Below are 72,089 nucleotides of genomic sequence, written 5' to 3' on the forward strand. Positions count from 1 at the left end.
ATTCTGCAGTGTGTTAAAAACAGCTCAGTGATGGAAATGAGAAGTAGCACGGCCTCGGGCCACATCAAGAGACACAAATGTGGGTTTGGTGCTCGAAAGTTGTGCTTAGTATGGCAAATTTCTCCTTCTAGGAATTCAAATTTTTTTTTAAAAAAAGTGTTTTTAAACAAGGATTCCCACGTAGACCTTGACCTCCCCTCTGTCTCTCCCAGTCAATAACACTTCAAAATGAAACACTATGATGGAAATTAATTTGCGGGGATTATTCACACCCAAGGTTGGATAAAATAGACTTCAGATGTATTATGTGAAGAAGCAGTCGTGTGTGAAGTTCCATGCCTGACCTCAAGTTCAATTTGTTATTGATGTACTGTGCTGCCTATTCAGCAGTCGGCTTGGAATAAATAACTTTCAGAATACTGAACAACTTTATATGGTCTTTTTACTTGTTCGTTTACTCAATCTTCTATATGCTGAGCCAGTTTCATGCCCCCCCAAACCCCTCCTCCAGGCTTGTGAAAGCCACACGGATCTTACTTTAGAAATCCATGCTGCTGATCGGACAATATTGCAATCTTTCTGCCATGCTTGGAATCTTTGAATATGTCCAAGAAGCAACTCCAGCTTCTCGTTTTTTGATCATATAGCACTATATTCTGTCTTTTTAGTGAGATGGTCAGAAATGTCTGTTTGAACTGTCTATCATAAGAGCACAGTCAGAGTCTCTCTGGCTCTTTTTTCCCCCTCTAACCTTTAAAAATGTATCATGTTTCATGGCAAACCGCACTGCAGTTTAATTCACACCTCCACTCCAATGAAAGCTTTTCTATTCACATTTTTTTTGTTTTTTGTTCGAACACCTGCAGTGGGTGTGAAGGAGCACTCAATTTGTCAGCGTTTCTGTTTATCAGTCAATGTACAGCCGTCAACAGGCTGAAAGCGAAAACTTTCTCGCATACGGCAATGTCGATGCTTTGAGCGCAAGGCCTTGAAAGTGTGAAAGCATAAATTATAGGCTAATGGCTGACAGAGCGGCAAAGAAAGATAGCGGCTGATAGCGAGTCAGCAGCTCGGAGCTCTCGCTTACTCTGTTTTTCAAAGCATCTAATAAACAATAACAAGGATACGCAAGTAATTACAGCATTCCAGTAGGATGTTTTTTTTATTTTTATTTTTTTTAGAAATTAATCTGAGAGGATATGAAGATACAGATTTGCATTTTGCTTTAGAAGAGCTTCAATAGATCATCCTCACATAATAAAGCCTTTAAATAAATCAGTTTCTTTAGTCTGTGTGTATTAGATTGTAGTGACTTAACAAATTTATATATATGAATGAGGCTCAACTGACTAATGCAACGACAGACAACACTGTTTGAGACTACAGGACTGAGTGTTGTTGATGCACCATCTGCGCTCCATTTCCTTACTTTCTTCTACATGGGACTTCAGCTGCAGCACAAGAAAGTGCTATTGAAAAATTCCAAAAAAATTGTGATGCATCATTAATGGGCAAAAGGGTGAATACAGGAAACTGATTTTTTTTTTTCGGTGGTGCCTGAAAACTCAAAACTCAATGGTTTAACTGCTGATGCATGTAAACCCACTCTCTCACATGTTCATAAAAAAATAGTGTTACCACGGTAATGAAATTATATATAAACACAATAAGAAAAGGTTCAAGGTTAGTTCATCATCATTGTAAAACACAGGGTTGCACAACAATGTGTGGTCGTCCCTTTGTGATACACAGGAAAACTATTATTTCCAGTGGAGCTGAGAGGAAAGAAGCTGCTCTGTAAGTCCGGTGATATGACAGCAAATACTCTTTGATTGCTTACCAGACGGCAGCAAGATAAACAGACTGTTTCTGGGGTAACACATTCCCAATCTCAGTTGATCAAGTATTGACGCTTGGTCAATGCTTCAATACATCAAACAATAATGCTCTAGATTCCCCTCTAGCATCAGTTTTGGATGCTTATGAACGGCTTGTCAGTTTCACACAGGAAAAAAAAAATATTTTGGGTTAAAATAAGTAAATTTGTTAAGAATGGAACGCAACGTCATGTGTATTATGTTAAATACTACATTACAAAGATAAAATAACGCAATGTTGACTTTTAGTTTCACACAGGAAACAAACAGCAGTCTGTCCTGTGTTTGCCACACACACACACACACACACACACACACACACACACATTTTTTCAGTCTTTATACTACATCAGTTTCTTGGATTATCTAATAATGACGCACCCTAGTGCATCTCATACAGACACTATGAGGCGTGGGGTGTTGTGTCAGTATCTGACGCTCAGGGTCACTTAAGAAGTATTATAGAAAAGTATTTGGTGAGTTGAGACTGGGAATGCCCTAACTGTGGTGAGTACTGTCTTTAAGTGTCCTTTGGTCTCTGCAGGCACTTTGTCTCACTGATGTCTGTTATGCTTGGTAAATGGGCACCGATACCATACCTGGACATTGCTTCCACCGATAAAAAATGCCTGTTTTAATTATTCCCAATCAGAAGATTATGCTTTAAACACTCACACAGTCCTCTGATTGGTGTGATCCACAGGGAGAAAGAGATACTTACTGAACTCCTAAAACCCTGATATACTGTCCACGCAGCCGTCAGTCTCTTTCATCACAACTAATAGAATAATATTCTTTTCACACATGCACTGCAAACCTGAATGTATCTAGACATACAGAGAAGACTGGTATGTGAGATCGCAAATGTCCGAATAAGTTGAACCAGACAACACTGAAAACACTTAAGTCTTACATCTCCGTGATACAAAGTCTTTGACATGTTGGATTGAGCCCATATGTGAATAGAGCAGGTCACTGGAATGATTTCACTGAGAATGAATGAATGCTGATGAAGTTTCTATCATGGCATGAACTGGAAGAATATAAACATCTGAGGGTGAAGGAGAAGGGTCATTTATAGAAAGACACCAGCCATAACGTCTAACTGAAGAGACGGTGAGATTCCTGAACTTATGTCAGTATGGGCAGACGCCATAAATGTCTGACAAATTCAAGGAACGGCAAGAGACTCGGTTGTTTATGACCAACTTATGACCGTGCTGCTTCTGCATGGTACTTTTGGCATCGTATCCTGGCTCCTGAATGCTCTACCAAGGTGCCACCCATTGCCTAAACCAGTATTTCAGTGCATCTGACTCGGACAGTCTTCTGTTGTGTGTCACATGTATGAACAAGCAATTCTGGACAAGAGCTCATAAATGACAACTACTGGACTTTATATCACTTTGCCAAGTGTACCTGTTTGCACTACTGTTCCTGTATATCAGACACTTTGCTTTTGCTGCCACAAGAGAAGTAAGTGCGACTTTAAGCTGCTAATGCTGCTATCTACAGTCTCAAGACACTTTATCCAAATTCATTCACTTAAGTACAAATTTTGTGTTAAACTTTTTATTGCAACTTTATTGTCTTCTCACTTTATTTGTGGCTTTATCTGTCTCCTTACACTTTATAGTTGCTATTTATGTTGCCAAATATAGCATTTAGTACCTTTTATTTGAGTTTTCTCATGCTTCATCTCTGCACAGCAGTGTATAATGTGTATAATGTCTTCAGCATTCTTGTTTTTTTTTAGATACTTACCTCTCAATCAGTTCCCTTTGCTGCTGAAACACCTAAATGTTCCTGTTCCTTGTAACATTTCAACTCGGCAACAGGACTGATTCTAAATAGAGACATGAAACGTCTGCAGTGTGCACACAGACATCAACCTGCTGCAGAGTGCAGTTTAATCCACATTGTTAGCTTCCAGGACGGTCTGCATGAGGCTGGCTCGGGCAATCCAGCTCTTCATATAGTAAACGTAGGAGGGATTAACTCTAGTGATTCACAATTCAGGTCAATCTTCCAAAGCAACAACAGAGAAAGAGATTTTGCTGGTATTGATGGGAACTAAACCCTAAAGAGCTTCAATAGCTTCAAGGCAGAACCAAAAAAAAATCCTCTCATATATCCTTTATCTGGTGGACTCAAAATGCAAAATCATTGTTTTGCTCCATTTCCAGGCCTTTTTCAGAGCTGATGGTAGCACGTTTTGTATGAGTGAAAAAGCAGCACCAGGAACATTATTTAGCACATGTCTGGTGAATGTAGAAAGCAGGCCAGGCGGTGAGAAAGTGGGGTAAAGTCTCATTACGAGGCAGAGCACAGGTCACCTCCCGTGAGCCCTTGCTCTCCTTGCATCGCTCTTCTCCATTTGCTCTGTTTGGACTTTTCCATCACAATGAGACTTTGGGTTTACTTTGGCTGAGGTTTATACTGGGGAATGGTTAGAGCTGGGAGACAGTTATTCTGAGCGATTACTTCATTTACCTCATGTTACCTTTCATTGTCAGATTTTTAATAGCACTGAAAAGTTCACAGCATTTTTCAACATCACAGGTGGATGTTGGAAAGTGTTGCTCTTGTCCTTTGAGGAGGTTGCTAAAGATGCAAGACACGGCGACATGTCTTCAAATGAAATCATTTATAATCCAAATATTTACATTTTCTCCAATAGACATGTTACACTTGACAGACTTAAGTCCAATTAAAGTAGGCAGCATTGACCTTATAACAGAATTAGGATACTAAACCTTCAGCTGGATCGTAAAGAGAGTGAAATGAAAAGTAATGAATGGTTTTAACACCCAGCAGTGGCAGTTTGATTCTAAACGGCAGAGAACCAAAGTTGTCATAATCAATCTAAAGGTCTTTTCGCAACGTTAGCTTTTTGACAGAAAACCGCTTTCAGCCGCTGCTGATCTGTCACATTTCATCTCATTGCAATTTCATGGGTAAACATTTGTGGAACGAAGTGGAGAAATCTCCTGTCTTCATCTGAAATGAATGGCCCAAATGTTTCATTGCCTCGGCAATCGCCTGGTGGTTAATATCTATTGAGATGAGTGTATTAAAGCATGCCCCATATGATGAGGAGCTCCCTCCCTCCTTCCCCTGACGGAAGAAGGAAATTACAGCTCAACAGAACATCATTTCAGTCAACTTGTATATTCATTAAAGGGCGATAGGAAGCGACAAGTGAGGTTTTAATCAGAGCATTTTTTATTTTTTTAAATGAATCATCTAAGAATTGCTTTTCATTACCGCTTCATAAACATTACTCATCTTTTTTTCTATCTGACCTGCAGTTGAAATTGCGCTGCTTGATTGGAGAGGAAAGAATAGCGTCTGCTTTCATCAGGTAGTTCAGTTTAGAAGTGTGTTTTTGCCACAGTGGAAAGCTTAATTTTCTTAAAAGTCGGGGTGATAGATCGGCTCGATGACAAAGATAAACCACTGGTTCAGCCCCAAGTTTCTTTCACTTAATTTCACAAAGTCACCGAGCCTATAAATCAGTGTTAGATCTCTGCTTAATTTGGATATCTGCAAAGACTGCCTCACTGCTGCTCTTTCTCTCTTGATAGGATAACGGCATGCTAATATACTGTCTTATGGCTTCAGGAGGTTATTAAATTCCACTGGAAACTGTAAAAGCAGGATTTCACCAGTCCCCAAGCGGGCGTGTGCCGCCTGTCAGTGCAGTGGGAAAAACTGCTGAGGGAGGCAGGGTTGGGGCCCCTGGGACCCCCATATCTCTCCTCCACTCTCCATCTTCTGCTACGCCCCTGGCCCCCAGATGGCTTACTATAATAAACACCAGCGAGCGCCCTCACTTCCCCTCGACTCCATCACTCTCTGCAAAGTCTGCCTGATGAATCTTCTTGGGCTGTTATGCATATGCAAACACACTGGCAAACATGAGGAAAATTATACATGGGCAGCTTAACTCCTACACGGTTCTGATCTTTTGCAGGAAGATACATGGGAATGGGCTCTGGTTATGCCTGCATTCTGATATTCTCATTTGATATGCCAAAAGTTCAGCCAGCATCTGAATAAAAAAAGCATTGGTTTAACAATATGGAGCCATTTTTTAAAAGGCCATTTTCTGCCTCAGGCTTGTTGGTGGTTGGCTATGAATGCACATCATTCGAGTCCACTTGTTTGCTCAGAGAAAGCTGCTGCGAGTGTTGAATACAGCAAGCTCGACTCCAGCAATGCGTTTCTGTGACTGTGCATTTTTCATCCATTGAATGCATGATCAGATTGAACAAGTCTAAAGCAGCGTCCCACATCCATACATGCTAAAACTAAACAGCAAAACAGTCATGCTCAGAATAAAAAGCCCTGATTTGTGTGATTGATTGTGCTGTTGATGGAATCTACTCTCCCACAATGCATGGCACAAAGGAAATTAAGCTTCTAACAGTGACAAAAAATGTGAAAAGTTGTGAACTGTGTTAAAAGAGTTTTGAGATCACCCCAGAAAACGAAAATATCAAATCATTTATTGCGATCATCTCGCTACCTCAGACCGATTGTAATGTTACACACGGCCATCCTTTTTGTGTGAAAATCTTGATATTTATATGGGGACAATGAGATGGCTGGATAGCTAGTTAGTCTTGTTGTTAATCATACCAATTTACGAAAACTTTATTGTCCACAAATGTGAAAATTTGCCTTCAGTTTCACCATAAAATACATAAAAGACATGCCCTAAGAACGTAAAAACACATGTAAAACGATAGAAATACATTCAACGCAAAGTATACAAGAATCGGTCTTAATGATACACATTCAAAAAAATATAATTAACAATAAATAAATATTCATATAGAATTATCACACCGTGTCAAATAATATTTACCGTTTGTTAGTCGTACACAATTATCGTCTTTAAATCCTGCTAAAGTCACTAGTGTTTCACAAAAATCCATCCAATATTTGTTGAGATATTTCAGTCTGAAACAAAGAGTTGAACAAACAACGGACCAACAGGCTGATATTGCGATAGTGCGATCCCTAGAGCCACACCTACAAGTGGCATATGGACGAAATCAAATGCAACACTTCACACAGATGGCACTGAGATACATCCTTGACCAGTGAGGACAATGACTCGGTGAAGACATTTATGTGCAAGCAACAGGACAGAGAGGATTACGATCTCACCGTGTTGCTCAAATGGAGCTTGTTTTTGTGTGTATTTTTCCGCCCCACTGTCATCTAATGCAATCATCCTTCAATCAGTGTTCAACGGTGAAAATCTAATCACACTGGTTTGAGGTTTCAGAAAGCCATCTGCTTTAATCCAATTCTCGACAAATCATCCCTGTCACAGCGCTCCTTCTGCCACCCTAACTACTACCCATCTCAGCAGGCTAATTTTACAGGTTCATGTTGTTAGGGGAGAGATAGATATGAAGGGTTGACGGCGTTTGAATTCTGGAGACAGCCGCTACTACATCCCACACCCTTCCCCATCCCAGCGAGGGCATTTTCCACTGCTGTGACCCTGGGCGCCCCCCCTCAGACGTCTGGACAATGCCGAACAGACACTGAGCTTCTCTCTGGCTGCCAAAGCCCCCTGCCTTACACCACATCTTGCATTCTCCAGAGCCGGGGCGTAGGAATGCCTTTCCGAGGCATCTTTGCAATCCTAAAGGGCAACTCGCTCAGCCGTGAAAAGCAGTCGAAATACTTACACTTGCCATAAATGCCCATAAGCTAGGCAATCTTTCATGCTTTATAATGTTGTCCCCGGCAACACGGCAACACTGAGGGCCTCTGATAGGGAAAACAAAAGACAAATGACTGACCGTGCCCTTTTCTAATCTATCAATTTCTTCCAGAGCCCTTTGTCCTTCAAGCTGAGTGCCGTATGTGGGCCTGGCTACACACGGCTGTGATTGTATCGCCCCTGAAAATGCCTTGGACAGTGTTTGAACTTGCTCAGACACATTTATTCAATGACCTTTCGCCAAAACCAGCTTGAGTGAGATGTTCCCAGTGTTCACCCTGACATATCTGCTTCCCTGTTACAAACAGGGCTTGTCACATTCCTGGAAGTCTTCATTAGACACTCCTGCTTGAGCCAAAATGAGATGTTTACAAGCAGTTGTGGCATTTATACGGGGCTCCATAGGATTGTTTAGTGATATTTAGCATTTCCTGGCACTCCGTATAGCCATTGGAGTGTCTCCATCCTGCTGGGTAAGTGAGTGGACTGGTACCATTAGCAGACAGACTACGGGGACTGGTTAGAGACTTAAGACCCATTGTTAGAGGAGCAGTTTAAATACCAGCATGTTGTTAATACCCCCACACGCTGATTCACACATGCTGCCTCCTCGCATGCACACGGAAATGCACACACACACAACACTCCTACCTTTGTGCTCAATCTTGAAGAAATCACCACTGCTCTTTTCCAATGGCTTCTCTGTCTCCCAGTGTGTGGAGCAGACAGTACAGTATAGCAGTGTATATAACAGTGCAGTTCTTTCTAGTAAGAGAGGTGAACTGTGCTGTATAACCACTTAACCCTAACCCCCCCCGTCCAGTGCCCCCTTCCCATGGCAATCCCAATAAAACCTGGATTATTTTTATAACACAACGTATGGCTGCTGACTTTACAAGCTCCCCTCCAGCTCCTGGGTGCGAGCGAGAGAGGAGGGGAGGCAAGAGAGGAAAAAGGAAAGAAAGGCCAGGTCAAAACCACTCTGTGTCTCCAAAAGGGCAGCATATCCAAAACCATCAATGAAGGCCTTTTCTGCTGGGAGGAAAAATAAACACCCTGACTGATCCTGTTTCTCTTTCTTTTGCTTCACTCTGCTGCTACAGAGGGAACCACTGTACTTTACAGTTCCCTACCAAACCTTGTGGCTTTCCTGTCCTGTCCACTATCATCTTTATCAGGCAGAAAGGTCAAGTTCAGATGTGTTTGTACAGTTAAAGAGCTCTTCTCTGTCTGCGACAACAAGAGGGTGGCAGAAAATGTAGGATCTTGGGAAACTGCTTGTCACAAATCCAACATTATGGCAATTTCAGTCATACTAGCAGAGACACAATGGGAACTGTTTTTGTTATTTGGTGGTCAAGATGAATTATCCCCAAAATATTCACTATATTTGCATCTGTTCTCCAGTACTGTAAGGTAGAAAAGGTTATCTTCTGTGCTTGACAGCATTTTAGAGCATGTAAGGGATTTTACACAAACTATTTGGGGCAAAGAGAGGTCAGAAAAAAAAAAGAAAAAAAAAGAGAGGATATTGGAAATTCCCATGCAAAATGTATTACATAGATAAGCCAAGGACAGTCCTGCCTCTGTATCTGGGCTTAAGTTTCCCAGATCTATCAAATAGCCAAACGCTGGGAGGGTCTTTCTATTTTAAAAAGTTACATATAGCCCAATTTTAGAAGAGAACCACTTCAAATGACGAGCTTTCTGAATACGTCAGAAAGCAAACATGTTTATAATGACAACAGTCAAAGGTAGACTAAAAAATCAGGTGGTCATAGAGCACTATATCCTAATACAAATGTTTGTAAGACAATTTGCACATATAACAGTTTGTATGATATCCAATGAATTTGCACCCCACAAATGATGTTATGTACTTAAAGGACAGTTATGTACTTTGGTTAGATTTAGGCATGTAGATTTACATAGGTTCAGTTTGAGCAAGTGATGCTAAGTAGGTTAGGTTTAGGGTCATAAAATAACATAAGTTATATTTAGGAAAAGATACATTGCAACAATGTACCTTAAAGAGGACATAAAATGTGAATGTTTTTAGCACTGGTAGCACCTAAATATAATAGTAACGCACCTTGTTAAAGAAATTTATTTTAAAAAGTTGTTAGAACCACATATATGATTAATTAATTTAGGTTATTTCTACCTAGCTATTTAGCTAGTGTACCACCAATGACTTGGAGTTCACTTGGACACAAACACCAGTCTCCTGAGGGAAAGTCCTGTGTTGTTTGACCCATTACAAGAGCTTTTGGTCTTATACTACTTATTTTGTCACTCCTTTCAGTGCTTTGGTCACTTGATTGCAGCCTCCCAGATTACATGTGTGATACACAAATTACTGACTCATGATTACATGGGTTATATAGAAATTGTGGTGCATAACTGTTCAAAGGTATATGTACAAACAACGTGCACAAAGACACGCAATGATAATTTATATTTCGGGAAAACAGCGCACATTTTCAATTCATACATGTAGGACTGTTGCACCCATTTGTACAAACAATGGTGTGAGAAATAGTTGTGTAATGAAATGAACAACCCGACGTTGAAAAGGTGTGAACAAATGAGGTATCTGAAGCTGTTAGATCATCTGATAAGTAGTTCTGATTAAACACACTGGCAACTCATGATTTAGCGCCATTCCCCACCCCAATCATTATCATACGGTCCCCTAATTTTATTGAGTGAACATATTGCAGGAATATTAGTTGCCAATTCTATTAAGTTTCCCTGAACACTGACATGAAAGGCAGCAGAGTTATTGGAGATTTTGACTGCAACAGAGCAATCTGCCAAAGAGGAGCATGATTAATATGCTAGGTAATGTAACTCACAATTTCTTGGACTCTTTTCAAAAAGTAATATTTTAATTTGCTTACTCCTCCCTTGGAAAATATTTTGTACACCACTATATTACCTTGCTCTATAGCCGTAAAATTGTCAGTTGCATCCCCTTATCCTCTAAAATTGGGACTCAACTTAATTTCCTTTCCTCTCCTTGTTCCCTGATAAAATCAAAGTTGAGAGAATATTTCCTGCAGGCAAAGCCAACTTTTCTCATCTGAGCTCAGCACGATGTGCAAGGGGGACGATGACTAATTCTATGAAAATTAATCAGGGCGACTGGGGGGGTGGGATGTATTTCCTGGATAATTCAACTTTAATCTTATATTTAGAAGTGGTGATAACAAAAGTAACGACTTATTTCTGTGATTGGAAACTGTAATGTGGCATTACTTAAATTGAAATAGTAATTTGTTTCACTCCATTGTTGGGTGGCTCGGTGAAAAAGGGCTGGGACGGGGCTGGGATGACGGGGGCTGCGGGAGCTGCTGCATCAGCATGTGTGCAGTAATGTGATAGCAAGGCCTGGCCGCACAAAGAAAACAGAACCAGCTCTCTAACAACCCTCCCAGTCAGACTCTGAACGGGGTGGGGGGCTGGGTAACACCACTTTGGTAATTATGCTGCCTTCAAATGCTGGTGGAAATATTGTAATTCTAAGTTAAACGCATATGAAGAACATTAAATGTGGTAGCCTCAACTGCAGAGATGTGACCTTTAGGGAGTGATAAAGCAGGAAAGCTGTGCCAACAACTGGCAAATGTAAGGAAACTTTTTTTTATGTTTCAATCTGGTGTCATGTATTCTTACTTTTGTATCTCAGTCGTCATTTTTAGGTTTATTACAAATCGTCAATTGTATTCTCAATCTTCTGTGTTGCAGAAGCTTAGAGTACCTGCAGTTTGAAGCTTCCTTTTTCCAAAGGGTTGTTTTTTTCTTTGACCAAAAGAACTTGACTGCGGTTATACTGTAAGTCATATTTACGACTGGAAGGAAGGGTTTATGTGGAGCAGTTGAAGGTAGAATTGCCCTCTTTAAAGCAAGACCTGTCCCACTTTCAACAGAGATGCATGCATAATTTTGGAAGTAGGAGATGGTTAGTAGGTGGCAAGGCACCATGAGTTTTATGCTGCCTTCAGGTCATCTGCATGACAGCGAAAGAGGTGCCAGAAATGTTTTCTTGCTGAAGCTGTTTGGGAGATTAGTTATTTATGGGTGGGGATGTATAAAATGTGGTAAATACATGATGAAGCGAGGTACGGATGTTTTCAAAGTCAATTTCAAAGTTTTAATGCCTGATACAAACACATCTGATATCTCAAGGTACAACAAACTCGTGGTACAGAGTACATCCAGATACGGAAATAGACACCAGTCAACTTTTGGAAAACTCAATAAATCAACTTACAAGCAGAATAACAGAGAAACTTCACATCTAAACAAAAAAGAACACTGACAGGGATGGCAGGAAATGGCCAGACGGACATTAATTTCCCCTCTGCCATTTTGGATTTGAAGGTCAAAAATAGGCCAAATCATCAAAACCACATCAATTATGAATTCCTTCACCCAAAACTCTCAAAAACAATGCTGTGTGCAGCGTAGGACAAACCTTTGAAAAAGTAAGTTACAGGGTTACATCTTGTTACTTATAAGGTAAATCACATCTTTGTGTACAGTGGTCATGCTGTGGAACCTAAAGAATTACAAACCATAAACCATTAACATGTTTAAATAATGAGGTATCTTATCTGTGGTAATTAATCACTTTAACTGTCAGTTGTTGCCATGGTTTCCATACTTTCCACCTTTTTGCATTACACATGACCGGACTCAGGCTTTAGAGTGAACTTTATCCTACTTTCCCAATCCTCACTTTACATTTTTCATATCCACTCATTATTTATTGTTTTCTAATGACAGTTTTTTTTTGTTTAAACGATAATATCGAAATTCATCATATTCAATATTTCTGTTTGAGTACTTGAAGAAAAGATCCTGCAGCTGTACGGCTATGGGTGGGGTGGGTGGTCAGGCCAGGACAGATGTGTTTAAGCTGGCAGGGAAAGTGGAGGAGGAGAGGTGGAGAAAAACTTTCCCCAAGGTCCTAGTGCTTTCATCGAAACACTTCCTGGTTCTGAACTTAAATCCCCCCTCCGTCACTCCCAAGGGTGGTATCCCCTGACCGGGCTCGGTTTCACCATGCGATGGACGCACATTGTACTGGCGCTTTAAAACAAGGCAGCCTACGATTGTAGCTCAGCGAGCAGAGACCTGAATAACACAGCACATATGGGACGAATTGGGACTTTGACTGTGTGACATAACGACTCCATGTGACTTTTTTTTTCCCAGTCTCCTATACACATTTTCTTACCGTGTACACACAAGTACACGTGTTCAGACACACAGAGCTCCACTGTGCTGTCATACAGACTCTGGTGGGATCAGGTGGTGATGAGAACAGAGCATGCGACCTGGATATGAACAACACACACAACACAGGGTGCTTTGTGAACAGTTCAAATTTTGTTCAAAATGCTATAATAAACACGCACGGCACACACACAAACACCCCTGGGTTTTGTTTGTATTTGCCCTCATCCAGTTGGGAAGAAAAAAAAATCCTTTTGAAATCTGAAACTCTTCTCCATCAGCAGCCCCTGTGCTCCCCTCCACCAGGCCAGGAGCAGAGCGGCAGCAGCAGGAGAACACGGGCCTCTGTTGTCTCAGCCGGAGCCCTTTGGATACATTTTGAACCCCTTCTCCCAACGGACGCAGCAGCATAGAGGCCTTGTTGTACTGAAGAGCATGTGAATGCACTGCTGACTTGAGTGTGGCGAGCAATGTGACTCGTTACTGTAACAAGGTCGGTCCGCGCTTAGAGTTTGTGTGTGTCTGTGCATATTCATACTGTATGTCTCTGCATAGGCAGACATGGATATATCAGTCTTAAATTGAGCAGTGTGAGTGTGTGTCTCAGTCACCTTGACTGCCTTTTATAATAACTGTGCAGGAATAAAGAAACAGAATATGGATCACAGACAAACAGATTCATATACCATTACTTATAAATGTGCAATTTCAAAAGACGCTTTACATTACCAGAATTTTCTTCACTGAATACATCACAACATCACAAACAGAGCTGAATCAATCTTTCTCCGACAGATATTGAAACAGACTAACCTTTGCAAAGGTAGTTTTGATGTCAGGGTATTATATTTTATGTTATTTTTTTGTAATGTGTTTCGGTGAATGCAATCCTTTCAGAAAACAGCATCATTTTGCAAATTACAAATTGACTGACAGGTCTGTTAATACAGGGACTAACTCTAAACAACAACAACATCTAATATCTGCAAAATCTTCAGCTGTCTGGTGCTGTTAAAAGTTTTGCTTTTATATCAGTGTTGTCTATAAAAGCAGGCATATATTCTCTGCTGTGTTTAGCTTTGAGAAACACACAAAGCGGCGAGTTATGCAAAGCTCTGTGGGGATGGCATCAGTCTGTTAGTCTGTCTTTGAGTGCCTTTGACGTTTTTTGGTCCAGAGTAAATTACTTCAGCAGCCACTGAATGGACTGAATTTCAATTTGGTTGTTTGGTCCATACAGAGTGATCTTGATGTTGCTGATCCTCTGCAATACTTTGGAGATGCTCTAAAAGTAATCACTAATCATAATACACTATTGTGGGATTCCTGTCAACTTCAGTCCAACAACTTAAGATTATCATATTTCTATTTCTTTGATCAATGTGTTAAAAAAAACTGCTCATAGCAACCACTACAGTAGCCTCTGAATTAAGTAGCCACTAATGGTTGGGGCGAAACAAAAACACCCCATCTTCCCAGTTAGAAAGGTTTGAAGATTCGATGTACAATAAAAGCTAATGAAGTACAGGTCAAGCTGGTAATACCTGAGGCTGACAAAGTACGGCTTAAATTGATGAAAATTTTCAAAACATGACAAAACAGAGTCTGGTAAGTTGGGTCTGAAAATAATTTTAAATAATAAACACTTTAAATTTTGGACCCATCCTGGCATTTCCTGTGGCATCATCCTTTGGCCAAGCTTTACAATTACCCCTCCGGTGGTAGGACAGTAAAAATCCCACAGTTCCATTTACAGTCTCACGGTCTGCTGCCACAGCTATAGACTTAACCTTGTTAATCTATAAATCAAACTCACTCTCTCAAACAGATTTATCTTATGGTTAAACAATTGAGGACTGGGCCTTTAACATGCTGTGTTCATTTACTCTATATTATCTCTGCTTGTATGTCTCTGTCCTGCACATGACCGTGCATGTGTTTACACGCCATCTGCATGTTGGCATGTGTCCGCACGTCTACTGCAGCCTGAATTTGTGAATATCCTCAATATGTTTTGTGCACTACCAGTGTTTGTCGCATCTGGAGGTCCTCGGGGGCCCTCTGGAGCTGCAGAGTTGTGTTAAATGCACGGCAGCTACTGGAATCCCATGCATCTGCTGTGGAGTGAGCGGGCATAAACAGGAACCCCTGGGAGCCGGTAATATGTTAAATGATCTGACTCCGGTCCTGCTCAACCTTATCCAGCCGAGCCAATAAGAGATATGCGAAGTGTGTGTGCTCGTGCATGTCTCTGCGACAGGAGTTCCGTGTATGTGTGGGTATTATGAGCACAGCCTTGAGATGAATGACACTAAGCCAAGAGAGAGAGAGAAAAAGAGAGCAGCTGAGAAAAAAGGATGCAAATAACCAAGACAGGACTGGATGAAATCGAGTGGAATTGCTCCTTTGGTATGGTGGGAGAGGCAGAACTGCCTTTGTGTGAACAGTTCAAAGGCGGGGATATATATCTCTCCCGGCTGTAATGCAGCTACATATATACATAAATATGGCGTGATCCACCTGATAAGAGTAAAGGTGTGTTTCAACTACCACCGGATCAAAGAGCAAATGATGACTGCTGGTGAGAAAGTGTCAGACTGTGACTTATCAGGTTGTTCTCCACCTGTTCTGCTACACTGGAGGGAGCACATAGAAAGAGCATAGGAGATATAGAGACAGAGAGAATGAAAGAATAGGGGATAAAAGGGAGAGGAAGATTTAAACAGACACGTGTAGAGAGAGGGAGAGAGGAGAAATGTGAGGTCTGGATAGTGAGATGGAAGAGGAGAACAGGAGCCACGGGGAGGGAGAAGAGTGGCAAAAACTGATAATAGCTGCAGAGAGAAGTGAAGAGAGAAAGAGATGGAAAGGGAAATAAGGCTAGAGGAGGAGATGGAGAGGAAAAGAAAGCTCAAGAGGCAGAGAAAAGGGAAAAAGGTCGGATGGACAAGAAAGATAACAACAGTGCGAGAGATAGACGGTAAGAGGAGGCTGGGTGGCAGAGAGACAGAGAAGTGGATGTCTCAGGCCATTTCCTGTGATGATAGCCAGAGGCTTATTTTTCACCTCCCTCCAATCAGCCCCCCCCCCCCATTCCCAACCCAACTCCACCACACTCCCATCTAACCGCTCCTCTGCCGCCCACACTCTCCAACACACTCTCACACACACTCTTGCACACTGGCGCACAATTTGATTGCGAAGCGTTAACCTCTGTCTGGCTACTGTAAAATGCACGGCCGCACGACAATAATGGAGTCCGGGAGCAACACATGTTTCTCAGCCCATTCAGCCTTGCTCAACAAGTGACTGCTTGAAAATAATTACATCTCATTTTATTCATTGTCAGTGAATTACCTGCTTGAGTGGCCACGCACAATGGCACCCTGAGATGTGGATGCATGGGCAGGGTTGGAGCTGTGGGCTCAGGAGTGTGTATGTGTGTCTCTCTGTGTGTGTGTGTGTCTGTGTGTGTGTGTGTTTCAATGTATGGCCATGTGAATGCTTGCAAACAGACTGCACTTGTTTGACCTCTTTAGTATATGAGAGTGTATAGTTATGTCTGTGCACACTGTTAGCATGTAAGTTGTCATTAAGGTTTATTGCGTTTTTGTTTGCTGATTTTCACCAAACAATGTCTGCATTTTTAAAAATAATAGTTTGACATTCTGGGAATTAAGTTTAATCGGAAAAGGTTAGATGAGAAAATCATGACTACCCTGATGTCTGTACCGTAGACTGTATACAATAATGAAAGCCACCCACTGGTTTGTGGAAGTTTGGCATGTTCCCAGCGAGCAATTTTTGATTCTAAAAACTGAGAATGGCACAATGCAACCAATGCAATATTTTAGTAATGTTTTCAGCAGCAGGTTTTCTTTTAGTTCCCAGAATGGTCTTCCTAAAGTTAGGGTGACATTCTCTATGAACATTAAAAAAAAAGTTTAAAATGTTGTTTTTTTTTATTGTTAACATATCACATTAAATTACATTTTCATTAGAAAAATAGTCTGTGATGTCATGCCTCAATAACATGTTCTGAATGTTGCTTTGAAAATGTTTTTCATTTGCTCTCATGAAACATTATGGGAATGTTTTATGAAAGAACATTCTTTGGTCTGTCACCTCTCAACATCACTAAAACATCCTGAGAAAGTTAAACGTTATGTCTTAGTCAGCATTTAACCTTACAGGGACATTATTTTAAATGATAAACATCCTTAGAATGTTCTTTGAACATTAGATTCAAATGTTTTCTTTAAAACAACATTACAGCTTATAGGTAACATTAGCCAAAGTTTTGAGAATGTTCCTTGCTAGCTGGATTGTCCGTCGCCATCTTGGACCCTTTGGAGTGAGGGTTATACAGTCTAAAGTAATGTCTAGATGACAACTCAAAGTGGTCTGCCCTTCTTAATGTGTAACTTAAAGCCTTATACAATTCAAATGGGTGAGTTATATAAAAATACACCCCCTATACAGGTTTCATGTATATTGAAAGTAGCTATATAGTGCAAACCCATTTTTGGTACCAGGCTGTACACATATTTATTTCTGCTATAAAGTTTAACATTTTAAACAATGATAACTTCCACGTTGGCCTTCAAAAAGCATCATCCTTGGGGCACTCTATTAAAGGACTTGGAAACCCTGCAAGTCTAGCAACGTTAAAGCAACATAATGTAACAACTTTATTGTGCAACAAGGACATTCTGTAGGGACATTCAGGCTACTTATGCTGTTCTGAATATGTAGGTGTAGTTCTACAAAAATATAAAACCACTGCTTTTTCAAATGTAATTTCCAAAAAAATATGTTGTTGTCAACCATATTCAGTATTTTTGGTTGGGATCATGACTTTCTGGAGGTACAGGCAGGTTAGCTGTTTCCCTGTAGTCTATATGAGAAGTTAAGATACCCAGGTGCTGGCCATTGTTTCATATTCAATGGACAAAAATGAAAGTAGTATCATTCTTCTAATGTAACTTTCACCAAATGGCGAATATGCCTATTACCAAAATCAACCCAATACTCCTTGAAAAAGAGCAGATTGGTTTTAACTGATTTTCATCCAGATCTCTGCTGTGAATCCTATTTTAAGTGGAGCCTATCACCACTTTTCTGTAAACAAGTTCTGCTTTTGTGGTGTTGACAGCTAAAAAAAACCCCTCTGCTAATGGGATATGAAAATGGCGAGAAAATGCAAATGAGGTGTTGATTATATGCCCCTATTCTTACTTTTTTTTTAAATAATCAAAAATGAACACCAGTAATTTCCTGGATTTCCTTTCTAAGAGAAACTGAAAATAATGAGTCCTAATTGTGTATCACAGATTGGGTTACCTTACAAGTGGGTGTGGGCGTACAATAAGAGGTACATTACAAGTTAATCTTTCCTTTGTGTGTGTGTGTGTGTAAGCTAGTGGACTGTTTGCTCAGTCTATTGGAGAGCAGACGAGTGGAGAGGGAGAGAAGATGTAGTTGTAAATATTTAATGTCGTCCATGCGCTAGCGTTGCCCTGCATTGGACCTGAGGCAGGAATGAACACCTGACTCTTATGACCGGGACGCGTCGGGTGGCATTTGGCTAGTAGACAAGAGAGTGAGAGACAGGAGAGTGCGGGGGAAAATAAATCTAGAAAATTGCTCTTTCTCTCTCTCTCTGGATTTATTTTGTTTGTGGCGCAGAGGCATAATGGTTCAATAAAGTGTGCAATAAACTGTGAGGAAGAGAAGTGAACAGTAAGTTGACTAAGGCTATGGCAAAGTCTTCACATCCTATCTGCAGACAGAACTTTGAACGCTGCTGATATCTGACTGCAGAGATTTCTCTGAATAAAGTTAAGCAATAACTAATGAGATGACTGACAAGTTATTATTAGGTAAATATGATAAATTATTAGACACAGAGGTTGTCAAAAGATCAGCTTTTATGGAAATTGTGACCTTAAATAGTTGTGGTACTTTGCTGAAATGCATTAATCTATATTTTCATTTAAGGAATGGATTACATGACTTTGCATAATGTAGAAGGTATCGCTCATGGCAACAAACTCACAGAATATCACTGTAGTTTCTCTCAGCTGCATGGCATAGTTTAGCATCTTTCAATTCATTGTTGTGGTTTCACAGCGTGTAGTTTTACTGGTTTGATTCAGACCATGTCCACATGTACACAGCTATTTTTGAAAATGGGGTTTTTCCATCCTTGGTTCTAAAAAAAAAAAGACAACCAAAAAAAAACATCTTTACAAAGTGTAAAGTGCAAAATTCCAATCCAAATGAAAAAAATCAAAAACACCACTGAAGTGCTGTCAAGAGCATGCCAAACCAACATCCCCAACCTTAAAGCCATGCAAATAAGAGGATGTTGGCCAGTCAGAAGCCTTAAAAAGAGCTTTTACCAAAAGGCTACCTGGGGCAAGCATTCTTCTTATAAATCCATCAATCTTATGCCTCTATTTCTTAATAAAGTGTAAAAGTATCTGTAAATGTATGCATGGGTGTATATGAAGATGAACAACACATCTTTACTGCTGCCCACTGTACCACAGTAAAGCCTAAATATCCCAGATATGGCCGCTGCCATCTTGTGCTAGTCATGACATTTGGGTTCCGGCCCATACATCTCTCCATAATTGGCACACAGCTGTCAACCATGATGTCAAATCCCCTTTTTATAGCATCAAATGATTAAAACTAAACTTATCGTGAAAATGAATACTTGAACAATCAACAGTGTGATAAGAATGAAGATTATGATATTGTAACCTTACGTCTAGTAGCACACGTTGAGCCCTCTACTGAACTCTTGGGGTAATAGTCCTCTAATCACGAGCACACATTCTCCAACGGAGCAAAACATAAATGCAGCCGTCCAATCAGGATGTGCCTACCTGAATATGTGTGGACCCCACTGCATACAGGGAGGTAGATGTGTTTTAGTTTCTTGGACTATGTCTCTTCCACTAATATGGAGGAGGTGGGGTTTATGACCTATACTGCAGCCAACCACCAGAGAGCAATTGAAATGTTTTGGCATCAATTTTGGGGAGCAGCCATATCATCAATCTTTAAATAAAGTCTATGATCAACGCGGAAAGTTGGGTGCTGCCCCTACTGACAAAGGATTGAACAACACAGATTGTTAATAGTTGGTTATTTTACCATAAATAATGGACAATTTACACTTTATTTAAAGCAGCACATTAATACAAGAAAAAAAAACACGTATAAAATGTGCAAATTTAATTAATTCCTCCAATCTGATGCAAACAACTGCGTCAAGTCAAAGCGCAAGGGCCCGTGTCAGCTAAACTTAGGGAGAGATTTGCCATAGCAGAAGCTAATCAATAGCACGGAGGGGTCAAACAGGCTGAGAGAGACTTGCCAGGACAGTTGCTTGGAAGCTGCTTTTTACATTCATAAAATATCTTGGAAGCGAGGGACTTTCACTGCGGGGGCATAGCCATTGGGATGCAGCTTTATGGCAGGTAATAATGAAGTGCATGAGAAGCGATTATAACCTTGTGATTTGTCCAGGGGTTGAGTGGCCACTGTGAAGAGACAACCTGATGTCCGACACCATACAGAATGAAATATTAGATATGTTGGCACATGCAGTCCAGAGAGAAATTGTGTCTAAGTCGAGGGAGCATGCATTCTCCAGTCTAACGACTGACAGAATCATCAATGCAAGTTTGGTTGAGAAGTTTTCCAGTGGCACCTATAAGCTAGCTCATATATGGTCATGTGTGCAGATTTATACTGTGCAGTATCACTCAACGAAAATATGTTCCCACACTCATACATTTATGTATTAACATGAAAAAGGTTTATAAGGTAGCTGAGGCTCAGAGAAGGCTGTCCACTAACAGAAAGATCTGTAGTTCAATCGTCAGTCCTCCAGTACACACGGCAAAGTATCCTCGGGCCAGACACTGAACCCACAGTGCAGCAGGTGGCACCTTGTATAGTAGCCTCGGCCACCCGTGTGTGAACGTGACAAGCAGTGTAAGAGTGCGGAAGACTAAAAGGGAGCTATACAAGTACAGCTATTGAAAAAGTCTTCTTAGCAAGGTGAGAGCCAGCATTATTTTGCCATGTCTGTCACTGCACAAAATGTGGCCTCTTCGAGCCGCCCCATAAAGGAGATAACTCTGACATTACAAACTAAAGACTGTTTTCTCTGTCTGCGTATCGACACTGAAAACAACTTCTGAACATTTTAGCGTGAAAGGAGTTTTACAAAAGGTTTTCTCTGTGTGTACGTAAGACCAAAATGCCTAGAAGAAGCTAACTTTTCAAGTTTATGTGTCTGTGTGGACTAAATCTCAGTCTCATTGCTTTTGTCGACCTAGTTTATAGCCAGAGCAGGCAGCTGTTTTCAGTGAAAAAGCTCTTTAAACCTAATGTACCCAACTTGCTTGACACTATCACTTTCATTTAGTAAATTCTGTAAAAGAGACATACTGGCTAAACTTCTACCCCATTAAAACTGCTGTCATTTTTCTTTTTAATGGTGTGCAGTTGGTCAGTGTTGGTAAAAACTGGTGTCTGCACGGCTGATTTTGGAACAACTCTCGTCACTTTTTCCCCTCGGGAGAAGCCTGGCCGTGTCATACTCGATCTCTCCAGACCTCTGCTGCATCGATAAGAGCCCTGCTGGCTTTGCCTCCTCCCTTGGCTGCGGTAGTGAGCCATTTGGAAAAGATGTTTCTCCACTTGGGTCTCTGTCCAATTGCATCAATTGCAATATTATCACTCCCTCTCCCTCTCCTCATCTGCTTTCTTGCCCCCTCTCTCCATATGCCCTGCTTTCTGTTTTTTGGAAAATTGATATTGCTGATGTGATGTGAATGTCATGAATTTTCTCCTTTGCCTTTGGGGTTTCTTGTCTGACCTAGCAGTTTTTTTTCTGTGTCCTATATCAAGTTGTCAGCCTTGGCTGTCCACCATCCAGTACGCTTGCCCTGGCTTGCCCATCTGTCTCTGTCTCTCTTTCTCTGTTAATCCTGCCTTCTTTCTTGCTTCTCATCAGTTTTGAACACTTTGGTATTAATCTGCTTCTACAGCAACCAGCCAGAGGAACAGACGCCTATAAACCTTATTTTACCTGCCAATCAGAGCATTTTTTAAAGTATTTTCACTATTAACCCTTTGAAACCTGGAGCGTCATCACTTTTATGCTGCTTTCAGTTGCACTTCACAAGTCTTTAAACCTTTAAATCCTAAACAAATTGGTATGATTTCTTTAAAAATCATGGGGGGAAAAGGCATTAAGCAACTTGATACGAAATGTTCCACAAATTAAAAGAAATTATATTTAGAAGTCTAGGGAAAAACAAAAAAGGTAGGGAAAAGCTATATTTACATTTATCATAATTACATATTTAACCCTTTAAATACTGGATCGATATCAATTTTCTTGTGCTGCATTCAGATGCTTTTCACAATGATTTAAACCTTTAAAACCCATGCAGTTTGGTCTTATTTCTTTCGAAATTATGAAAATAAGGCAACAAGCAAGAAATGGGTAAAATATGAAAAGAAAATGACCTTAAAATTAGTTTTTAAAAAGAAAAATGTGGAGAGAAAGAGAGAAAAATATTAGAATGTTTTAAGAGAAAATGTCCAGAAACCTATTATACTGTTATATATTTAAAATGATGTTCCAGAAGATATATAGAAATAATATAACATTTTTAGATACATTTCTTTTTTGTTCTATCACTCTACAAATTTTTGGGTAATTTTTCTTTCATTGTTGATTACCTTCCTTCCATGTTTTTGAAAGAAATCAAGCCAGTTTGTTTAGGTTGAATAGGTGGATTAAAAACAAGAAATAACATAGAATCACACCAACAACACAATGAAAATCAAAAGTGTAAATAGTCATATGGATAGCAATTAACCTGGTTTACTTTTTTGCTGCTATAATTTGTCTATACTGAATATCCACTACAGAAACACTACTGCTTGGTTAACCTTCGGCCATCAGCCTTATACAAACTGGCTGGGTGAAACAGGTTCAAAACCCTGAAACGGTTCTGACCTCCATTATCAATGGGCAATAGAATGAAGGTCCTCTAATATATTTTGAAGTGTCTCAAATTCCATTATTTTTGAGGACTCTTGTGTCCAGAGAGCCGCCAGTAACTCCACACAATGCCTGGCTGGCTCCGTCTCTTTCTCCTTTCTTCCCTCGCTCGTCCTCCTATTTTCCTCCCCACTCGCTCTCTCTTCATTCTGCCATTACTTCAATCACATTATTGGCATTTCTGCCAAAGCGCTGTACAAAATGCAGTTTCAAACACCAGTAATCAACAATTCCCTCTCTCTGTTCTCCCTCCTCCTCACATCTTTTTTCTCTCTTTTCCAGACAATGACTGGCGTGGACAGACAATGTACAGCTGTCATCTTAACCCCCTCCCCCCCTCCCTCCACCATCTCCATCCCTTGACTCCACCTCCACTAACATCTGTTGTGTCCAGTCAGGCTTTGGGCAGAGTGGTGAGGGGGTGGACGCTGAGGTCAAACCAATCTCTATGCAGATTGTAATGACTTCCTGTGTCTACCCCCCTCCCTCCCCCAGCTTTTTTCTCTTGGTGAAGCTCCCGGGGGGCTGCTGGGAAGGATGTTTGAACTCTGAATGATTCTCTGTTACCGACAAGCTGTTGTCCAGTCCGATTCCCACCATCATTACCACAGCGGACGAGCCTGAGAATGATACGTACACGAATGAGCATTCACACACACACGTTACACACATATCCACATCAGGTTTATATACAGAATATGGAGGCATGCATGACTGCTTACTTAGGTGCACCTCCCCGTTTTATAGACTTCTCACTGCTACAGACGGTGAGCCATATGGCCCGACTGACAACATAACGTATAACTGTGACGTACACACAGTTTCAGTTACTGCCTGATGGTCAAGACAAGCAATTAAAGCCACTTTGAACATACACAGTCACTAGTACCAGACAGACTTCTCAGCAGATCAAAAACCTCCTGGGATTGTCAAAAGGATTTTTGCAACTTGAACATGTCACCAAAACTTTGCAAGACCCCCAAGGAACATTTTTCAAACATGACTCAGACGCCCTATTTACAATTTTCATTTCAAGTGTATCCAGCTAAAACTCTGTAGTGTTGGGCCCATGTGAAATTGTTCAAACCGGTTTGATAGTAAGCCAACACCGGACAAGTGTACCAAAATATACCACTAGGTGGTGTGCTCGACCCTGAGGCCGCTCCTAAGCGGAACATTACGAAACTCAAAGAGCACATGAACGAGAGTGTATCAACTCAAGTTCACAGAATGTTTTAGAACCAAAAATTCCTACCTGGGTAAGGACCCTAAAGCAGACAGACAAACAAATGTTAGAAAAAAGAGGTCTTTATTACAATAGTGAACTGTGCAGGAAAATGATGGACAGGATGACTGGCTGTGATCTGTGTTTCTGTGGTTTTCTTCAGCTGGAGGTGTGGTAAGGATGGTTGGCAGGGAATCCTGACACAGAACAAAAACTGGTCTTAGCAAAAAAAAAAAAAAAAAGCAAACAAAAAACACTGAAAAGATCAAAAATAGAGCTGGACTTGTGTCACGGTAAACTGTTTCGCAACAATCTGGCATGGAAAGATTGTGGAGCTGACTCTCTTGTAGGTTGCAGACTTGATTGCAGGCAGGTGTGTAGAGTGCAGACAAGGGGTGGGTGGAGAACAAAGGAGAGACAAATCACAGCTGGCACACACCAAACACACAAAAGTGACAGAAATTAACGAAAAATTACACTCGCACAGTCACCTAGGGCTGGTTGTGAAGGTTGTGCATATTCAGTGGGCAGCATACTGCAAAAGTAAAGCCAGAAACAGCTAGAAAACGTTTTTCCGGTATGCACCAGGTTAGCAACTCCATTAGAATTAAGTGGCAACAGAAGCTAGGTATTATTAGAAATCTGTGGGAAGAACCACAATCAGCAGATCAACTGACACATTGTTTTCTTTTTTACTTCTTGTGGCATCTCCTTTATTTTGTCTCAAAAGACACATGCACTTTATAGCACTAAATTGTGATCTTCTTCATTTTGCCGGCCTCGGCTTGGAAGTAAATTGCACATGGCCTGTCAGACACTAACAGCCCTGTTAGCCCTTTTATAAACAAAAATAATATGTCAATAGCATTGTCATTTATTGATATTTAAAAGGTAATATTTACTTGCACAAAACAAAACAACAGAAATACAACAACAAGACAAGGTTGGATTCAGTGCTGTGATGCTGTCAGCACAGGTTGCTGATGTAGGCTACTTTTTAATTTGCCAGAAGACACTTGTACACTGGACCAGGAAAACGGGAAATCATTTATGCGCGTCTGTTGGCCAGATCACAAATCTGATCAAATCCATCTTGGTCAGCTCACTTTCAGTCCATAAGGAGGAGATAATGCAGTGGAAACTCTTAATTAATAATTGCTAAAACTCTAGTGGTTCTGCATTTTTGCAGTTTAGTAACAATTGTTTAGATAGCAAACAACTTCTTCATAACTTAACAGAAACACATGAATTGTACTCATGAACTCTGAGCAAGACAGAACCTCAGGGTTTTCACAGGCTCTAACTCACTCTGCTCCCTGTTTCACAGAGCACTCAGTGGTTGAACTGACCGGGCATCAGATAAATACTACAGCTTATTTAACAAAACCACCTCTGGAAGTGGTTTGAGCAATTGGATTTCAATTTGTCTTGAATGCCTCTTGGATGCATTTACACTGCTATAGCTATCAAAGGCAAAATAGAGTCAGCAACTGTGACTGTGCTGCAGTTAAAAAAGAAATAACATCTGTTGGATGTCCAACATAGAATTAGGGCCGTGGGAGGGAGGCAGAACAGCTGAAATCAATGTGTGCACTGGATTGATAATTGAGGAATTCACACATTGAGTAGAGCCTCTATGGAGAGGCCAAACCAGCACTCACAAAATTTCACTATCTCCAGACAGTCAGACATCAAGGTTGGGTATTTTGCATTCATCTAAATTATTTCGGTCAGTCTAATGTGTTTAAAATTCTGTCTTAAGTTATGCTGCAGGCAATTTAATATCCTGCAAATTACAGTTAAGAATGATTTGAACTTGGCTTTTTTTTTTTATCCACACTAGTGCTGTGGATGGCAATGTTCAGTTAGTCAGTCAGTCAGTTGGTCAGTCGACCATTGTGTTATATCTCTGCAACTATTGTATGGATTGCCACAAGTGTGGTGCAGAAGTAGACTGTCAAAGGATAATACCTAGAGATTGTGGTAACCCACTGATATTTACTCTAGTGCCATTGTCAGGGTAATATTTTTGGTTCAGAGTGAAATGTCTTCAAAATGAACTGACATTACGTTTGGTACTGATATTCATGGGATGCCACAGGATGTGAGAAGTTTTGCAGTATTTTATGATTAAACTAATACATTCTCACTTCAAATTCATCATATATGGAAGCTCAATTAATGGCCCTGTGCTTCGATGTATGACACTCACACTCCACTGAAATTGTCTACTTGGTTGTCCTTTCAGAATAAACTACAGTGTTCACAGAAAACTGAGGTTTTGGCAATTATTTTATGTTTAGGCAGCAAACTTGGTTAGGTTTAGAGAAAATATCATGGTTTGGGTAAAAATAAATTTGTTATGTAACTTCACTTATGTAAATTAATGAGTATGTCACATGATGTATGTCACTGATTGTAAATACATAACATTTTTAAAATATTAATGCCAACTTTTGGTTTCACTCAATGCCCACTTTTGGTTTCACATTGAGCACGAACAGCGGACTTTTGGGTGAAAGTCCTGTGCTAGTTTCACCTTCACACGCACTCTACGTGGACATTCTTGCTCTTTATACAACCTTATTGTCACATATGGATTTCCACTGGAGTTGGTTGGCAGCCTGTATAACTCATACAGATTCTAAAATGATGCCTTCTATGTTGGCCACTAACCTGGCTGCCATATTTGACACTCAGGAACAAGGGCGTAACTTTGAGTTGAACATTGGGGGGGTTGAGTGACACAGGCATTGTTTTGTCTTTTTTTGTTTACATTTTTTTTTTACTGTGTGCGTGCCTGTGTGTGTGTGTGTGTGCAAGCGTGAGTGTGTGTGTACGTGTGTATAACGTGTGGATCACTGTGTGTGTTTGTGTGCGGAGAAACACTGGGCTGGTTTCGGTTCGATACGGCGGGTTTTTAGCAGAAACACGGCCACTTTGGACTCTGATCTTTCTTCCTGTGACCCTCTTTTCAGCACGTAGTATAGGCTACACGTACACACACACCCAGATGCGTTATGCAGGTGTAACATCCAATTGGGTCTGCACCCCGCACTCCGAACCCGGACGAATTATGAAACACGCCGCCGTCGGCTCGCCTCAAACACACTAGATTGTGAGATTTCTAGACCACTATATGAGTGTTGCCAACTTTCTGGTAAAATCAGACGACTGTCCAAACTCTCTGGAGACTTTTTTATTTAAACTTTCTTGTCAAAGCGACCGACGAAGTTGAGCGAGCCGCCGTAAACACTGCCCGGTCCGAGCAGCATCTGCCCCGCAGCAGCAGCAGGCTGTGTTAAATAACAGCTCAGAGACACAGCACAGCAGAGAGGAGGACTAACTTTCAGTCAAATGTTGAATGAATGAAAGTGGTGGCACTGAAGCTCTAGCAATATCGTACCTCCTGTTGGGAAGACATTTTCATTCTTTTGCCCAGCAAACATTTTAAAATTGTTGGCTGGGCTTCCTTTCTCTCCTCAGCTCTCTTCATATCTCCGTGAATGCTTCCGAAACATAACGTTAAAGGGACGCTCAGGTCCGTGGTGGGCGAAACCAAATCTCAGCGCGGGAGGGGGGGGCGTAGACCAGTCACTTTTTTTTTTTTTTTTACTGCCATTGAGAAAATCTACCACATTGTTGTGTTTATAATACCTAACATTCATTTTATATAATTACGATATGATATTGGGGGATTGTGGTGGCTGGTTTAAATTATTGGGTGGGTTGCAACCCACCCATCCCCCCCATAAATTACACCTAAAAAAAATCCTCTTATCTGACAGTTTGTCTCTTTTCTGACAGAAAGCCTGGTGTGGCAAGAGTCTGGCAAGAAGGTCACCTTCAAGTGTTCCTCTTCAGGATGTCCTAGCAGCATCGAAGGGTATGATGGGATGTTTCTGATCTGTATCAAGATGACAAGGAGGGAGAAGAGGTGCTTTACTATTACTCTGATCCACAATCAGCTGACAAAATCAGCCCGCGAGTTAGATACACAGACCGGATTCAGATCAAAGGATCCCTGCAGAACCACACCAACACCATCAGCAGACTGACTGTGGATGACTCTGATGTCTACCAATGTGTCTACACGAGACTCCCACATGAAGTGCGATGCAGCAACTACATACTTTTTATAAGAGGTGCAATTTTTTTCTTTTCTTTCAAAATTTTGAAGTTGTAAAATAAAGTTAAACCCGTGCTACAAATGTTATCACTAGATGAAATGCTGCAGGAACCTTAGCATGAAGACATTGTATTTTGGTGTAACCTGTTGTCGCCTTTATTTCACACAGGAGCGGCGCCATGTCCCACATCAGTAGAAGTGCCTTGTGCCTTTTCCAGTGAAAAAAAGCCACCTTTCCTGTTAATCGTCATTGCTGCCTGCACCATCACTATACTGATAACTGTGATCTTCATCCTGATTATCATCCTGAGGGTGAGTTCAGATCTCTCTATACATATAAGGGCAGGACAAAATGCGCACATTTTAAATATTGAGGGTGGAGTGTCTGCTTGGTTTTCCCAGAAATCTACACCTGTGCATCACTGTAGGGACTGATTAGCTGTAGAAGCAGCTCTGCCAGCTTTAGTGGTGGTTAGACTTCTGCAGATATTCGCTCTACATAAACACACTTATAAGTTTTTCACACTGCATCCAACCAAAACCCACCTACCTGCTGGAAGGTTTATCCCTTTAAGATCTTCAGTTCACGTGCTTTTTTAATAGCAAACCACGGAGCACTGTCTCTGCAGGATGTGTGTGGAGCTTCTCTAAACTCTTTTTACATTTTCTCCAAGGTTGCCTCAATAAATATAATTTTTCTAGGTCAGAAAAGTTTCCTTGAATAAATAGAAATTCCCTGATTTTTTACTGGGTTGTGAATGATTAAGGATATACTTTTTCATTAAGGAAATGGCGTTGTTGTCAGGCTTAACTCTTTGAAACCTGAGCAAATTAGTTTGATTTTTTTTCCTCGAAAATATGGGGAGAAGGCAATGGGCAACTTCATATGACATGGCCCAAAAATTATCAAGAAATTAGTAAAAAAAAAAAAAAAAAAAAAAAAAAAGTTGTAAGAAATATTTTTCAAAATAATTTAAGAAAGAAAAGACCCCAAAAGTGCTGAATATAACATTAAAATAAAAATGCAGATCATTTTTTCCTTAAACATATAGAATTAGAACAATTATAAATATACTGTAATTTTGGGGAAATGTTTTCTATATTTTATATTCCCATTTTTAAACAAAATTTCAAGTCATTTTTCTGGTTCCTTTTACTGATTTCTTGCAATATGCAGGACCTTTATTTAAGTTTCTCACTGTGTTTTTTTCCAATGTTTTTGAGAGAGATTAAACCAATTTGCTCAGGTTTTAAAGGATTAAAGAGCCTTTAGCAGGTGTCTGAACACAGCACATGAAAACTCACACCAATCCAGGTCTCAGAGGTTAAAGCATAATTTGCTTTGGGAGGGAATTTAATTCAGTCTTCAGTTTATCTACATTTGGTCTTAAAATGTTTTAAACATATAGACTGTATTTTTCCAACATCTGTATAAACCTTTATGCGGTCATACAGTAATATTTCACCACCAACAGGTGAAACGATGGATGGTCAGCAGAGGAACAACAGCAGCCGGTGCCTTGCACGTCCCTAGTGATAATGTGTATGAAGTTATGACCAAGAACAGCCTCTGCCCACCTTAGGGGCACTCATCTCCAACACCAAGCCCCTATGAATGCAAATAAAAGATTTCTTTTACGTGCATACACATGACCATCCTTTATCAAAGGAAAGGAGGTAAATAAGGTCCCTAAATTCCTCGCGGCAGCATCATTCAAAGTCACACACCATTAGACTGTTGACGAAAACAATGTGCCTATCTTACATACATTAATTTTTTCTTAATCTTATCATAGTAATAGGATTCATGTGGATAAATCTGAGTGGGCAAGAGAGTCAGCATGAGAAATCATTTCACTTTAATGACTGGTAAACTATTTTCCCTTTTAATTTGAACTCCAACTGTGGTGGTAAAGGAATATATTCTCACTGGGTTGTCTGTGTTTCACTGTAGAACCTGACATGTTAATCTTATTGAAAATAGTCTTGGAAACAGATTGCCTTGAAAAAAGGAAAGTAAATATACTATAAATCTTAATATATGTTTTACTTTATATCTAAGTGTTAAGTTTAGTCAACATTAAGTCGAAGTTGTTGCAACTTAAAAATGATAAGTGAAATTACCTTGTTCTTCATAACAACTTCAGTAAACAAAGTTAGTTTGACTTAACTTCATTGTGACAAGGAGGATTTTGCCAAGCAGAATTCAGATATATAGCACATAAAATTTGATTTACTGAACTTGCTAAACCTAAATATATAACCGAAAGATTTATTTAATTAATTTGTCATTTATACAACAACTTGATAAATCTTACCAGTTAGAGTTAATAGTTAATAAGATTAATAGTTACATTTACCCACATTTTGCAAAGCAGTTGGTTTCTTAGATTTTTTGAAGTAAAATCAACTTTTCAGATTTTACAGTTTTTTTTTATATAGCCCGCATGAAACAACAGTCAGAAGTGTTAAAGGTGCACCTCTAGTAGTCTTCAGTCTTTAGAAAACTGTAATTTCGCCACGGCAAACCCACGTTATTAACCAGGGGCATCGCAGTGAAGGAAAAAGTGGCACTTATTACCCAGAGCCACAATGGAAGGGGGTCCACAAAGAGCCAGGAATAAGAAGTTTTTTTTTTTTTTTTTTACTCAGTATTTAGTGCTATAATATAATTAATTTGGCTAAAAAACACTGGCTGAAAGATTGAATTTTGGATTAAAAATAGACGAGGCCCTTTCAAAAACATAAGATGAGGGTGACCAGAAGCTTATCAGGAATTGACCCAAAAAATAAAACGACATTATTAAAAGCTACAAGAAAATACCTGAAAAACAAGCCAAAAAAAACCCAACAAACAAACAAAGCAAACAAGAAAATGACTTCAAGAAAATACTTTAAAAAATATATAAAATATACATGTTTACAGCTAAACACTGGGTCATCATTTTTTTCAAGTGAATGTTGTCCCCAGAGTCGTTTTGGTGTTTGACAAGGACTCTTTCAAAGGCTATGTGGTGACTTCCCTGGAAGTTTTGATTGGATTACTCAACAGGAAGAACGAGAGAAAAGTGGAGCTAGCTGCTGATCAAGTTCACGGACTTTGCTAACAAGCTAGCGGCTAGCAACCTCGTTGGCAAAGGCTGTGTGGAGTGTGTGTGTGTGTGCAGCTGCGGAGCGACAGAGCCGAGCCGAGCGGATCGTCAGCGGTGGAGACGTGCCGTGTGGGACCGTCGGCTGCGGAGGCGAACTGCAGCGGACAGTCTGCCACTGGAGTTTCCCTTCTTCCATGCAGATCGTCTCTTCACCTCCCCTGCTTCAGCTGTTTTTCCACCTGCCTGAAATTAATGAGTTAATGTGAGTCATTCCATGAAAATGGCACAATTTGAGTCCCTCTCACCTCTTATGGTGTTTTTTCATCTATTGGGTCACCAAAAACTTAATTTATATTTAAACAGCTTTACATATACATTGAAATACACCCTTTAATACAGTGTAAAAAAACTGAACTAAATTTTCTCTTTTTATGAGAAAATAATACAGTTTTTTTTTATTTGACACCACCTATTTTGTCATGTCCCTCATGGCCTTGATGAAAGTTTACTTTGAAAATACCAAATAAAACTATTTTTAAAAAGTCAATAAATTTTGAAATCTGCTCTTTTGCTGGTAAAGTTTATTTTTTTCAAATTTAATTGTAAATTATTCATTAAAATCACAATTATATCTGTACCTGAGTAACCCCTCAACCTCGTTACACGAATGATCCCACCCCCATAAATACAGTGGTGTGATCCAGAATTCCATATACATCAGGAAGTGACATCACTGAAGTCTTTTGGACAACAGGACCACAGAGAAAGGCAAGTTGCTCCCATCTTTTCCTTTATTTTAGTCAAATTCAATGACTCAACATCATCGTAACATGAAAAAAGAAAATTTCCCGTTATGAAAACTATTACTTCTGAAAAAGTTTTTTGTTATTTCATGAATATATGGTGATTTTGAATTTCATGCATGCCATGTGCTCTCTGTCTGGTATTCACTACATTGAGCAGCGGCCATTTTTGTTCAAACATCTCAATCCCCTCACACTCAACCCCGTTATGTGTTTGATTGTAACGGGGTTGAGATGAGATTGTGATGGGTTTGAGATTTTAATACTTTGGTTGTTAAATTATCAAATTATTTAAATTAATTATTATTATATTCAATCAACATGTCTCAAGAATGAACTGATCAGAATCTGGCAGTCGAAGGTCAAAGGTCAAGGTCAAGGTCGCTGCCCCTTCATAAAAAGATGATTTCAACCATAACTCAAGAATTCATACACTCAAATTTCACACAAATGGCTCATAGGATATTACGACTGAGGATCAGGGCCATTTTGAAGAAAAAAAAATGTCCCGATTGTCCCTGGTTGCCAAGGAGGCTGCCTGTGCGTGCTCTCACCTATTTTATATATTTGGCAAAATGTTTTTTTTATAATGCTCTCGCAAAATGTTAATTTTGGTCCGTAATATTTCCGTCTCGGATGCATTATCGTGTTTGGTCAAAACCGATTCTTCTGGCCGCATCAGGATGATATCCTCTGGTACCTGTTTGATGATGTCCTTGAACTCATTCCACCCCCACAGAATGTAACAAAGCGCCATGTCTTGAAAGAGGTGTGGAACCGACTCACAAGATGAATTCATGAAACAAAAGGCACATTGATGCATATATACAGACACACACACTGATGCAGGCACACACATGCAGAAACACTCTGACATGGACACAGACACAGGCGCTGATACAGACAGACACATGAAATCGTTAACTGTTTGATTATTATTGTTATTAGTTCAACCAGTTCATCAAGTTTAATTATATGCTATCGGAGCAAGGATGAGGTGACTTACACCTCATGAGCTCTCTTTATGCCTAGACACACACACACCCACCCACCCTCACATACACACATACACACACACACACACACACACACACACACATTATGTTGCATTTGAGCAATTCACTTTCAATGTTAGTTGTTAATATGCCGTTGTGGTTGTTTTTACTTTAGATTAATAAAACTTAATGCCACTGGTACACACACACACTGTAACACACACACACACATTATTAATTTGCTACTGTTAATTTGTATCTGGTGTCCGTCCTGTGGTTACAAAATGAGATATAATGCTAATGGAAAGTCCTATACATTGAATTTGAGAGTAAACAACTGTTTATATGTAAAGCTGTATTTGTCCCTTCAACCCCGTTACCATCTTCAACCCTGTTATGCTAATCTCAACCCCGTCACACCTACATTTTCATAAATTATTTTCTTAAAATGATGAAGAAATAATTTAATGTTTGCTGATTTGTGTCTAAAATATTGAGCGCTATCATATGATCATTGATTTTGATTACAATTCTTAGTTAAACTAAATTTTCGATGAAAAATGACAAGTAGCTTTCACTTATTGTTTACATTTCAGGATTTAAGAGAGTAAAAATGTGCGATTTTATGACATTTTTCTATTTAAAATTATTGAATTAGTATGGGGGACATCTGATTAATGTGAAAATATTGATTTCTTTAGAAATACATTTTATGATAATATTCAAAGAGAGCAGCCAAAGTGTCCATAAACGGGGTTGAAGAATAACAGTCACCACATCTTGTAAAATAATGAAATAATGATCAATAATAAAAGAAAACTAATGCCTGAGATGGGAAAATGCATTTTTTGATAATAGTTAAATACAGCTTAATGATGTGGGATATACATACAAATAATACATTTTGGTAAAAAATGTGAAAATATCCAAGTCCAATTTTAACCATTCTCATGGAATGACTCATATCTGGAATAAGGTACCTTATCTATTTTATTTTGCCTTTGAAGTAAAACAGCCATTGGTTTTGGGCTGCGACGGACCCGAGCTGCATTCAGGCCTGCATCGGTAGAACTGGGTATTTGGACATTTATTTATTTTATCTTTGAGTGCCGCTAGTTTATTTCATTGCCCCCCACCCCCCCCACCCCCACGGTACACGTTAAAGGTGTATTGTGTAATTTTTTCTTATTTCATCTTGAGTGCCGGCTAGTCACTGTTTCCCCCCCACCCCCCCCACCCCCACACACACGTTAAAGGTGTATTGTGTAATTTTTTCTTATCATTTCAGAAAAAGTCTGATTTAAATGTGTTTACCTGCTTAATTTCACTTTTGAGTAAATAGTTCATTTTTTGTTTAAACTAAAACAATTGTGGTCATTGACTGTGATATTTTAAGTTCATCAAGGTAACTAAGAAATCTAAAAACTGTTCAAATAGAGACATAATTTAAAAAAGTATTTTGGTTTATTTTAAAAGTGTTTAAAGTGGTGCTTAAAAATCTGGTTTATAGGAGAAGTTACACAGTATGAAGAAAAAGAGCTCAGGTTAGCCACCTCTCATTATAGTAAAAAGACACTAGAGAGGCACTACACATGTTATCATGTCAAACAATGTTTCTCTGAGCATTTTTTCTCTTCTCTTATAGTCATATTTTCTTTGCAGGCATTGTAGCTTTTCCACTCCTTTAACCTTTTTTGAACCATTTGAATGTGTGCATGGACCACCATTAGCTGCCACTGAGAAATAGAGGTCGCCTTGAGGGGGTTCTCTCCCTTGGTTTCTGCCCTTAGCTGCCACTGAGAAATAGGGTCGCCTGAGGGGGTCTCTTTTTTCTGCTGGAACCTCAGTGTCTCTTGATTTGTTCTGTTGATTGTTTGTTTGTTTTTCTTCTTCATTTTCAGAGAGCCATCATGAAGGGGGTTTAAACCAGATAATTTACCAATATTGAATACAGTCTTGCCTTAATTCGGTATTCAACTTTCTGGCAACATTCATATGCTGCGGTCTTTGTTGAACGTTTTGTTAGTTATGTTATTTGCCGTAACAACCAACAAATAACCCTAGACAAAATAGTTATATTTGAACCAACACATACTCGGCACAGTTCTGTTTTCAGGCTGCAAGGATGCAAATGAGAACTCTGTCCCCAGATTATTCATTAGACGAAGCAGTCAATGTACACGACTATAGTGCAACTTTTCAACGTCAGATCTAGAAAGATGAAGTAACTTTTATTTTTCCAATTTTTAATTTTTTTTAAATTTGTTTTTGTATTTATGTATGGGGGGGGGGGGGGGGGGGGGGGGGGGAGTATTTCTGTTGCTGAAGGTGGTTTCGCTGGGCCTAACAGACCCAGATCAGCAACAGGTGCCCAGCCCAAGCTCTCTAAGAAGACGAGGAAAAACTCCCAATGACCATGTGAACAATCTCATGGACATGGGAAGAAACCTCGGGAAAGGCAATTCAAAGAGAGATCCCCTCTCCTCGGATGGCTGGGTGTGCGTGCAAACACGCAATAGTAATTGCATATTTGTGAGTAAGTCTTATCCCCCAAAAAGTCACTTTCTGGGGGGGGGGGGGTAAAAGTATTTAAACCCCACAGGTGAAGAAGAGCCAAGCATAATTTCCACCAGATCCGTATGCTGTCCGGACGCTTCAGCCGATCAGATATGCAAGGTCACCACTTGCATCTCATCTCTTCTGGCCTCAGATTTGGAGGTGCTGACTCCCATCCCAGCCGCTTCACACTTGGCTGCAAACCACCCCAATGTATGCTTAAGATCAGGCGTGATGGAGCCAACAGAACCACATCATCTACAAAAAGCAGAGACTCAATTCTGATGTCCCCAAACCTGATCCCTTCCTCCTCCCAGCTGCGCCTTTAGATCCTGTTCATGAAAATCACAAACGGGATCGGAGATAAGGGGCAACCCTGGTGGAGGCCAGCACCAAATGGGAACGTGTTTTTCATGCCAGGTATGTGGACACAGCTCCCACTTTGATTATACAAGGACCGAATGGCTCGCGGAAGCGACCCCGGTACCCTGTACTCCCAGACTCCCAGAGGGACACGGTTGTAGGCCTTCTCCAAGTCCACAAATCACATGTAGACCGGATAAGCAAACTCCCGCGACCCCTCCAGCAGCCTTGCAAGGGTGAAGAGCTAATCCACTGTTCCACAGCCCGGACAGAACCCGCATTGTTCCTCCTCAATCCAAGGTTTGACAATTGGATGGAGCCTCCTTTCCAGCACCCTGGAGTAGACTTTCCTTCGGCGGCTGAGTAGTGTGATACCCCGTTAATTGGAGCACACCCTCCAGTTCCCCTTTTTGAAAATGGGAACCACCACCCCAGTCCGCCACTCCGCAGGCAAGTTAACCTTCTGCCTTCGAAGGATCTGCGCCGATCTGGTGGAAATTAAATTGTAAATCCTCACAACTATACAAAAACTAATGCATGTCTGTGTGTTTTTTTTTTTTGGCACAGTCCAACTTTTCTTTGGTGGACAGGGCCGTAGAGCATTTCGATGGAATGGAAATGCTTGGGGAGATCTCAATCATCCCTTAGAGTCTCCTGTTCTTTCTCCTTTGCACAACCCCCCTTATTTTGGTTATCCCTCCTGAGTAGCATTTTGGCAGTTTTCTCACATCCGGAGCCTGCGGTGCCGCTGTCACTGGCGCAGTCCACGCACATGGACTGGAGTACCATGGCGAATAGCATTTTGCGGGGACCGGAATGCTTGGGGAGGTGTCCATCATCATCTCAGGAGGCTCTGTCACTGGCGCGGTCCACGCACACGAACTAGTGTACCATGGCGAATAGCATTTTGCTGGTACTGGAATGCTTGGGGAGGTGTCCATCATCTCAGGAGCCTCTGGTGCCGTTGTCACTGGTACAGTCCACGAAACCGTTGGTCCTGGTTGAGCCCCTGCACTGGAGTCCAATGCTGCAAGGCATTTGGCAGGGAGGGATAATTTCAGTGATATGTTGATCATCTTCAGAGCCTCTGGTGTCTTCCTCACTTGCGATGTCTTTAGTAATCGAACTGATACGATCAAATAACTCGCCTGAAGATAAAGGCTCTTTAGAAATAACCATACGAATTCTCCCAAAAAAAGATGACATCATAAAGTGAGACGTGTGACGTCACTAGATTCCATCATGGATGATTCTATGCTTTGTTGCATCATGACATTTCCATTCCTCTTCACTCTTTTTTTTTTTTTTTAAAATAATAAAAACTTTATTGGCATGAACAAAAACATGTTACCATGGCAGCGTACAGAAGATTCTGCATAATACATTTTATATATGCAGGCAACATGGGCTGCAAAAATAAAAATTCAGCCGCTTAAAATAAACAAAAACACTGTAAAAAATCAATAACAGTTTGAGTGTATGCCATTTTTGGAATATCTTCTGCATGTTGTCTTCCACAATAATTTATAAAGGCAAGGCTAGACCTGGAATACAGTGAAAGGTTGAAAGGTTCATATATCATTTTGATTTACAAAATTGAAAACACACACACACATGCATATATATATATATATATATATATATGCATGTGTGTGTGTGTTTTCAATTTTGTAAATCAAAATGATAAATTGATCAATCAATATGTTCTCCCTTTTTCAAGAAAATTTCCCTCTCATATTCTAGGGAACACATGACTGATTTACAAATGGTTGTTTTGTGGGTGAAGGAGTATTTTACCATTTCTTCCATTTTCACATTTTCATTGTAAGGATATGACTAAAATCAAAAGATTTTGTCTCCCATGTTGCACATCATTGCCCACATCAAACAGTAAAGGAAGCACCGTTTGCCCTACTTGCTATGTGTGTGTTTCAGGAATAAGAACAGGTTGGATTATACATGTGCAAAACTACTTACATTTCCATCAGCTTTACTTAGTGTTTCTAATTTTTTGCAACTTTAGCACGCTAACAAACTAAACATGGTATTCTTCATCTAAATATTAGCACATTTACTTTGTCTTTTTTTGAATGATTTTTAGCATTTAAACATATAGACACAATGCACTGCAACGTAAACCGTTTCCTAAAATGTTACTTCATTTCCCCAAAACACTTAATATGAAGTGGGTCAACAATCACAAACAATTCAAGAAAACTAACCTTTACATGTTTGCATAAACACAAGATAAAGTCACCATCCGAATATGTCATGAATAAGGAATAAGGCACAAAATCAACACCTTCTCAATCTGCTCCTGTGGCATTTCCGCAGTCAGAAAAGGAATGTTTTAGCTCAAACTGCCATCTAATTAACAGAGAAATGAGTGCGCCACAGGGTTCTGACTCGGCTTTGAACATTATCATCTCTCTTGCAGATACCCTCCATCGCTGCTTTTCCTCTAGGAGCCTTGTATTTGGTTGTAGCGACGCATGATCTCCCCCATTTGTCTGTCTGGTTAATCAGCCAGGCCATTCACGTGGAGATGGCAGCTATCCACCAAGGCAACCCAGGAAGGGCGATCCGCTCATTACAATGACTCTTTCTTCATCAATCTCTCCTTCTTTTCCTTTTATTTTACACTTCTTTCCTCTCTTACCGTGACGTTTTTATCCTTTGAGTTTTTTCTCTTCATTTTCATTCTTCCTCTGGCTCCATTTCTCCGTCTGGCTGAAAAACCACTAAGGACCTGCCAGTTCTTGAAGCCATTCGGCTGCATCTTATGTGTCTGCCTCAGAGTCCCAGCTTGGTGGGGGTGAGGCGGAGGACACCGTGTTACATTTGAGTTAACAGGCAGCGCTGGCGGGACACATCGCCACGGGCCCTTTCTGCCGAGCGCCCGCGATTGCTTAAGTAGAGCTTAGACAATGAATGACTGGTGACAACATGGAAATGATAGCAGTGCGAATACTGGTTAGCCAGCTGTGAGGGCTGGCTGTAAGTGGTGTTACTGTCTCATGTCTGCCGCCACAGCAAGATGCTATTAGCACATCATGAAATATGCTGCTGCTGCTGCTGCTGATGGTGGTCGGGGGATGATGTGAAGCCTGTTGCAGCATATGTGACTTTATGATGCCTTGAAGAGGTCCAAAGGTTCAGAGGTTAAAAACACCATAAGACACAAATGTATACTGGCATACATACAAGCATGCAGCTTTGTAACATCCCATTACATTGCCACGTGTGTGTGTGTGTGTGTGTGTGTGTGTGTGTGTTTGTGTGTGTGTGTCTCAGGCTCTGTGGTTCTGGCAAAGGGCTAAAGTGGGCAAGGCTGTCTAGTGTCGCCTGAGGACTGCAGGCTGTCAGCCATGACTGTTAGAGAAAGCTACTGTGTCTGACATGTCCTCCTCTGTGACTAACTGTACAGTACATTCATGTGTATGTGCACATGTATAATTATTCATGAGTGATGTCAATTGCTTATTGATTTTGTATTGATACTAAAAATATTCCCGGGATGCAAAATTATTATCACATTTTCACAAAGGAGACAGATAAGCGGGTTAATTAGAGCAGAGCTGCAATAAAAATAAAAAAATATATATATTATCCTGAAAGGTACTTCATAAATTGGCACACATATTTCTAAAAGTGGTAATCCATTAACTCCACATTGTGAACATTAAACAAACACACAACAAAGACTGTAAACATAAAATGAGACTGCACTCAGAATCATGTAAACTTCTGTTTAAAATGAACTATTATTTCATCAGGAAGCCAAACACAGTTAAATATAGTCACACAACTACCAGCAAATATTATATTATATTATATAACATTACTAATGAAAACACACTACTAATAAGCTAAATGAATCAGAAAGCAACTGTCTGTACATCACTGTGGAAGCACAGCATTACACAATAAAGAATGACTGCTGTTCAGGCAACAGCTGTGTTTGGTAAGAAGGGTTAAACTGATGGAGAGAGGCCAATCATATCAAGACTGTTCAAGAATCAAGTCATTTCTATACGTTTGTCTCATATGTAAGGCACGTAGCCACAACTGCTTTTTATGCATATTTTTTTCTGTTCTAAGATTGTAGTGATTGGCAGAGGACTGATGCTGCTGCTGCTTTGCTTATGTGTTGCTATCACCACGTCACCTGGAAACATGGAGAAAAAGTTAGTTCAGAATAACAGCCACAGTACTAACACCTGTTAAGCTTGCCAAATACCATGTGTTTTGTTTAAAAATCACAAGTTTTGGTTATGTAGCTCCTTGTTTTTAGCTGTTATGACTATTTTTGTTTGAATATTTTGAGAGTTACAAAAACCAGAATGAAATTCCTTCTTGTACACATTTGCTAGGCCAATAAAGCTAATTCCGATTCCAACACCATTGCGATGGTCAGCTGTATGACAATATCAGGCTGTCTGTGAACATCTGCCACCCTAGTTTTTGGCAGTGTGTCCTGTACCACTGGCATTGGTCTGTCCTTGTCAGCTTTTTTAAAAGTCAATTTAGATGAATGAAATGGTAGTGGACCCAGCAGAGCCCATTGGTAAATAAAGTCAAAGAGAAGAGAAAAGGAGGAAGGAAAGCAGAAACAAACAAACAAATAACTTAGGTAACTTATGCATGAGTGATGTCAATTGCTTATTGATTTTGTATTGATACTAAAAATATTCCCGGGATGCAAAATTATTATCACATTTTCACAAAGGAGACAGATAAGCGGGTTAATTAGAGCAGAGCTGCAATAAAAACAAAAAAAATTAATAACAAAATTAAAAAATAAATATATTATCCTGAAAGGTACTTCATAAATTTGCACACATATTTCTATAAGTGGTAATCCATTAACTCCACATTGTGAACATTAAATAAACACACAAAACAGACTGTAAACATAAAATGAGACTGCACTCAGAATCATGTAAACTTCTGTTTAAAATGAACTATTATTTCATCAGGAAGCCAAACACAGTTAAATATAGTCACACAAGTACCAGCAAATATTACTCATATTACTCATGAAAACACACTACTAATAAGCTAAATGAATCAGAAAGCAACTGTCTGTACATCACTGTGGAAGCACAGCATTACACAATAAAGAACGACTGATGTTCAGGCAACAGCTGAGAGATAGAAAGCCTGAGCCTGAGATTGAAACAAATCGTTAAATAAGGTGTGTTCATCTTTAAAGCCATTAAGCTCTTTGGCTGATTATTGTTAACCAGAACACGGTCAATATACTTTAAACTACAGGTTGTGTTGTTGATTTTGCTAATTGGCTAAATAGCATCTTCAAGCCGTCAGTCTTCTGGTTTCCATTTTTGAACAACGAAGACAGACCACCACCACCTGCTGGTATGGAGTTATTTTCTCATTCAGGTGCAGAACCTACTCACTAGTTTTCCGTTGGCTGTGGTCTTTGTAGCGTGTTCTCAGGCAGCTTTTTGCCTGAGACATGGCAATGTAAAGTGACGGCCTTCTTTGCAACTAGTTCTTTCAGGTCGGTTTGGTGTGTTTGGGCCTTTAGATGCTTGGAAGAGTAAGTCATCAGTGTTGCCTGGTTACCTCACAGCGAGGCTTGTCTTTGTTCAGATTTAAAAAAAAGAAAGATTCAATGTGTTGTTTTGCATCTTTAGAGGAGCTGTTGGTGGATTTTTTAGCTTTGGAAAGAGCTGGACCTGCTAGTTCCCCCTGCCTCCACTCTCTAAGTGAGTTGCCTGCCTGCTCTAGTTAACACTGAGAGAGTGGCATCAGTCTCTTCATCTAACTCTCTGCAAGAAAGTACATTTGCCAAAATGTCCAACTAAAGTATTCCTTTTAGTCTGTTCCAAGAAAATTGCTTGCACAAGTGGTGGGGAGTTGTGATTACATAAAATATTTTGCAATTTTATCAGGTGCTGTGTGTCACGCTTCTCCATGGCAAAAAGTGGGAGTGTTTATTAGTCTTTGTGGTTAATGTTATCAAGAAAAGAGGATGTGGGAGTAACACGAGCTAACAATGAAGCCTCAATGTGATAAACTGCATAGCTAATGACTTATTACTGATACATTGTAATGTGATTACAAATGACTAAGAATTAACAACAAATTCACCTTTACATATCGCTGGTATCTTGTATGAATAAAAGTACCACATGACCAGAATTTCCCTCACTGCAGTGTGAAGTCTCAATTCATTTCTACTTTGGTTAATGCTGCACAACTGCTATAAAATTAATCATAGGCTGTTTAGCATTAGTCAAGGCCTTCTCACAATTTTACATAAAACAGTTCTGGTAAAGGTTGGGATGTTGGGATGTCCCAACAATGGCAGGAAGTGATTACAAGAAGAAATAAAACCTACATTTAATACATATTTATCTGGCTATACAATCCAATGTTTTATGATGACTGTTGTTCATGTGAGCCCCTTCATGGAAAATCATTCTGCAAGTAAACCAACAGGTATGTAGCTACTGTATAAAAGCAAAAAAAAAAAAAATGTAATCATTTGTCGACAGGTGTGCTTTGCAATGTCTGATGGGTGTTAGCATGTGTGTGCGTGTGTGCTGAGCTGCCTGTCGCAGTGGGCAGGCAGATAGCAGCAGCCGAGCAGAAGAGAGGAGACTCACAGTTGTTTACTCCAGAAGAAAAAAGGAGGACTGAGAAGTGTTGAGGGCGGATAAGCAGCCGTCTCCTTAATTCCTCGCTGAGAAAGTGTGTTTGCCTCTCTGAAACTTCTTGTCAAAAGCCTCTCTTAACCGCCCCTCCGGCCAGCCATGACTTTGTAATGTCAAGAGAGGAGAGAAAGAAGAAGATTAGAGGGAAAAAAAGTGATGGCGAAAGGAGAGGAGAGAGATGGAGATAGCAATAGTAGAAAGGAAGGGAAAGATGGGGCAAGGAGACAAGAGGTAAGGGGACGAGACAAAAGACGAGGTGTGGAGTTATGTGGGGGAGGCCTCTGCTCCTGTATCAGTGGTATACGTCCCTACAAGCAGTTAAAGTGTAAAGGGGGATTAGAGAAAGCAGAAAACTAGGTTGGAGGATGAGTACTGAATTAGAACAGGACCCCTGAGAAGGAGGAGAGAGACGAGAAAGGGGAGGTGGGGAGGAGGAGGAGAGGAGAAAAGGGGAGACATGGAGTGGGACAGAAATAGAAGACAGGAAAAGACACCACTCAGCCGGGCGGAAGAGGAAAGACAGAAATAGAGGGGGGCAAAAACAGATGGATGAAGGGAGAGCGGGTGGGAGGGCGGAGGGGAGGCAGCGGTGTGAGTGATGAGGAAGGTGAAGAGGAGGGAGGGAGAGAGAAGAAGGAGATAAGTAGCCAACCATTACCTGGCACACACAGATGTGAAATGAGTTATAGCCCTGAGACATGGATTTACACAGCTCCCACTGTGTGTGTGTGTGTGTGTGTGTGTGTGTGTGTGTGTGTGTGCGTGCCTGAAACTTGTATGACCCATGCTGTGAGGACAAAGACTGCTTACACACTTACGTCATGGGGACTTACTTCCCATCTGAGCACAATAAGCTGGTGCACACAGGCAAACCAAGTTAACTTTTGCAGCTGAGTTTTGGTTAAAGGGTCACTTCACCAGTTTTACACATGTGGATTTGTTTCTAGTCACAGGTCATACTACTCAGCCTGTGAACAATGTGTTTGTTGGGTAGGTTTTTGGTTTTTAACTTAGGGATTCAAACACAGTGGCCACACCTTTATTTATACATAACTTTAAGCCTTGACAAAATGTGAACTGGTGATATATAAATATTCACCCTACAGTTGCCATAAGTGTGGGAAACTAGCTATAGAGACCAACACTGTTTATTATTCCAGGCTGTAAACATGTTAACTTCTGAAATCTCATTTAAACTGCTCACTGTAAACTTGAAAATTGTATGAACAGCAGCAGTGTTCTACTCAGTACCACCTAAACCTAGACCAAGTCTTGACCAAGACCAGTTGCATTGAGACTAAGACAAGATGAAGACCAAGGTAGGGCAAGACTGAGTCAAGACCAGTGTGAATCCAACACATCATGACACACTTATGATAAATGTAAAACATGAAACCATAAAGACTCCTCAAATTGGTCTAAGCAATTCACCTTACCATTTCATATACAGGAATTTTCCTTTCTACGAGCAAACAAACAAACACTGAGGACATCTCTTTTTTGCAGAGGCAATTCGGTGATAACTCCACAGCTGTGGTAAATACTGGTCTTCAAGTCCGCTTTGGCTGAGATAGAGACAAGGTAAAAATTCCCTTAAGTCCAAGTGGAAACGAGAACCTTTGAAAAGTGAGAGATGGTTACCGTTCTCCAGTCCTACAACACAGGGCAATAGTGAATTCGAAAGAGGAAGTGATTTTTGACATGACCTCAGCAACTCAATGAACTAATCAAAGATTTTTCATTAAATTTAGCTCCTGCAGCACCTGTTGCTGACTTCACTTTCTCTCTACAGTGGAAATAACAGTGGGGCTACAGGTGGTGCCCTACCTGTGGTAATACCCTTCATGGTCAAACACTAATGGATATTTCAAGATTGCATTTCATTTGCCTTCACTTTTGGAAAAAAGTTCAGAACATTATGTCCTTGCTTTTCTGTGGCAGACTCTCAGTTGGCTGTGTTGACACCCACTTGCAAAAGTATTTGTGTACACCAGACATCTCATAAAATGCTTGCATCCTTGAATCATCAATAGTTCATTAAAAATATTCACATGTACAGTTGCTCTTTAAGAATTTAAGTGTATTTTCACATGGAAATACTTTTCACAAGGGGTGTGCAGTACTTATACCAGGATATGTTATTTCAGATATAACCACATGATGTGCAGCAGTAGGTTCAGGCATACCATTTTTTTCACCACTCAAGGAGTTAAAGTCAGGGTCAGGCATGTAATGCCTATAGTGAAGGTTAAGGCACAGAAAGTCTCAGAGGAATGAATATAAGTCAATGCAATCTCCTCCTTGGTGCCATAAAAAAGTGTGTGTCTCTTTGTGTGTTTGTGAGAGTGTGTGACAAACAGATGAGAAAAAAAAGACAGGAAAAAGGAGAGAGGTACACAAAGTTATGTGTCACTGAGAATTTATCTCCAGTCTCCAGACATCATCTAAACTGAAGTTTAGATACTCTTACACACACATACGCAAGGCCCCAAAATAAAACTGGTGGTTGTCTAAGTGGTGATCGTGGATCACTGGGGGATCTCCAGCAGGATGAAAAAAATGACTTCAGATCGGAAGAAATAAAAGACAAAAACAAATAGCTTGATGTGTGTGTATGACAGCCTGCAGCGATGGTAAAAGTGTAAATATAGTGCCAGTCTGACAGACGGCATCTGCAACTTTCTGTGTCAGTCAATCATCAATACCAAGAAAATGTTAGATGCATGACAGGACGGGAAAAATACAATATAGAGTGCTGCAGGGATGACGATTTTTGTAGAATAATGCAGAGGTTACCTTTGTCCCGGCGCCCTAATCAACATGTCAATGGGAATTTCCCATTGGAGAAAATAAGCTCTGTGGCAAACAAACATTTGTTCAGAAAGATCATTTTCCCAAATGAACACCACTCTCAGGGTTTTTGAAGACCAAATTCAATCGCCAGACGTAAAAAGCTAATGTTAGGTTGTAACTTAACTACGACAGTCACATGACTTGCCACCACAGCAAGGCTGTAAAGCTGTGTTTGACGTGATGACATTTTGTTATCTCAAGCCAGGACAGGAGGTAGTAACAGTGCCAAAACTAGGTCTGTATAAATACATAAATACATGAAGCCAGGAAGATGTGATCTTAGTTGGCATGGGTGTGACATTATGACGACATGTTTATGTGTACAACCAACTGCTGGAGATTTAAAGAGCAGATGCTACTATAAGGACTAACTCAAAGAAGAAGAACAGCAGCTGTAATTGTCTGTACACTGGGAAAACAATGAGATTCAGAAGTTCCTTACCCTCCAAGAAGAGGACGAGATCAGCCAACACATAACAGAGAAGGTAAATTATTTTGATTGACATGTCATGCTTTTGTTATTGTTTAGAAAGCGCTGCCAACACGTACATTATATGTCACGCTAGAGGAAAACTTTAGTGTGTTAAACGTTATGCCCGTTATGCCTCTTTGGATCATGGGATGCTACAATGCAGTGTATAATCACAAACTGGTGTGGGATGATGCGGCCATTGTTTGGTTCTGTGTAAAAATGCAGGGGCGTTGTAAACTGGGACTTTTTTACAGCCCTATAGGGTGATCTCCATGCAAAAGAGGCTTTAGAGACAAGGGAACCGGGCGTACTGAAACGTTTACTCATTTCCAGGCTTTAGGACTCACATCTAGCGTGCTCTATGAGCCTGGCAGATACCAATATCAATATGTAAAATGTAGAGACTGTTATTAAAGAATTGTTGTCAAGATATGAACTGTGGGAAAAATAAACTCTGCTCTGTGACAAACAGTACAATGAAGACACTGATTCCAAATGACCTCAAGCCTACACACGCCCACCTCAGTGCCTCACCTGTGCAAGGCAGCCAATTCAATTAATTGCCACACAGGAAATAAATACCTCAGGGAAACTCTGATCTTCTTCTGCTACTGTGGTGTCCCTGTTTCATTCCCTGGTCGAGGTATGACTGACTCTGCTGTTTTGTTTCAAAGTTCATTCAGGTCACTAAGTTTAAAGCATATTTCATACCACTGTACTTGTGTACTTGTGTTCATACCACAGTCCCCTGCATTTGATATGCCCTCAGTAAAGGCTCACTACTATAGCAGGTAAGGGAGAACATTGTTAAGGTGTTTTAATTACTATAAAACTTGAATATTGTGCTTTGAAGGTTTGAAATGCCCCTACTTACACCTGACCTGTGTGGGGATGCTGCATCTGGCCCCAGGCCTCCTGTCATTTTGCAAAAGTGGCCTGTCAGCAAAGAAAGTTAAGTATCCCTGCTCTAGTGTGTCTGGTCTGTGGGCCACACAATTTGGAAGCAGTGCTGATCATCCGAGTAATTTTATGCGCGGTAGTTTATAGTATTTGGCTGCATGCGCTACTGAGCAACTTTCATTGGCATGAACGGGGCCCTGCTTCCAACACTGTATCCAGTTCTTGTTATACCTCCATAGTCTGCAGCTATACATGTCTCAAAAGTTGGGTCACCAGGCTTGGAGATTTTCAGCTTGAGTCAGATTATTCCCTGCCAAACTGCTGACTGTAGGAATGTTTCGGGCAGGAACTTATTGGTTGGCTTAGTGCCTTTATATTTATTAGAATACTTGAGACAAATGTAGAAAGTTCTTATTTCCCTTTAGGATAGAGATTGCCAATGCTGCTTTGCTTTTCCCATTTTGAGCAACTTGCTCAATTACCACTGCTCAGAGTTCTACCTTGTGTGATTAAAAAGCTATATATTTGCTGTTGTCTTTTAGAGTGGCTCATATTTTAATTCTGACTTTGAGTGGCGGCCTCCCCCCAGCTGTTCTGTGTGAGTGTGTGTGTGTGTGTGTGTGTGTGTGTGTGTGTGTAAGCATGCACATGTATGAGAGGGATGGATATTGTCTTTTAGTGAGCCGTGCTGTACCTTTCGGTGACGCAGTTTGTATTGGAGCCAAGCAGCCCTATATGCTCACTACACAAGTCGTGTAGGCCCCCGCAAATCACGCATGGCCCTGCCTCCCACTTGGGTCAAAGCAGGTGTCAATGTTTACAACTTTGATCGGAGGATGAAGCAGAATTATCCTTGTAGTCACGAGAGAAAAAGAAAACATCATGAGAGTGGGTGGCGGGCACAGCAAACAGGTAAACTTGTGAATTCTCTTCTCTCAAGTTTTGATGTCAGCAAATAACAGTAATGTCTTTAAGTTGATGTTCTAGCTTGCAGTGCATGTCTGTGTTTTACTTGTCAGCTAATTCCAGGGATGTGTTCTGACTGTGCCTGACAAAAGCGAGAGTAAAATACAAGTATTTGTTACATTTAATAAATGCCAGCTGTGGTTTCTGCAGCTCGGAAGATAACATGCACTCACATGCACCGTATGTATGCTTCCCGATTGTCTTATGATGATTATATTGTATTCAGTGCCACAACAACTGCAAGTATTTGTGCTTGTTGATGCATTATTGTATGCAAATTAAGCGTGGCTATATTTGTGCAGGTTTAGACGGGGCAATAGTTAAGTTGTGATGGGGCTTGGGGCAGTGTGGGAGGGCCTTGAAAAAAAGTCAAAGCCTCGGGGCCCATGGTTCTTTAATGCAGCCTTGCCTAAGTGTACCCTTGTGCTTACTGTTACCCTTCTTTTTATTCATTGCAGCACTGGTGTATTTTTCATGTGGAATCAGTAAGGCTTTTACTATCAGCTACAGCCCCCACAGGTCCAGTAGTAGTCCTTTCCTTTAGAAAATATTATTTCTCTTCTGTTGTGGTTGTTTGAGTACATTGCATTTGCATTTTAAAGTAAAGTAGGAAGATATGTTAATATTAATGAAAAAACCCTGATTCCTAAGACATTTTTACTGACTCAAAATTAATAGTCTTCTGACTTGTTTACAGCTCATGATGTTTGTCTCTATTTGTTGACTTGCCCCTGCTGACAGGAACCTTCTTGTTCTGAGTGAAAAATTGGGTCTGGAGTGAGTGTAGCTCTGGCTTTGTCACACTAGTCAACATAATCTTTTCCCTTCTTCTCATATTTTGCCACTTGGACAGAAGTCCCGGCCATTACTAAAATGATGCCTGGGGCAGCCTTTTATATTGTATTTTGATACAGAAAGGGCTGGTGATAAGAAGGGGTTAGGTTTAGGTAACAAAAATACTTGGTTACTGTTAGGAGAAGATTACATATATTGTTAAAAAACATTCAAATTTGAGGGGCACAGACACAGCTGGCGCTGTGTCACTTAAATGCTGTAACCAGTGTCACTGTTTGTTGGTCTTAAACAGTGGAACAGTCCTAGGTCAAAGTAAGTTGTTTGTTGGACCCACCACCCCACCACCCACCCAAAGTGTACTTTTATGCTCTTTAAAGATACATTGCTTTGGTTGGCTAATAATGATGCAGATTGGTTTATATTGGAGTTTGAGGAAAGCCCGGTGTGTCTCTCACATCAGTTATAGTTTCGCTAGGGACACTGCCCAAACAGCATATTTTGACGCTCTTGGTTTGGGACCAGGATGCATTATTTAGGATTAGCATTTCTACACTGCAATTTCTTACATCTATACATCCGTTTTCATGTGCTAACCCAGGGTCAGATTGCAGGGACAGCAGGCTTGGCAAAGTACTCCAGATGTCCCTCTCTTTTCAGCAGCGCTCTCCAGCTCTTTCTGGGGGATCCTGAAGCTTCCCAGGCTAGATGAGATATATAATCCCTCTAGCATGCACTGGGTCTGCCCCGGTGCCTCCTACCACTTGGATGTGCCTGGAAAACCTCAAATGGGATGCAGGCAGGAGGCATCCTGAAAAGGATGCCTGAACCACCTCAACCGGCCTCTTTCAACATGATTTCTGAGCTCCTAACCACATCTCACAGGTTGAGGAGGCCAGCCACCCTACAGAGGAAACTCATTTAATCTGCGTGTATTAACAGTCTAATTCTTTCAGTCACTACCCAATGCTCATGACCAAAGTTAGGGCTGAAATGTAGATAGAATTGTCACGATGACAGTCCAACACAGCACTGAACCGCCTGTCCAGCTCATGCTCCATTTTGCCCTCACTTGTGAACAAGATACTTGAACTCCTTTGCTTGGGGAGGAGTTGCAATTTCTTGTAAATTGAAATCTTTTCCAAATTCTATATATATATATATATATATATATATATACAGAGAATCCACATTTTACTAAGCAGTTCAGATATCAGCTATTGAAAAGTGTCTGATGGTATACCTCTCTTGTTATGCAACTTATGCTAGTTTCTAGTGCTATGCCACCATGTATGTAGTGGTATTTTCCTGCTGCTGTTAGACTGGCATATGGCTCTCCCTACTTCTTTTCTTATGCAGTGTTGGGCAGCAATGTGTGAAACAAAGGATAATGACAAAAGCTTTATGTGATAGCAGGTATCAGTTGAGCAGATATCAGAGGGAAGCTGTGAAAATACAGGAAGACATAAGCATTGCATGAGGTAAGTTTTTTTTTTGTTACAGGTAATGGTTCCTATTTCCAACACAAAAGGCAGGCTGACAATGTGAATGTCGCTTCCTCCATGAATAAACAATGTCAAATATACCTCTAATGTTTGCATCAGATTTCAGGATTCTGAATATAGCCCGTATTTGGAACATTTAAATCATCCCTCCAGATTTTGACTTTGAACTATAAGCAGTCAATTTAGAGGTGCCACAAGCCAGTAAAACAGCAGCATGTAGATTTTGATATCCCACTCTGAGTAAGCCGCTAAAACAAGCATTGCATATCAACAGCTGAAATTCGATCTCGCTGCTGGTGGTGCCTAACAGTACATCAGAGCACATTCTGGAGATGTATTTCCACAGGTTTTCAGTTGAGCCACTTGTTTTTATCAACAGGAAATCAGCAAATCAATGTGTTTGCAGGGTCGCTGCTCACTGAAAGTTTTTACGATGCTGGTACCTACATTTCTTTCTTATTGACCACCGCTATTATAAAGGTAGGCTATCACCCCAGAGGTAAGTGCAGACAGTTATGCTCTTCATTACTGACTCTCAATTTACAGCAAGTAATTCGGATCAATCTGAGGGTGTCAGAGCAGCTAAGAAACCCTTCTTTAAGAGACGATGGAGTTTATAGCACCTGCTCAACTATATGCCATTGTAGTGGTGAGATAAAAACATGATGAAAAATCAATGAAAGATTATTGTACTACATCTGTGAGCTGGTGCGTGTCTGCACTTAATAGTAAGTTTATAATGATCATGTCCTAGTTTTACTCTAATTTAAAAATACCACTCTTACCTCAGTTGTAGCCTCTGAATGTGATTATTGGTTTTTCTTTGATTCTTTTTTTGTAAGGAAATTGGAAATAAAAAACTAAATCAAGGTAGCACACACAACCACAACTGACTTGAATAATACTGCAGTCTGAAAACTCTAGGAAACCACGGAAAGATAAAGAAATGCACACACAGCCGCACACAGACAGACACAAAGAAATCACAAGCCTTTCCCCATTCCAAAACAAACTGGCAACATGACAACAAAGAAGCAAAAGGAAGCGAATAATGAGAATGCGGCTGGATTTGCTAGATGAAATGCCAAAATGTACAATCACTGCAGCGTAATAACTCCCTGCCTCCTACTGAGAACTAGAGAGGAACAGAAGCTGCTATTTTTTATTTAATTATGCATGTTTCATTTATGTCCTCCCCCCTCCCTTCCCTCACAGTTTTCTATATTGTGTATTGTTGTAGCTCTGGTTATTGTCCTTACCCTCTCGCTTGTGTGCTTTTGGAAACTTTTTGGTTGAACCCGCGCCAAATTGATTCTGCTAAATGAATGTAATTAAAGCGATTACGGAAGTCAAATGAACTGGATTCAATTTAACTGAGAAATGGAGGAAGAGAGGCAGTGAGATAACAGGGAAAGGCAAAACAGAAATAGAAACATAACGAGAGGGGAAAAAGCTCCATAATGACTGTTGGAGACTGTGTTCAGGGTGCCAGCACCCTATTTTTGGCCCTTGCTCCCTGAAGCTGAGTCATGTTGTCACCCTCAACAGACGAGTCAGTGTGTGAAATTGACCATGCCCTGCCTTTAGACACAACCACTTCTGAGGCTTTACCATCCATCATGGGGAAAGTGGTCATAATGATGATTGACGGTTTCACTCAGGGGATTTTCCCAACATTCAAAGGCTGCATAGTGTGTGTGAAGCCATTTCTCGCATTGTTTAACATAAATTTGTCATTTTTCATTTGAATCTTTCACTGGATGAGATCATCTGCATAACTGTAAGTGGGCAGAAGGTCCGTGCTGAAAGCGTTCCTACCCTTGTAACATGCGGTTGAGAAAGTTGGATAAGTGAGAATGGGTGACACAACAGAAGTCATGAGTCAGATGGATGTCAGCACTGTAAGTGCATGGCCTTTAGTTGACCTGACCTGCTTTGCCTCCATTTGTAATGAAAAGTCGGAAAAACGAGGAAGTTCAGCAGCAGCCTTGGCAGCTTCATTCTTCTCTCCAGTGGAGTCTCAAACTTAATATTTGTCTTTGTGGTTTCTTTGGGGTTTTGTATCTATTTTTCAACACGGTACTTTAAGGAAAATAAACAATCTTTGAAAAAAATCTTTTTTCTTATGCTTTAATTTTTATTCTTGTTTCCAACAAATGAAGTTCAAGGTCTTAAATGTTAAAGAAATAGTTTGGCATTTTGGAAAATGAATTAATTCATTATTATATTGTTAGTTTCTTGTAGAGGAAAAGATACAAGTCATGTTTTTACACTTTCTAAATCTAAAGCTGCAGCTGGTCTGGCATAAAAACTGGAAATGTAAAACAGCTAACGCAGCTCTGTCCAGTGGTACCAAAATCCACCTGTCAGCACCTCTAAGCTCTCTAATTACAATGTCATATATGGTTTATTTTGCTGTACAAAAACAAAAGTGAAAAATGACAAATTAAATCTGTAAAGATGTTTCAATAATAAGAAGCAACACTGTGAATCTGAACTTTTGGTGCAACAGACATTTTCTGGTTGGTACCAAAATTGAAATAATCATGATGCAGTGGTTGAAGAGTTAAACTGAAAATTAATTCATTTTTTGGCTTATGACAATATTTCAAAAGCTCGCAGAAACACGTAATGCAGTCAGCGGAGCAAAAAATGCATCTAGGGAAAAAATGTCAACTACCATTTGATGTTATATTTTTTTAACATATCTCGGGGCACTTCAAATGTATTTCTGCATTAATGGATCTATTTATCATTGCTTTGAGGTGAGTGGAGGAGTGGGAGGAGAGGTGTGCATTGACTCAGTTGATTAATATTATAGAAACCAATGAAGCGTTTGTGTGGCTCAACCCTCGGCTGCCCCCGCAACTGCTGCAATGGCAGCTGCACATTGACAAATGATAGATGCACTTAACCGATGTGGTATTAATGTGATGAATGCCTCTGTGAATAATATGAGGAACACATAGGTACACGGACCTAAAGGTGACTCCGTCAGTCATTCTGCAAACACACAGAGACAGTTCTAGGCAGACAGTTCTGTTGAGTCCACCTCCCAATCATTGGCCGTCACTTTGATGAATAACACGGGGAGTAGTCGAAAGTGGCCCCAAGAGCCTGACTTATCAGAGGTCAGTTGTGCATTTCACTCTTGGTGATCAAGGCTCAGGTTTAGGGAGGATAAACTGATACTGGGTTTGTCCCTTCAAGAAAGACTGATGCACCACACATTTTGTCAGCTCTCCTCCGCTGCTTACAGCACTATAAGGAATATTGATGTGCATGTAGTGTTATACATGTACGTGCTAGAACATATAAACAGTCATTAAGCTAATTTTATAGGAATGGATGTTGCAAATGTGAGTATTTTTGAAAGAGGCACAGCGTGGCACAAATGAACAAGAACACTCTTACAAAAGTCGAGTGCATTGCAAAAATGATCTGGCCCCGCTGACAAATTGACTCACTGATTTCCAGAAAGTGTAATCTGTTTTAGGGTGAACATTTTTATGCAGTGCGGAGGCTGTTTTTTGGCAAGACTGTTGGATAAATTTTGCAAATCATGATGATCTTAAGGGAGCAGGTCAAAGTGCACTATAATCACTCGATGCTGCCTTGTAATTACCAACAAACTGCAGCAGTGGAGTCGGAGCAGACAGCCGAACAAATTCAGGAATTCTTTGGTAGGATGACTTTTTTCCTGTCAGCAATTATTGCTTAATTAAAGGAGCAGCTCTCCAATTTTACACAGTGAGATGAGCTGGAAAGCTTGATCCAAAGGCAAAGTGGCTCTGGTGATGACATCAGGGTTATCTTGGTTTGGGTTTGAGAGTTTATTTTTTTTTAACCAGAAGTTGCACTGCAAACTGGAAATGTGGTGTTTGAAAGAAGTGGGTGTTTAGGAGGTAGAAAGGGTCTAATGAAAGATGCCGTTGAGTTGCATTAGGGGAATTTTAGGAACCAGGGTTTCAGGAGCAGGATCCCCAGCCTCTGCTGCTTGAATTCTTTCTTTAATCTGTCACTGGAGTTAAAGCAGACAGCTAAACAAATCAATTTATTTGCATACATATTATTCACATATGCAATCATCAAGTCTTTTTTTAAGTTTATTTTTTATTTTTATTTTTATTTTTTTTGCCTTTTATTGATATAACAGCTGTCGAGAGATAGGATAGATGGGAGAGAGGGGGAGGGAGGACGACGTGCAGTCGATCCTGCACTGCTGCAAGGCCTCAGCCTGAATGGGCCACTACCAGGTTGTCACACTGTGTCCTGATTTCTTCTAGACTTTAGGGAAGACTTGTTCAAGTGTGTAAGACTTATTTAAGTTGCCTTTATTAGTAAGTCTGTTTTCACTTGGTTAGATTATTATTGAGAAGTTTGTGTTTTGTGTTTTTTGGGTTTCAGTTCCTTTGCTTCCTTTAGACCTTTGCACACTGAGTCCATTTATTTCATCAGGAATTGTCGCACGCCTAAAAATAAATATAACCTATTGTTGTATCCATCATGTTTGCACACTGGCTTTGAGACTTACATCTGTCATTAAAGTTTTGGGAAAAGGTTTAATTTTCACCAAGAATGAGTAAAGAAAATGTACCAGCTGGACACATGTGAAACAAGACAGAGGAACGGGGGCAGCAGTATCCTTTCTTAACTCAGATAGCTTACTTTCAACAGGTCTGATATTGATATTCAGGTGGATGATCATGAAAAAGAGGAACATGTAATAAAAAATAAGAATTGCACACAGACAGACAGTGCAAAGACAGAGAAGAGGACACCTCAGTCTCTTCAAGCAGCAACAGTTTCACATGCAAAACACAGGGAAAGAAAGGTGACAGCCAGAAAGGTAAAGAAGAGAGGCAAGGGAGGAGATTTGTCTTTTTGTTATTGTGGTAATGGGGTGTGATTATGCTCAGCTGCAGGGGAGAGATGTCTCATATTACAAATTTCTGCGACAAATAGAACATAAAACGGACTCAGTGTGCAAGGTTTCTGTGTGTTTTTTTTTCTTTTTCAGGTAAATAAACGCATCTGGAAAAAAACCTGACTCAGTGTGAAAAGGCTCTTTCTTTCCATATCACTGCAGCATGCATAGGCTCTTTCTGTCCATATCACTGCAGCATATCTCCAGTTATTTCTGAGGCACAAGAGATTAAAAATCCTCTCAAGAAGTTCTCCCACTGGTTCCATGACAGGTTGGATCCTTCTGTCGTGCAATGTAGAGCAGCTGGACCCACATGCAGGAGACAGCAGGCAACAGGAGCTCAAAAACATCACTCTTTAATTCAAAGGAACAGCAACTGAACATCACACAACCAAAATATAGATCCAACAAAGACAGAAGTGAAAACACATAAACGAGGGGATGAAGTGCAGGTGGAGAAAAAGGGCAGAGAAGCTCAGGTGAGGGGAATAAGGTGATGAGGTTGATGAACATGGAAGGGAGCTGATTGGCCGAGAGAAACTGAGGAGTAGGAAGTACTAACGAGGCTGATGCAGGACAGGTGTGCTGATGGGTAAAATAATGAAATGGCAGCACAGGAGCAAAAGGGGAAAAAACTAGCAACTGAGACCTAAAAACCAAGAAAACACAATCTTCTCAATAATAATCTGACAAGTGAAAACAATGGCAACTTAAATGATTCTTCTACAATTAAACCAGGCTTCCCGAATGTCTGAAGAAATCAGGACACAGACTGCGACACAGGTAAACTCGAGGTCACCCTCCAGTCATCAAGATTTTTCAGAGAAAGCTGGCATATTTCAACATTTACTGATAAATACTATAAAGCTGTTTACTCACTTACTATTTTTGTGTTCTGTTAAGCTCATTTTTGCACAGCATCATGGTAATTAGTCGAAACAAATGTGAGCTTTGGCAAATCAAGGTGGAAGGGATTACTATAAATAATATATTATTTTGAAATAAATATAGAATGTATTAATCGTGAAAAGGAAATATTCAATTTTTTCCCATAAATATTTAAAAAACACAAATACAAATCCATTTCGATGTCCTATTTTGACTTCTAAAGTAAGCAGACTTTATCCAAATGACATTTTACACACTGGAGAGCATTCCCTGGGTCAGCACGCAGCAGAAGGTACTGTGTGTATTAATTATACATCATAATTCATGATGATGCATTATTAAGCCACATGTCCAACTTAGTTAAAACAGTTTCACTGCGAGTTTGGGTTCTGCAGAACATCAAGGCAAATCACACAACTGTGCAACCAAACAAAGAAAAAAGATGACAGTGAAATCACAACAAGGATGTCAAAGCGAAAATAAGAGCGAACAATTCACAAAGAATAAAAGAACAAGGAGACTTCAATGCTAGGTGATAAAGATTTAATAGAGAAATGCTGGCATGACTTTAATTAAAGGCTGCAAGTCAGATCTTATTGTAAGAGTTCATTGTATGCATTCTATAATGTAGAAGACAAGAAACTCCTTATATGACTGTGGCTCCTTATGGGCGGAGTGCTTGTTAGATGGCTTTGGTATGTGGTTGCTTTAAATATTTCAGTGCTGCTTGGTTGACTTTAATGCTTTCAGATGTGTTTGACATGTGACAGGAAACAGAATAAGGAATCACATATGTCATATGTTATTTTTGATCAGAATGACAAATGTGAACCTTAACACACAGCATTCAGGAATAATGAGGGATTTTTTTAAACCATGAATCTACTTTCTGTAGAAATCTTTAATTAAGTTTGATAAGCTGCCTAGAATAGCATTTTCCTTCAAACCATGTTCTGTGTCTCATTAAGCAGTGCAAATTACTTTGATGGCACCTTTCAACAACCAGGTGATTCTACGTGCTTTACATAAGACATAAAAAAATATTTAGACAACATATAAAATAAAAACAAGGCATTATGATAGAGTAGTTATTATGAGTTAAGAGTAAAATAAAATTTAAGAAATCAGTTTAAATTGTACAAATTATTAAACAGGAAAATGACAATGCAAGTTAAGTGCAGTGTAAGATGAATTGTTCTAAATTTAACTGAATAAAATGCTTCGGCAAACAGAAATGTTTGCAGCCTTACGTTAACACATATCTGGAACAATGTTTTCTAGGAGTTTGTCATGCACAATAAGCCACTTTATTGCAGAAACACTTACATATCACGTATTTATTTATTAATTTAGCCTGAATGAATGCACTCATGAATTTTCTCTACCGGCTTCAACGCTGTATGTAGAAGTCGGATTCTTTCCCAGTATGCCTTGAGTGGACACTCTGGGCTGTACCCCCTATATTAACATGACTTTCATTACTATGAATACCCAGACTAATGGACTGCAGTCCACTTTTCAGTGTCTCTCAGTGTGGCGTCTCAGGGCAACTTGAGGTGGAAAGCATCTCTGAGCATTTTGAAGTAGAGGCCGTCTCCATGCTACCGACCAAAGCCACAGGGTTCATGGACAAACTTGAATCCCACTTGTGAATTTTGAAGCTTTTATGTGTCTTTAAAAAGGTGGTTGCTAACAAGTGCCTATATGAGGCGTCCTTATACCGAGACACACAGAACACAGCTTTACAGCCTTTTGCGGTGATGACGCTAGTACAGTTTGTTTATAGGCTAACACTAGCTTTTTAACTCTGGTAATTGCATTTAGGCTTCAGAAATCCTAAAAGTGGTGTTTATTTGCGAAGATAATCTTGCTGAACAAAACTTGTAAGTTTATCATAAACATTTGTTTGTCACAGAGCTTATTGTCTGCAATGATCCAAAATTCAGTGGAAAAATCCAATTAACTTTTTGATGAGGGAACCAGGGCGACATTTCGTGTGACGTGCGACGTTCCGAACTTCAGTGTGGGCTTACAGAAAATGTCTTCCCAGGAGCTCTCTTTTATGTTGTTAAATAACTTTTTGGTTTCACGTGGAACACAAGCAGCGTTCTCCTGGATTAAAGTCCTGTGCTTGTTTGACCGGCCCTGTGTGGACTTTGTTATGCTTTATACTACGTCACCTGACTTCCTCCTTTGCTCCCAGTAGTAAATACAGCCACCAGAGGTCGCTACCTTACAAAAACCGTAAATATGGGTGTAATTTCTGCTTGTAAAAATGAACTATGTGATTATATTTTGGAGGAGGACAGATGAACTGCTTTGTTCTTTGGTCTTTGCTCTTCACTGGCACCTTGGTTTGTAGTACACCACAGTCATGTAGCTGGTTTGTAATGCTGGTCATAAACAACCACGTCTCTTGCCATTCCTTAAATTTGTCATGTAAATTTCAGCGTCAACCTTTAACACCAGAAGTTTCCTAATGTTGTTGTCTTTTAATTTAGAGATATTTGTTGGGGTCTTTGAGGCTCCATTCGGACATTACATAATAGGAACTTGGCACAGATAAAATACATTTAATGTGTGTTCAACTGTTTTGAACACTTGCATCCTCACATATATCACCTCTAGGTAATGTCTAAATATGCTGTGGTGGATGTGTAAAAGGGACTTTTGAAACATTTCAATTAAAAACATTCATACAATTTGCAGTAACTCTCTAGTTTGTATAATTTTAACAAGAAGAGACTTCCAGATCTAAAGCACTGTTGATAAAACATAGATTAGATTTTTGGCATTCCTTCCGCTTGGGTTAATGCCTGATTATTGGGATGAACCCTATAATCCTTCAGCCATATTACCCCTCAGCTTGGCCGTCATCATGCTGACTGAATGGAGGCTTAATGCTGCTGCTGGCTACGCTGGCATCAGTATCAGAGCGGGAGGCAGAGCGCTACAGGTGCAGCTAAATAGGTTAATAAGGAGCACACTGATTAGTGATTAGCTCCTTAGTGAGTAAGAAAGAGCAGTTCTAGGTTTACTTGACTGGATTATGTGACGCAGGAGGGAGTCTCTTGAACTTTAAGCTGATGAAATTGAAAAACCTCTGCGTGTGACTTTCTTTCATTCCTGCACTAATTATCACCTTAATAGTAATTAGTGTAGTAATAATAATGCCTTAATCTGATAATAATTGTAACATTAGTGTACCTGTGAGCAAACTGAATGTTAATTTACTCCTCTCAATTAAGGTTTAATGCCAACATTCAGTAAAATCCTGTATTTAAACCATTGTGCCGGGTTTTTAACATCTGATAAACTTTAAGGAAGACCTATCATGTTCATTTACAGTCTATACTTGTTCTAGTAAAAACGCAAAACACATATTGACACATAAACACTTTATTTTCCTCATAATCTTTGAACTGTAACTCCTGCAAAGAATGCTGCAGGAATCAGTCCTGAAGTCCTGAATGCCAGAAAAAAGTTTTAAGAGTCTTTCATGCTTCACTCTAACTTCAGTGTAAGCCTACAAAAAATGTCATCCCTACAGCACTCTACTCTCTGTCTCAAGCACTCAGTTTTAGCACTTGTCTCTTAATTCCTCTCCCGAAGTTATTGGTTACCGTCAATAACTTTATCATTCTATAGTGGTACTTTCTACCCTGAAAAATCACCAATAAATGTTCTAAACCATAAACTTTGCTATTGCACATGTTCCAGCTGGGTGTGAAGGGTAGGCTGGTGGAGTAGCAATGTGTGACTGGAATTTTTGTCCTGTCACAGGCCTGCAGTTAGCTTTTAGCTGTTGGCAGTCATACTTTGTGATTGCATACAGACATCAGAGTGGCTTGTCATCTAACTCTAGGCAAATAACTGATTTGCCGAAATGTGCTTCAACCATCATCTTTCCAAACCTAAAGTTCACAGTGTTTCAAGTATGTCGTAAAACAATAACCAGGTACATGAAGTGTCATAGTGTTTCCTTACTGTACTTGTTTTTCTTGTTCATATTGGCCTTTAAAAGATTCCCTCCTACTGCTGAAGTGGAGTAGAAGTCATGGGGGACAAAAAACACTGGCCTCATTTTGTGCAAAAACACATTGCAAAGTTTATCAGAAGTTAATGAGACTGTAGCAGTTTCAGTTTGACAAATCAAGTGAGTAACTTTTAGGACAACATTCCTACTTTGTGCTACTTTCCATCCACTAATGTAATATGGCACATCAGTTTAGGGAAATACACAAAGAGAACTTTATCCCCCAAACACTGTAACTTTGTGAGATATCCACTTGATTTAATTAACTGAAAAATAAATTGCGCAGAACAAGTACTGAGGAATTTGTCCCTCATCTCCCACATTTAAAGCCTGTTGGGATATTTAAATGGTTGCTATGAACAAGAGGAAAGATTCAGCATGTAAAAACTGTTTCAATGTTTTTATAGGCATGTGAGTATTGTTTTAAAGGAAGGTTGTGTAAGATTTAGAGTGATTGAGTGGCATCTAGGGGTGAGGTAGATTGTAGATTGTAACAAGCTGAATTGTCTCCTGGTAGGAATTCCTGGTGTTTCTATTTTGAAGAAGATTTTCACAGGGAGCCTTATTATCAGCAGAGGCCTCTTTTCTCCCAAATAAATAGACCAGGTAATAAAAAACTTGGAAAAAACACTGAATAACGCAGGTTCACACTACAAACCAGTATTTTTCCAATACTGTTTCTGCACTGCAGATGGTTGGCTAACCCTGCATCTGCTAATAAGTGCTCAACTTTTTTCTCTGATAACTAACAGCCAGATGTTCAGGAGATTGTTATTATCCATAAAGGTCTCTTCCTCTCCAAATCAAATGGACCCGGTGACAATTTCACTGTAAAAAATGAATGTTTTTACAGCGCTGTTTATTGCAGAGAGGTTGCTAAGTACGATGGCTGACGCGAAAACATGAATATCCAAAGCCAGTGTTTGGTTTGTCTGTTCTGGGCTTCTGTATAGACATGGCATTACAACATGACAGTCTCAGCAGACAAGGCCCTGCTCCCTATGTTGATATAAACAGCTCATTCAAAGGTAACAAAAACATGATTCTTATTTTCAGGTGAAAAAATGTGAAATTATCCTTTAACCAAAAATTTTAGTTGCCTTACCACAAAAATACCTAATCCATAGTCGATTAAGCATAATCACGACTGTTACTTTACCTTAACCGTATTGCAGTTGCCATTTGCAGTAATTGAAAAAACAAGAAATTTTCAGAGGAGGCGCAGTGAGGGAGAAATCCACAAGAAAACTCTTAAAATAAGTCGACTGAATTGCATTAGGAATAAGTGGAATGCTCTGACCCTGCTGACAAATTGACTCACAGATATTCCACAACTTTTTAGGGCGGACATGTTTGTACAGTGTGGAGGTTGTCTTTGGCAAGACTGTAGTTACATAAATCTAGCAAATCAAAATGACCTTAAAGCAGCAGGTTAAAGAGCAATATTACCATTTCATACCGCCTTCCAATGGAGTCAGAGCAGAATACTGAACTCTGTGGAGTTTCTCAGTAGAATTACTTAATTCCCGTCAAAAATGATTGCTTAATTAAAACATTTCACCATCAAGCTGATGAAACAGAGCCAGAGTATACAGCTGAACAAACTCAGGAAGTTTTTGGTCCTTCACAGTGCCTGAGGAGATTTCTGGTCGATCTTTCACTTGTGCTGCCCTCAAAGTCATTCTGCGCCGCGCTTGCCTGGAGGAAGTAGAAGGACCATCAGTATGCGCTGCGGAGAAGTACACTAGGAAGGCAGTGGGCTGCTGAGAAGCTGTGTGTGCTGAAGAAGGGTATTTACTGATCAGAGGATTAGGGCGGCGGCAGGCGCAGAGATAGAAGAGACGACAGCAGGGGTGTCGGAGAATGATTAGACTGCCACTAAGCCAATTGGGGAAATGGGACCGTGGCCAAAAAGACATGAAGCAAGGCAGAGAGAGAGAGAGAGAGAGAGAGAGAGGTAAAGACATTGGATGGGAGATGAGCGTGGAAGAGTAGGGGACGAGAGAGGAGGTGCGAGATACACAAGACCAGACGGGGAGAGGGGAGATGGAAAAAGAGCCAGGGTGAGCGAGAGAAAGAGAGAGAGTTGACAACAAAAGGAAATCGTAACAAGCGAGGATGGAGGACAACAAAAGAGGCCAGTGCAGAAGAGGAGGGGAATAAGCAAGAGAGTGAAGGAGACGGATCGGGGTGTCAAGGTGAAGGAAGAGAACAGAGCCTCCATTCGTTGTTTTTCCACTTTGTTCTCGCCAAACACCAGGCGCTGCGGTCACCTCTCCGACACACATTCCTCTCATGCCAATATGTCCTCCAGAAATATAACCGTGGAGGATGAAAAGACTGATTGTGGCCTGGTTTTGAAGGCGTACCAGCTCGCCTTTGCTTGCTTGTTGAGGTCACAAAGCCTCTACATCCCATCTGTCATTTTGTCAGCAGGGGGTCAACTGTAAGGACAGTAAGTCTGAGGACAGGCCGGAAAGGTTTGGGTGGGCAGCCATGGATTTGTGTCTGCTGTGATTACTAGTGCTGGATCTTCCTATAGGCAAAATAGGTGGCAGACCCCAAAATTGCCACCAAATTTGTCCATACCCCAGCCAACATTTTTATACGTGGGGCCAATCTGGGTAGTAAATGGACTGAAAATGGGACCTATATGGGATTTTCCAGGAGTTTGATATTTGCCTTGAGCCAGTTACCCACATGGGTAGATTTACCCAAGTACCCAGGTAGCCCTAGCATAACCCTTGTTGGGCCCACCAGTGTGGCATCGGGGCAAGTAAAGGCCATGGAATCCTTGGACAACCCCATATAGGCCCCATTTTTCAGCCCATTTACTACCCCACATTCACACGTTGTTGTTACACTCTATACGACCTGTAGTCTGTCAAGCTCAGGGATGTACAAACTTTATACATCAACTGTACAAACAAACCCCAACTCTGAATGGGGACCAGCCACTGATCACATCTTATGGATTATATTTAAAGAATTAAATACAAATAAGACGAACACAATTGTTTCGTCCATTGCTGAAAAAACTTCACACCGCTCCAGAAAGAGCTCATTGTTGAGTTTATGTTTTTTTTGTTGTGGCCATGTCTGCTGCTTATTAGGGAATATCTGCTGCCAAGTAACTGTTGCTTTCCTCATTCACTGTATGTTTATTAAAAAAACATCAGTTCCACCTGCGTGATTCCTACTTGGCACATGTCGACAAACTGTGCGATAATCCTGCATGTTACGCCCCGCCTTTGGGTGGACCTATTAGGCAAACAACACCTCACCCCTGATCCAAAATAATCATTTAAGACAACTTTAAAGCAATCAAATCCACAAAAACATGCAGAGAGGCAGCAACACCAGCAGTCCCCACTCCGAAGCCTCTTCACTCTGCTGCTGTCAAAGAAGCTTTTAGAGCAGCTCCCTCCCCAGTCAGGTGCCATGCAACTCATCAGGTGATGCAGCACCTGGGCAGATCTACAGAGAACACATATCTTCTGCAACAGTAAGCTGAATGGAAAAAATATATAAAATGAGCTTCCTTGATTAACCAATATTGTGTAGCAGGTCTTAAATAGTAACTTATATTTTGAAAGACAAGCTGCGGGCCATTTAAAATCAATCTGTGGGCCACAATTAACCACTGGGCTGGACTTTGGACATGCTTTATCTAGTTTATCAGTGCGTGATCACAACAGTTAGCAACATGCCAAAGCATTGATGGGTACAGTGGAGTTGAGAATATGTGAAGATATATATATATATATATATATATATATATATATATATATATATATATATATATATATATAATAAAATACATATGAAATAAAAAATAAAAAAAATAAGATATTTTTACAAAATATATATGAAAGATAATATATATATATTAGGAGTATTTAGTATCATTTAGGGCACAAAATGCGGTCCAGCGCTGATGATTACAAGAACAAATTGACAGCACTTTCCATTTCAACACCTGATTTACATCAGTGTAAACTGTACCTGTAGCCCTTCACAGTTAGTGCTGCTCCTAAAATCTTTCTGACATATATTTAGCTGTTCTCTAATCCTTGCACTCCTCATTAGTTGCCTTCGAATTTGGCAAATTAGGAATTCAAGTTCTGTTGCATTTTTTATCAAGATCCAGATGATGCAAGTGCTTTAGCTAAATGACTGCAATTTAAGTGTATGTTGTAAAAGTAAAAAATGGGTTGTGTTTTAGCCAGCCCGAGGCATAGCTTGTTAAATGTTTTGTCGGGAATAAAATAAGAGGTTTCCCTCAATCGGAGCCTTCTGGCAACTTAATCAATTCATTGTAAAAACGAAGACATCTTGCATTCACAGCTGTGCTACATGCCATTCCAACAGCACGACAGACTGTGTGCAAAGTCCCACAAGAACTATTAACTGTCATTTGTGTCCAAGTGGAACAAATCTTAAAACTAATTAAGCTGCACCCCCATGACGAGAGTGTGAAGACAAATTTTGCCATCAGGAGCGGGCGAATTGAGAATCGATGGCTGAAGATTTCCAAAGTCTTGTCCTGAATTCAAGGCACGGGTGTGTGTGTGTGCAGTGGGTGCAGGATCAATCACGGCAAATTGAGTGCTGCGTAAACAGGGATAGAGTGATTGACCAAAACAGAGTCATTCAGACGGAGGGGAGCCAAGCCAACCTTATTGGCGGCACACTCCATTCTTTTGGAGCTCTTGCCAGGCAAACGGACAGCGAGTGCCATTTCGAAAGGTTAGCGGAGTCTGCAAGGCACCGACACTGAAATGAAAAAGAAATTCCGGGAAAACACTCGGCGATGGACACAAATATGAGGCATGTGAGAAAGAATGCAGTGGCATATACGATCAGACACATTTTTCTCTCTTTACTGCTCTGTCTGACATGTGTTAAGTACAAATAAGAGCTTTGATAAGGCAGACACTTGCACTATTACTCACACGCAGAGAATGAAACTAATTACCAAAAGACGTCTTGTCATGTCTCGTCTACTGCATCTTATGTCCTCAGGCATTTGAAGACAAAAAAGAGGAAAAAAGAACTATTGTAAAAGTCAAACAGCAGGTAGCAGTAACACCTGTGACAGGTGGTAGGAGTTAATTGTGATTGTAACATAACTGCATCTATTTTCACACAGCATCTGTTTTTTTTTCTGTTCACTATGAAATTTAGATGACAGCACCACACACTCAGCACACGCCATTTAAACACGTTTAGAAGTGCCTTTGCCTGTTTTTGTGGCAATATTGAAATTTCAGAGTACAAAGCTATTTTGACGTTTGCTCACTGGAATCGGACAGGCTCATTAGCCCAAAACTAATGCTTGATGGGCAAGGTGTGGTTCCTTTTAGTTGCCTCATCTTCCCGAGTCTGTCGTCTGTCACTGCGTAGTGCTGATTGGAGCCATTTTGTCAACAAAAAAAGTGTGGAGAGAAAAGGGTAAGGGACGTCTGGATAAAGCCAAAACAATAAGAAGCATTAAAGAGCCTATTATCTGTGACCATCTGTGACCTGTGTGTCTGATAATGGAGTGAGAGCTTCACTTTGGAGGATTTAAGTGCTACTTTGGCAGAAAGTCTTTGGCATTGTCTCTTTAGATGTTTATATATGATTATACCGCCTTAACTAATGAACATCTCAGAATAACTGAAATGTCACCACTAACAGAAATGTTTCTTACAAAGTCACAAATAACTTTCTATTTCCGGGTGAGACTTTATAAGAATTAATGTAAAAACTAGTAAAAAGTGCAAATCAGTTCAAAACCATTCATCCTGTGGTGCAATCATGCTCAAGGCAATAAGCTTAGCCATTCTGTGCCATCAAGTTCAATGTAGTGGAATATTGCAGCTGAAGTAAGGTGATGCCTGAAAGGAATACTTTACTCTAAAATCACTTTTATATTTATAACTCACCATTTGATGCCGGCAGTGCCAGCCCCAAAAAATGGTAATCGCATTCTGTGCAGGCAGCTGACCTTCCAAATATGTCAAATGCATAAACACACACAGCTCCAATATCCTTGTCTGTGCATCATTGATAGAACAGCACGCAAAATAAAGTAGGTTTTTAATGCATGCACATTTGGACAGAGATTTCTTTGGTGTAAAATTGCAATTAACAAAAAGCAAAACAATTAAAAATGTCCATGAACACTCAAAGCGTATCAAAGTGCTTGCAATGCATAAACAGGCGTTAGCTATCTCTTAATGTGCTCAGTGAGTACTCACTGCTGCAATTATAAAAGTTTGCTTTACACATAGAAAACATCATTAGCACTGAAGTGAAATGGTTATAAAGGATTCAGTGTCCACAGACAACCATTTTATTGAGTGACCTTGCAACTCATGCCATTCAGTGCTATGCAATGCATCGCTCCCTGGAACATATTTAACGTCAGCAGTATATTGAAAACTATACGCAGACAACCACAGTGGAGTTAAAGTAGCACAAGCTGCACAATCAGTTGTCAATTCAGTCTTTCCACTCACTCTGTGCATTGAAGGTCCCCATGATTTATTTAATTACTTCATTATGCTTGACATGCAATCAGAGTCTGATGTTGTTAAAGCCCCTGAAAACTAAGCATCAAGTCATAGATAAAGAAAATATTCTTAGTTATTAGCATTTTTATTAAAAGTTTAACATTCAATATGACTAAGAGTGTACAGCCATGCTTGCAGCTCTTGGAGGATGTTCTGTGGCGTGCTTAAGGCTAAACACTAATGTCAGCATGCTATAACATGCTCATAATATCAATGCTAATGGTGTCTGGCATATTGTTGTTTACCATATTATTTATTGTTTTGACAGGGACAATGCCAACATCTTATCTGTGCATGTAACATCTGTAATCTATTGGCAGAAATCAGAGATTAACATGTCTGTTAGGAAAAGTGAACCCTGTAGTATGAAAAAAAAGACAAAACTAAGACAGTACATAGACTATTCATGATACGACAACAACATCATTTAACAATGTCAAGATATTCATCTTAATTTAGCTTACTAACAATTGCTTATTGAGCAAAACATGTAAGTATCATAAACATTTGTTTGCCATAGAGATTGTTTTCTACAGTGATCCAAAATCCAATGGAAAAATCCCATAGGCTTTTAAATCAGGGTGACACTGGCTTCTGCTTTGGCCAAGAGTAAAACATCATCCTTGGGGGCACTCCTTGCCTCGGTTGTATGCTTAGTTTTTATGTATAAATATGCAGTACAAATATGACTAAATTATATTTTCTATACTATTTAAAAACACAATATGAGAGCTGACGGGCCTGAAGTCATTCCTCTGGGACTGAATAGGATAGGACGAAAATTTGTTTATACCCTGTCATGGGAGTGAATGGTACAGGAGGCAAAATCCACTCCCATGTTGCTCTCTGTTTCAAACCTCTTATGAAAGTAAGGACAAAAACACACATAGCCTATAGACATCTTTCATGTGAAAAAAAACCAAGAGTGTTCTAAGTCTGGCAGAATATGTTGTTGACATGTAGAGCGGCATTTCTCACCATACAAAAATGAAAATTAATATGAAGTTATTTACTTCAACAAGTCTTCCGCAGATTAAAAGATGAACTCTTGTGCAGCTGTGTCACCTTGTTATCAGTGGCACGCAGTGAAAATGTCAAAACATTAAATGCGAACGCAAATTATTTCTTGTGAGGTTTAACTTTCCTATTTCAAAGTGCCAGTAAATGGAGGCATGGAAGAATGAGGCAGATCATTCCACTGGCAAAAGACACAGAGCCTCCACATTCAGTGACACACCAAGAGTGGAAACAGCAGCATTATCTGTCTGCAGGGGGGGTGCCGGCCCAGCCAGTACCTCCCTGCGCTCTGCCTCTGTTACCTCCAAAACAGCACATTGCACTCTGTTGGAGCAGCAGCACAACTCCTGCCATTGTGCCCTAATGGACTGCTGATGACTACGACCTTCTGCTCAACCCAACGAGGACATGGAGGGGGAAAGGGGTGGGGGGTTGTTTGTGTGTGCTCGACTTTACTTTTGAAATGGAGGATGGGCGCATAAAGGAGACAGAGGACATCCAACTCATAAAAACCAAAATAGTGATGAGAAAGAGGCGCGGGGAGGGGGGATGAGGTGGAATAGATGGCTTTGAAGAGGAGTTAAGTATGATGGAGGAAGGGTCCCGGGAGAGATGGAGAAAGCAGAGGAGGCACCATTGAGAAGTAAGAAAGGATATGAGAGGGGTATAAAAAAAAACAGAATGAGAGAAAAAGATGTTCTTTCCACCCATACGAATTAAGCTGTCTGTGTCGGTGAGGTAATGTTCCATAAGTCACATCCATTAGCCAACAAGTTACACTGATTCTGCACAAATGGTGCTCCTTTTCTCCGCTACCTTTTATCGAAAGGAGAGGGTTGTGGAGTTTTCGTACGGGGGATGGGGATTAAGAGAGCTCAGGTAGCTGTTTGAAGCAGGGAGAAATATCTAGAAACTGGATGCTCTCTCCACTTCTCTGCGAGAGAGGTACGGAGATGAAGCGGTCGGTAACAAACCGAGACAAGCCTCGATGAGGGGAGATGAATCTGCAAACAAATCTGCTAACAAATATAGCACCCCAAACCTGGGAACAAAAGAGAGAGAGATGGAAAATAGGAGAAAAGGTGCTTATCGAATGTATTTGCCCATGTACTTATCATAACATGTGGTTAAAAGCTTCAAAAAACGCTTGGGGAATATAACGAAGCAGCCAGAGATAGTGAAGAGAAACAGGGAGAGGCTAAATTGAATCTCATCTTTATGAACAAGCTGGAATGAAATGAGCAGAGGATACAGATGGGGGATGCTGATTTGAATGAGAAATGACAGGTACAGTGGCAAAGCTGCAACCGCAAATAGGGAGGATGGTTAATGAGCAGGTGAAAAAAAAAAAAAAAAACCATCCGATGACAGACGTGATGTGAGAGAAGTGGAAAACACGTGGGCAGATGATTGCCCATCACGCCCCGTTTGATGCCCAGCATGGCCAAAGCATGTTAATAGCCACATGAAGCTGATCCGCGGTGATGGATTACGCTTGACACCGACTCCTTCTGCTCTGTGATGTCACTCATGTACCTCACATGACACCAGAACTCTATTTTTTTCCTCCTTTCATTTCCCGAGTGCAGCGACTCCGCTGAGTCAAATTGACGGGCCTTAGTAAAGTCAGAGAATGTCATCTTTGAACTTGGACTTGACGGTAAGTAATGGAGACCGTTTCTGTGTGAGAGTGGTGAATCGACAGAGAGCGAGCAGCTGAAAGGAAACACAGGCTGAGAGCGAAGGAGAGAAAGGGGAGGGGGGGAGAGTTGAAGAGGCTCGCATCAAACAACCCTCCCCTCCCGGGGATGTGCTGACTGGCATAAAGCTACCGCCGAGGGAGGAAGGAGGTAGGAAAGGATGGAGGGAGGAAGGGGGGTGGTGGAAAAAGAGAGATTCAGTCTCTGTGACAAAAAGTGACATTTAATCTAGAATTAGAGTACAGTCAATAACAGGCTGGCCATTGGGAATTATGGACAGGGGGATAACATTTTTTAAATTGGGTCCCTCATTCACAGCCACTCTAGCACCACCAGTGGACCTTGGATAGACCCCGCCTGTGCATTGGTCATTTTATATAAACCCCTTTACGGTAGGACTGAGTTAGTCCCTGTTTTTGTTTGTTTCGTCAGACAGGTTTGATTTGACCAAGCTAACAGCTAAATGCATTGCTAAACAGCGCTAACAACAGTATAAGAGCTAAAAGTGTTAACATGGGGTTGGGATGGAGGGGATCTGGAAGGTGGGCACTACACTTCTGCAACAACACTGTCCAACATGTTTTCATCCTAAGTCGTCACATATTGCCACTTTACAGTGAACTTCACCATCTACATATTACGCTCTAGGTATCCCTCTGCATCTGCTCTTCGCGTTTGGGGATGCCGCTACCGTGATGTCAACACAAGCACATAGTGGGATTATGCTGCACGTGGCTATGTTTAGACAACACAATCACATGGCAGTTACCGCCAAGATGTCTACAAATGCACATGTAGGCACGTTCTCAAGTGTCACTAGCCGCCAGCAAGTGCTGTGCGGCCATGCAGCAGCATATAATAACACTGTAACCAGTTCTGTCCTGCAGCGTTCTTAGCTGATCCCTCCATGGTGTATGATGCAGATGCAAAGGTGGCCTTTGGCATTGGGAAAATTCGCTGAAAGCACTGTCAAAGAGATGGCATTTTATGACTTGGGAATGATAACGGGCTGCACTGTCCCGCCACCATGGGTTGAGATGGCATTATCAGCAGTAACCACTGCATAAGCACTGTGCAGAGTGGCGGCGACTCACTAGCCAGTGGGATACACACACAGGGACTTAAGTGCACAAACATGCATGTGCAGCCAGACTGGTTACCGCAGCAAAAAACAGCTCAGCTCTGAAAACAACACACAGTGAAAAAGCGGGACTTTACTCTCTGCTCAGGACACCACTACTCTACTATATCCTTAAATAGAAAATATAGTTGTTTGCTGCTAAACTGATCCTTTGAATGTTATATTCAGCTCCTTTAACTAAAGTATTTTTAACAAAATAGATGAAAACGTATTGTTGCATTGATGGCTTTAATGAGCTACTGGGACTTGAATAAAAATGTGGAAACACATCATTGCAGGCCTTTGTGGCGGAATTGCGGACAGAGATCTTAACACAACAACCTGAAAATGCTACTGAGGGCGAATGGTTTGTAAATGTAAATGGCATTTTCAAAGTTAGCGAGCTTAGCATGGATCTAGTCTAAGCCTGACAGCTCTCCTCAATAGCTTTAGGAAACCTGCCCCATGTAGCATAAAAGCACTGTGTCATGGAGGCACAACCCAAGGTAGCAGAGGAGAGTAGGGGGAGGGAGAGGAAAGAAAAGGGGAGGGGGGGCAGACAGTGAACGGAAAGGCTATTATACATTTTTCATTAAGTTTCCAGGCACTAAGCCACATCAAAGCCTCTCAGAGATAGAGAGAGAGAGAGAGAGAGAGAGAGAGAAAGAGAGAAAGAGAGAAAGAGAGAGAGAAGTAGACACAGGATGTTCTAATTAACTTCACAGTCGCTTGCTCTCCCCCCTTCTCTCTCTCTCTCTCACAGTCATTCCCTGTGTATATAAGTGTGTCTCTACCCTGCCCACTGTCTGTATGCGTGCCTTGTAAATTCATCACAACACCCCCCATTTACAAAAAAAAGTTGGGAGTTGCAGCTCGTGTAGAGGCGATCAAGCGGCAGAAACCAGGGAGGGCCGTGGGGGAGGGAGTGAGGGGAACAGGAGGGGGTGGGAGGGGAATATCAGAGAGAAGGGGAAAGGAGCCCTGAGGTGTTGCTGCTGCCACGCCCGGGGAAGGAGGAAGGGAGGAAGGAGCAAAGACCCGCCCTTTCCACCCTCTGCTGTCTCATGGTGTATTCAAGGTCACATGGGGAAAATCTGAAACAGGAGCTGTAATTTTTAAAACACACTCTTCTTCTTGCCTTTTAAACTCCAGCATCTCCAACAAGAATGATTCAGCAAGAGGAACAGAGGAGAGAAGAAGAAAGCCAGATTTTTTATTCGTATAGCTGAAAAATTCATGTTGCTGTACAACATGAAACAAAATGTATAATGCAGTTAAAAAGTGGATCAAGAGCAACTAAATTCCGCAAAAAATCTTTATCAGTTCATCAATATAATGATCTCCAACTCACTTAAACAACTTTTCCCACACTTCTTAGGGCACGACCCTCTTTTCATCTCCCCACTCCCATTTCCCGCATGGAGTGAGTCAACAGGAAGTTGAGTGTGCTCTTCACATTGAGCAATTGTACAGCAACTTGTCATCTTAATAACGTCACTGAGCTGTTCGTCTCCTGCCAGACTGCTGACGGAAATGAGCCC

The sequence above is a fragment of the Plectropomus leopardus genome, chromosome 6, assembly GCF_008729295.1.
Source record: "Plectropomus leopardus isolate mb chromosome 6, YSFRI_Pleo_2.0, whole genome shotgun sequence".
In the NCBI taxonomy this organism is placed as follows: Eukaryota; Metazoa; Chordata; class Actinopteri; order Perciformes; family Serranidae; genus Plectropomus; species Plectropomus leopardus.